This window comes from Semicossyphus pulcher, unplaced genomic scaffold (genome assembly GCF_022749685.1).
Source record: "Semicossyphus pulcher isolate SPU_LCO1_2020_fin unplaced genomic scaffold, fSemPul1.0.p SCAF_3, whole genome shotgun sequence".
Classification (NCBI taxonomy): domain Eukaryota; kingdom Metazoa; phylum Chordata; class Actinopteri; order Labriformes; family Labridae; genus Semicossyphus; species Semicossyphus pulcher.
Window position 1 is genome coordinate 30757388 of NW_027211704.1, and position 60948 is coordinate 30818335.

At 41.8% G+C, this 60948-nt stretch overlaps 2 protein-coding genes across 2 annotated transcripts in view; both read right to left on the reverse strand.

Moving 5' to 3' along the window:
- Positions 1-4942, reverse strand: part of LOC138605305 (probable peptidyl-tRNA hydrolase 2) — a 4954-nt gene extending 12 nt beyond the window's left edge. The window contains exons 1-7 of the mRNA XM_069677455.1: positions 4706-4942; positions 3744-3857; positions 3204-3275; positions 3018-3092; positions 2467-2564; positions 1574-1688; positions 1-1403 (exon numbers count right to left, since the gene is read on the reverse strand). The exon at positions 1-1403 is cut by the window's left edge and continues 12 nt beyond it. Coding sequence (XP_069533556.1) covers positions 1317-1403; positions 1574-1688; positions 2467-2564; positions 3018-3092; positions 3204-3275; positions 3744-3851 — 555 coding nt within the window. The 5' untranslated portion in view covers positions 3852-3857; positions 4706-4942 and the 3' untranslated portion in view covers positions 1-1316. The remainder of the gene's footprint in view (positions 1404-1573; positions 1689-2466; positions 2565-3017; positions 3093-3203; positions 3276-3743; positions 3858-4705) is intronic.
- Positions 4943-6972: 2030 nt separating this feature from the next.
- On the reverse strand, positions 6973-56547 carry plxnb1b (plexin b1b). The gene is made up of 36 exons (XM_069677589.1): positions 56501-56547; positions 53400-54570; positions 47769-47951; positions 38976-39104; positions 38558-38658; positions 35916-36048; positions 33953-34109; positions 31674-31782; positions 29507-29615; positions 25887-26021; positions 25684-25806; positions 24644-24737; positions 24347-24513; positions 24008-24159; positions 23733-23838; positions 23133-23269; positions 22513-22689; positions 22195-22429; positions 21819-22061; positions 20411-20590; positions 20140-20288; positions 18280-18380; positions 17742-17959; positions 16706-16884; positions 16557-16623; positions 14895-15041; positions 14621-14786; positions 13086-13189; positions 12884-12968; positions 12621-12787; positions 12015-12175; positions 11722-11869; positions 11514-11578; positions 11296-11371; positions 11135-11209; positions 6973-9733 (listed from the first exon to the last, which is right to left on the reverse strand). Exons 2-36 carry the CDS (start codon positions 54558-54560, stop codon positions 9629-9631), a joined length of 5844 nt encoding a protein of 1947 aa, XP_069533690.1. The 5' UTR covers positions 54561-54570; positions 56501-56547; the 3' UTR covers positions 6973-9628.
- Between the last annotated feature and the right edge of the window lie 4401 nt (positions 56548-60948).

The following is a 60948-nucleotide window of genomic DNA, read 5'->3' on the forward strand; positions in this document are numbered from 1 at the left end:
CTAGAGGCATTTTTATTGTCTCCATACTCTGAAGCACTCACAGAATTTTTTGTATAACACAGGAGGTATCAAAGTGTGGATGTGTGACTAAAATTGACTTTGGGATTCCAATGTTTTGTTCAAATATACATCTCATATTGCATGCATGACTGCCATTTTTTAAAAACATTTCTGTTACAAATAAATCTTTGACATTAAGTAAACTAAGAATTCAGGGAGTGGCAGCTCATGCCCACAAATATATGTTAGTGAAAACATAAACACGCAACAGCTCAAACATCATTCTTTGTGTATTAAGATTATTAGTGTGCAAGGATATTCACCAAGTCTGTAACAGTTGTCATTCGCACAATCACCTGCGTTCTTCTCAAGCAGTAGGTTGATCCACTTTACAATTGTAAACTTTCTGTGACAGGCAGCCCGAGTGCATTAAGTCAGGCTCAGCACAAACCTATAAACTACATGACATTTTGGTTCGCCCACCAACAAATTCTAACATTATTTCCCTATACTGTAACTCAGGAACTTTTTACCCTTTTGCATAAAGAAAAAAATACAATACAACAAAGTCCAGTAATTGTGCGTACTCTTTAGGATGGCACACCACAGATTATACAGTATATGGCCCTAATAGGAATATGTATTCAAAATAAAGCCATTTATCAATAACATGTAATGTTATTAAGTCTAGAGGATAGGGATCTTTGGGAGAAGTTGCATACACACACTATTATTTAAACATCAGAAATGAGTGTTCACATATCCGTTAATAAGTTACCCATCACTTAAGAGCAGTGGATCCAACTGGGAAATTCTAAATGTGCTATGGGTATAATTATAATTACAATATGTATTAGGCTACAGTACACCGCCCATTGAATAAGCATAATAACAATATTTGTCATTCACCAAAAATACTTAATTTGACTTGCCATAACTGAAACTGGACAAAAGACAAGATGGTTTGAAAACAGATTAAGATATTAAGACTCTTTTAAGTAGGTGACCTGAATAAAAAAAGAAAAAGGTCACCAGGAAGAGACTGCCCTCATCTCATTCCCCTGTGAAGAACCGGTGTCTCTCCCCTCCTGCTCCCAACCGCAGACTAAGCGGCTCAGACAAAGAATGAAAGGGAAACAAATGGCTGAGAGTGTTTGTTTTCTGGTGTTGGGACATTCCCCCGCTCCTTCAGTTCTTTTTAAGGTTGTAACACTCTTGCATGCCAAGACTCTCTGTGGCGTTGGGAAATGCTGCCCTCTGCTGATTGCACTGTGGCACTGCAGGGTCATGCCTCCCCCACTGTGGGTTAGAGCCCCTCAGAGCAGCTTCAGGCTCCCAGTGACATTGTTCACCATGTCCTCCTCACCCATGATGGCCAGGACCGTGCGGGACCCAGACTCCACCTGCCACAGAGAGAGGTTACTATAGTGATGAGATTGTCAAACGTCTTCATGCCAAGGCAATGACCAGTACTGACATTCAAATAATGTGAAAATATTTTGGTCAAGACTACTGGTGCCTTCAAAAGACATTAACACACAAGGTTACATTTTAAATGGCCTTCATCCCTCACCTGGGTAAGCCCTGCATCCTGGACCAGGTAAGTGGGCAGGCTGAGGCTCATGGCTAGGGCCTGCAGCTCCAGTAGATGAGCCACATTGGTGCCCTGGACCACCACCTTCTTGGCTCTGTATCAACATCATGCACATTTACTTAATCATCACTAATGATAACACAAATTTATTAAATTATTTAACATCGTAATAAAGGCTTTTTGAAGCTCTTTCTACAAAGTACATAATGGATCAACCAATAAGAAGAGAGCCAGTAGCGATGCCAGAAAACACACACACAGTGGAGCAATGACAGGAGCAAAAAAAAGAAGCAAAAGTAGCACAGCCGTCCTGACCCAGTTTAAGGATTACATTTCTTTAATTCAAGAGAGTAAGGGTGAAGAGTGTTTAAGAAAACCTTCTGAAAAAAAATGAGATTACATCATATGTGGAAAGACTTCAGGAATTGGAGCGTTATTGGAGTAACATTTTGGATTTATATAAACAGCAGTCAGAACTTGCTTGCTCCTCCTGAAATAAAGTCTGTTTTGTTGATGATAGCAGAGCTTTAGATATGGACACTCATTTTCCTTGTCACACTTCTAAGGCCTTTTAAAATGACTACTGTTAATTGTTTTTAAAGTTCAATCCTTGCAACTCTAATGCTTTGCTTTAATTATTAAATGAATGGACACTCAAGCCCTATTTTCATGGGATTCGTGTTAGCAGGGTACCTCATGTGATGTAGAAATGGACCCCCCACGTTTGTATTTTGCATTGATCGTCAAAGTCTGCATTTTAACCTAAATTACTGGACCTTATCCCCCAGAAATTATATCATGGCTCAGTGTAAACTTTAAATGCATTACTTATCATGCATCCCTTCCCTACTTAAATGTTGTACAAGCCTTACCCACTGTGGTCCCACTTCCATGCCATCTCCCTCCAGCTGTTCTTCTCCTGGAGAGCCTGGTACAAACCCACAGCTGCATGGCCAACTTGGGCGGCCACCTGCACAAACAGCGCGCTTAGTTTACACCTTAACTTTATAAGCTGTTCTGAAAATGGCATCTATCTGTTGTAGTTCAATAAAGTTACACGTGGAAAATGAAAAAGACACTGCATTAAAAATAATCACTTTATTTATTGAAAAGCAAACTCTACCTAAAGATATATACATTAACCAATTCTATCACAATTTTTCAGAGCAGCTAACATGAGCATACATTACTCCTGGAAAATTCCAGAGGAAAGCAAATTAAAAAAGAGACAAAGCAGCCTTATCTGTGAAACCAGAGACAGGAGTTATTAAATATAGCCTTGGGAGCTCAAACGTAAGCTTGATGAAAAAAGTTGTCAGAGGAGCAGCGATGACTAAGATATTGTTAAATATAGGAAAACACTCTCTTTGTGACAGCTTGTGTATCAGAACAGTGCACATGTCCAATGTAGAACTGTACTTACCTTTCCAACACCCATGGCGAGGTCCATGTTCACAACAAACACCATCTTGAAAATGAGGTCATCATCTCCCTCCTCCTGAGGGTCAGAGCACACAAAAGGAGACACTGAGATTTGGCTTTGGACAAACTCCACAAGGTCTAATGTACCAAGGTGTACCTGTGGGGACTAAGGCTAGCTTATGGGCACCTCATTCTCCAGCTTGTTGTAGTAGTACATGGCAGCCTCCTCGGCAGACACGTTCCGAGTGTGCAGAAGTGCCTGGAGAGGTGAGAAATACAACAAAGGGTCAGAGATCTAAGCAGTGACTATAATATGTTCATATCTGCCATCATTTTGGCTGAGGGACAATAGACTGAGCAACACATAAATTCTAAAAGACATCATCTTTTATGTTTTTCAACAAGTGTTAAGTATTACTTTGGATTTTCAATTAAATGGTGGTTGGATGCAGGCAAAACAAATCAAATAAATCATTATCCTGAATAACAAAGACAAGCCTAGACACAGCCTGATTTAGCAATGTCATCTAAATCAAAGAACTGGAATCAGTCAGGCATTTCAAAATACTACCTAGTCCTAATCCCAAAAAAGCCATGACCTAAGTTCATCTTACACAACAAGCTAGGTGCCATTGGACTGTAAACAGGTTTGTCACAACACCAGGTCAAGTGCCACGTCAGTTTAGTCATCTTTCTTTACATACATAATGCTGAAACAAGCTCATACCTGTTTTGCCGCCTCCTCTGGGATGTCCAGCTCTCTGAGCTGCTGCAGAAACACAGGGTTAACATCCTGAGAGACCGAGTCTGGGCCGGACTGCTCTGATGGCTCCATTCTTCACTGCAACAAGAAAAACACAAATCAGTGAACACCCCGCACAGACCATAAGAACCGGGATTGTCAAAAAAGTTACCACCTTAAGACTAAAACTGATAAATGCAAGTCGGGCCCCTGTAAAGACTATCAGTGTCTGTGTGTATGTTTAGACATTTATATCATTCATGAGACTGTTGCAAAAAAAAAAAAAAAATACCTCAACACCCATGACTCCTACTGCAACTTAGGTAGACGGCTCATCAGCAAAACAATAATCACTATTTGAATAAACAGAGGCCCAAAGCTTTTAAATGCACAAGTAAATGTTGGATTTATACAAGAATTATCTCGGCTGGTACACTGTCAGAGTCCGTTTAAAGCTAATGTAATTTAGCATACCGTTACTCTTCCGGACTAGGCCATATTTAAAATTGAATGAAAGGGTTGGCCTATTTAGCGTTTCCTTCTCACGCGAGAAGGAAATATGAAGATCATTTAAAAAAGATAAGGTACCCTTACACAGAAACACAAAGTGTAACAAGCACAGTCATGAGTTAACTGTTGAAAGACAACCGTAAGCTAGCTCGTTCTGCGCTCGTGACAGTTGTTAGCACACCATTCAAATTAGCATCGAAAACAATGCAGCTAACGTTAGCAAACTTAGCTATCGTACAGACAATGAAGCAATTTTTTTTTTTTACACAGAATACTAATTAGAAATTGCAATAACATGCTTTACGCTTATGATTTCTTGACAGTTAATCATGGCATCAAGTCTTGCTTAACAGCTGATACAAAGGTTGCTAACATTAGCATTAGCCGCTACTGCTAACCGGGCTAGCTCCAGAGTCCAGCTAGTTGCCTGTGGTTACCTGTTTTTGCGCAGCTAGCTCGACAGCAGGAAAAAGACGGCGTCTTCTTAGATGGTGCTACAATTCTTAATTTTCACCTGCGACCGAGCAATTTGTGTTTGAATGTGTTATTACATTCAGCGGCGTTCCTGACGACTGTCTTCAGCGTTACTCCATTTTGGACTCTTCACTCTTGTGTGTTTGTTGGCACGGGATGCTGCCTCTTGTCGAGTGCGGTGTTACAGATTTTCTGGTGATAATAAAATAATGTTGTGATGATATGCGCACGCTCACAGCAGATGTAGCATCTTGAATAACGTCTGTAAAACGGCCATACGTGTTTATAACCTGTGTGTTCACATATTAACGGCATTGGTTGACTTAAAAGCACGTAAATCCCTCATATATTTGAATACAAACAGATGTATAGCCGAATGTACCTTCTATCTTGTTTAACCAGTTCAGAATCCAAATATTTTCCAATTACACAATATTTTAAACGTGGATTTTTAGTCGAAATGCACTCTTAAATCAGTAGGAATCAAAACATGTTGAATTATTAGAAACATAATTAGTGGGAATGCTTTACTTCATTTTCCTCACGTTCAGCTTAATTTTCCTCACTTTCAGCTACCTCTTCTTCAGCTTCAGCTTCCTCCTTCAAAATGAGGAAAAACTATGTTATGCAATTTACTTGGGGTCATAGTTGTACTGTCGTCTCTCTATTATTACTTTACATTTGTGAATTGCTTTTTGTTTATTTTAGTTTCCATAATTCTAAATAGATCGCCCTAAACCTCACCCTGCTTTAATGTCTAGTTTTTCTCAAAATATTGCCTTAATTTACCTAATGAACATCAGGCTGTGCTAACTTAATACTTTAAACTAGAGATTCAGATTATAAACTCATTGTGAAAATGTGTTGTGAAGTTATAGTTTACAGGGGGCTGCTTCTCTCATAGACTTCTATAGAATCTTACTTACTTTGCATCCAGTGGAGTCGCCTCCTGCTGCGGTTTACGGACCTTTTGCGTTGGCTTCACGTCTGAAACCACAGGCTACATGTACCAGTCCAGATACCAGGATGAAGTAACTGAGGGGGCGGTGAAAAATGGTGAGGGGGCAAACCTTTTTATATTTTAAAACAGTAGGTTATCATCCTGCTTCACCTATATGTGCGAGATGATGGTGAATGCTTATATCTAACAGTATGTAATTTAGAAACAGACTACTGAAGTCCAATGCGTGTTAATGTAACACCTAAAGACTAAGAGTCTTAATATTAGTGTAATGTTAAGTGACTGTGGGGCAGCTTCAGCTTCTTCTTCCTCACCTTCAGCGTCCTCTTCCTCACCTTCAGCTTAATTCTCCTCACTTTCAGCTTCCTATTCCTCACCTTCAGCTTCTTCTTCCTCACCTTCAGCTTAATTTTCCTCACTTTCAGCTTCTTCCTCACCTTCAGTTTGATTTTCCTCACCTTCAGCTTCCTCTTTCTCACCTTCAGTTTCTTCTTCCTCACCTTCAGCTTCCTCTTTCTCACCTTCAGTTTCTTCTTCCTCACCTTCAGCTTCCTCTTTCTCACCTTCAGCTTCTTCCTCACTTTCAGCTTCCTCTTCCTCACTTTCAGCTTCTTCTTTCTCACCTTTTCAGTCTTTTCAACAGCTCTAAGCAGTTTATTCTAAATTTTCAGCAGCGTTTTGCAGTTTTATTTCAGCTTTCAGCATTCCCACACATTTTCTGCAAGGAAATGCAATTTTTCCTATATTCTGTTATTTCTTCTGTCCATGCCAGTGGAGGGAGAATCTGAATGCAAAAAACACCTTATAATAAAAAATATATTAAATATCCTAAAGATTTTAGATTTAGTTTACTTCAAATCAGTGATTAATTTTAGGCCACAGCTGTAAGATTTAAAGCACTCATACACCAATTTACAAATTAACACATTGCAAGTCAAATGGACTGTACATAAATAGCGCTTTTCTAGTCTTGCGACCACTCAAAGCTGCTTTTGCACTACATGTCATTCAAACACATTCACACACTGATGGCAGAGGCTGCTGCCTAAATGTCCAACTGTCAATCAGCCATCACATATACACACAGATGGCTATGCCACCGGGAGCAATTTGGGGTTCAGTGTCTTGCCCAGGGACACTTCGACGTGTGAGGGAGCTGGGGATCAAACCACCAACCTTCCGATTGAAACACGACCGACTCCACCACTGTTCCCCAGCAGCCGCCCAAATACCGTTATATTTTTGAACAAAAAAATTGAAAATGCATCACCAAATTTTAAGAATACTTTATTACATCAGCATCTGTAAGAAGTCGCACCTTCTCTTATTAAACAGGTTAAATCACTACAGTTACATTTTAAATCAGTATGTACAATGATATTAACACACAAAATATCCTTAAAACTGCTCCTTGCAGAGCCTGCTCTACATAGCCAAATTTATACATCAGTTATACTTTAACCTCAGTTGGCTTGTCCTTATCAACACTGAGCTTTAACTCCCAACAGCATATGAAAGAACAAACCTTCCTTTTATGGGAGTTTATTAGTTGCTTATGTGTGTTACGTGATGTACTGATAAACCTATAGGCTACATTGAGCCTGGATCCTTGGAATGACACACTTCAGACTTAACTGACGCACATCAACACTCTTCAAAGGTGGGCATGAATAGAAATGAGATAAATGAGATCGCTTTCAGAAGTGAATCCTCTTTCCTGTCTTCCTTCTTGGTCACAGATGACTAGGGTTGGGTATGAGGCCTGAAGGCTAAACTGTTTCTACAGCACTGATTCAAATTAAAGCACCGTATTTGCAACTTAATTGGTCAAATTATCAGTCTGGTTGTCTTTTATATACTGTGTGATAATTAATTTTTAATGGTCGTGTACCAAAATTATTTGTACAAAGGTTGTGTCAAACTCTGTTTCCCTGTCAGTTTCCCCCTGCATTCACCTGAGCCCAACAAGTTATCTCTGCATTGCCTAACCATAACCCAGTATATTATTAACCTAAATTAAGCCCTAAACCCCGAACACATAGGGCAGTGCTAATGTAAACAGCATTTAAAGGGGGAAACAGAGTTTGACACAAGAGCATGATCAATAAATGTCTATCTGCACCCAGCCCTCTGAAACAGTATCAGTCTTTATGTCAAAAAGAAAAACATCAACAAACTTATGCTCGTGTATAAAAGGTCTCTGTGCTCCAAAATAAAAGAACAGTGTGATGTCAACTAGTGTAACAGTAGATATATAATTAATGCGTAACCTGTATCAATCTGACAAAACAATATGTCATACTGACCTTCAGCGAATGAAGCAGTGCCACCTTGTGTTCAAAATAAGAACTGCACACCAAACACCAAAACATCTCAACACGTACCGTTACCTTAGCATGGAGTGGGACATGATTTAAAAACTTAAAAGGAATGTTAAAAATGTACAAAATAAAAACATGGCTGACGTACACAATAAAACACTGCCGTGCACACGGAGATCCCACTTCATGAGATTCTTCATGGAAGGATAATGTTTCTTCTCAAACATCTTTCCAGTGACTTGTACACTAAAGACACATCCACATGAATAAGTATAAAAGCAAGAAATAAAAACAGTCAGCTGTCACTCAGTCTGGGTTTAAGTACCTTAAAATGCTCCGACGAGCAGAATCTGATTTCTAATTTCACACAAAGGAAAAAGGTCAACTAGAAAAGTCTGAAATGTGTGTGCGTGTGTTTGTGTGCATGTGTGTGAACTGATGTGAACTGCATATGTGCATGAAGACAATTCACTAGTTGAAATGTACACAGTATTATTGGTGTTGGGTCAACAACAATACAGAAAAAAAAAGGATTTGATTTTGAGGTAGAGAGTGGCAGTGACTTGATAAAACTCTCAGCATTTAGCTTTCAGTGAAGGGGGTTACAGATAATGTTGTGACCAAGGTTCATTTATAAACATTTTCTATGACATTTTCTATAACTACGAAGAGGATAGGGGCCAAAAAAGTGTACATTTTGGGTTCAAAGTCGAAATTATGAATGACAAAAAGAATAAAAAAAGAAATTTAAAGTCGATCTTATAAACCCAAAATTCTGACTTTAATCTCAAAGTTTCAACTTCAATTCTGTTCATATCGACTTTAATGTCATTATTCTGTCTTTTAACTTGATATTTTTTTGAATTCTTGAAGCTGAGTTCTTTGTTTTCTGAATACTGCTGAATTAAACATCTAAAACAACCAGAAATATGAAAAAATAAGATGTAGATTGATTACCAGGGCAACAGGGATAAATGTTGGCACACACATACACTCACAAATCACCATACACACACCAAGAAATAACTTCGGACCATACAGCAGTGACAAGCACAAAAGGCATAAGAGGTACCGCTTCATAAGATTTGGAAAAAAGTGACATAAAATCGCCCCTTTCATCAGTCTTCAGATCAGATCAGCTGACTGTGGACCAGCTGGTTTCTTTTGCATGAGAGCGGCTGTGTAAGACGTCATGTTTGAAGTCCAGCACATGTTCTGTAGAGATAAAAAATGTTCCTCCATATGTCTCTTCATTACGTTGACAGAGGGACAAGCAGGCATGGCTGGTGTCTCTCACACATCCCTTTCGCTGTGTCCATGATCTGTCCTTCTTCTCCAGAGAGCTCAGGGCCTCAGAGGGTCATGACTTATCAATCGCCAACACTAAAGAAGGACAGAAAGTTCCCGGGATGTGAACTTCAATGCCAAACTGAAACTTCTGATCCGAAAGCGTCGAAAAAAGTTCTTCAACTTGACAGGAAAGTAAGTACTATCATCCCATTTATCTGTCTGGCGCTCTCCTGCTCTCAGTTCAGCCTGCAGGGTGCAAGTCTCTTAATTCACCTCCCACTCTGTCTGCTCGTTTCTGGTGGGTGTTTCCTCTGTCACAAGTCAGTGACTTTATTCTCTACAGCGGCTGCGATCTGCTGCAACCTGTAGCCGAGCTGCATTTTCTGGGCTGTGGGGTCCTCCTCCAGCGCCGTGATGATCTGAAGAAGAGGAAGAAGGCACCAAGATGATTGGGGAGGAATAGATGTGAGGAGGACAAATAACAGATGACAAACAGGAATTAGATTCATCATTCCTTTTTGAAAAGGCTTCAAATATGCGTTTTTTCCCCCAACAGAGTTCTGCCTCAACTGTGCTGTGGCTAGTTGTTTTTGCCTTCAGTGCTGACAGGAAGCTCTTTCATCAAGCAGTATAGGACATTCCTGTTCATGTCCATGTAAAGTGACCGGAAACACTTCTATGACAAGTGTGATTTTGGGCTGGAGTTATCAAGCCAACTACACAGTCTCGTATACTGTAAGCCAATCAAAGTTTTAGCTTTCACTATGTAGCCAGGTAATTTTCCTTCTATAATACAGGAAAGGGGGACAAGGTAAGGGGGTTAAAATAGGGCAGTAGCGCAAGGATAGATAGAGACCTCAACGAGCAGAGCATTTATCTATCTTCTACCACCCCTTCACTTGTACCCTTGTCAAACATGCTTGTGTATGACATTATTGTCATTTAAAGCTACAGTAGGCAACATTATTTCATAAGAATTTGGTTAAAATAACAGATTGATGATTGCATTTCACTAACAATATTAAATTTAAATGATACTGATCGCTGATCTGACTGTGAGCGCCCGCCCCCTTGTATTTAGTTTGTTAAAAAATGTGTCCAGTCTGAATCAAACAACCAATCAAAGTGAGCTTCCCACATAACTAGCCAATCATAGCAACTCTGTACAAACTAGTGTCATCAGGCTTCCATGTGACTTGTGTCAGCAGCTCGCACGCAGCGCATGTGTCAGTCAGTAGGTACGGCAACTTGCGGTAAATTTCCTGTACCTCCTTTGCCGAACGACATATACTGCTAAAGAAGCAAAAAAGAAGGAAGAACTTGGAGGAGAAAAAAGCTACAAAGAGAGTCTAAATAAAAAGAGGGATCAGACGAGTGGGAGTGTAAGGGGCTGAAGATAAAAGCTCCTGTTGTCCCTTCTTAACAGGGAACTGTAGCTCTTACAGTAACAGCTAACAGTAGCTCCACACCAAGAATCAGAACTATAATGATAACTTTAGTGGTATTTGAACATTTTAATGTACTCTCTCCTCGGTGCTGCAGAGAGACACACAGCACAACGGCTGCGCAGCACAAACCGGTTGCAAAATGCGCGTGCACGTTTTGTGTAGCGGAGTAATGCAGAGAGGCAGAATGTTCATGTTGCTTACTGCCACTTTAAAACTTATATCCTCTCTGGAATGAGTAAATGAAACTTGTTGTTGCCAATATTAAAATTACTATCAGAGGTGCTTAAGGCTGAAGATACAACCATATGAACCCATTAGTACTCAAAGCAGGAAATCATTTATAAGACTCTATTGGGGAAGTGATAAACACACCTGGTCATAGTATTTGTTGATGTACTTGTAGAGCTCGTGCAGCGCCACCAGGTAGTTCAGCTCTCCAGAGTAATTCTGAAACACAAAGCAGAAAGGTCAGAGGTCAAACCTCGTGTCTGTATTTCTTCACATGGTGGGTTTAGAGGTGTGTCTGCACTCACCCGGGACAGTTCAGCCAGAGCAGAGTTCATCTCCTGGTCGCTGGCTGAGATGGTTTGCCTGATGTCAGCATAGTACCTGCGATAATGATTGCAATATTACGATATTAGCAATGAATATTAAATCAATTTATTCCAACATACACACATAATATCTTACGTTACATTGACAGAGAACTTTTTTTACAGGACTTATTGATGAGTTAGTAATCTGAGCCCACCTTTCTACCATCTGTTTGTATCGGGGGATGTCTCTGGCATACAGCAGCTTGTTGATGGGAGAGTCCTGTGCAAAAGAAAAACGAGGGAATTAGAAACTTAGAGAGGAGGGACAAGAGGCTTCTCCACAGCGTATTTGAATGTCATTAACATTTTTAACTGCTGTACAGCTGCCAGCAACTGAGACCACATCCCCTCGTCCATTCTCACCCGTCCCAGCTTGTGCTCAGCGATGGTGCAAGAGTCCATGAAGGTCTGTGCGATGACAGAGAGCACGGCGTCCACGTGGTCCGACGCCTGGACGTCAAAGATAAACTGAGGGTTCTTCACTATGTTGATCCAGAAACGCAGAGGCAGACTGGAGATAAAGAAAGAAACATTAGAATTATAACAACTGGCTCATTAGTTTCAACATTAGAGTAAAAAATAGTTCTTGGTCCTCTTGTTTACTTTAAGACGCAATCCTTTAATCCTGTCTGTGTTTGTGTGGATCTTTGCTGTACCTGTTGGTCTTCCAGATGTGTATCGTCTCTGGGTCGGAGATGCCGTGTTGTCCCGCTTGGTCGTCCAGCAGGTCAAAAAAGTATTTGACAGCCAGCGGGACCGGACGACTCGTGCTGAGGATCACTGTGAACAGATCGTCCACAAACTTCTGCAACGTCCCCTGTTGGAGGAAGAGGAGGAAGGAGAGGCAAAATAAGTGGTGAGGAGTTTTCTTTGCTCATACATAACATAACATAAGAGCAAATCTAATGTACTGCAGCATGAGTGTGTTGCTGGTTGTATGCGTATGTGCAATTGCATACAAGTTGCTGATGTTGCTGATTTCCACATAGTGTGGTCTTTGAGACAAAACGTGTAATTAATTACTTACCAATGTTTGTAAAAAGTTTGTGTCGTATAAAACCCTAAATTTAGGTAGGATATAGACTTATGGTTGCATCTTTGTCAGTGTCAAAACGTTTACTCATAAATGAGCATGACAACTGTATGGAAACATGACTTCTCATTGTGTGTGCTCTTGCATGTGTGTGTGTGTGTGTGTGTGTGTGTGTGTGTGTGTGTGTGTGTGTGTGTGTGTGTGTGTGTGTGTGTGTGTGTGTGTGTACCTTCATGGACAGCAGGCGGGTCAGGTAGATCTCTGGGATGGCCTTGGCCCTCTCTCTCTCCCTCAGACTCCCTCTGCGGTGTTTGGGCAGCTCAGGCTCCTCGCTGGCTTTCACCAGATGCCACAGCCTCACCCCGCCTTCATCTGCATCCTCCAGCATCGGAGTCTCTGCACAGGGCAATGATTTCAAAGCTTTAGTTAGAAATATTCATTGACCCACAGTGGGGATCAACAATATCAGTCACAGCATCACAGTTAACTCACTCTCTCCTGCTACGTAGTCGTGGTTGTCATGATGAATGTGTTTGGTGTGACGAGGGACCAGCGCTACGGTTGCACCGTCCGGGACCTGATGAACAACATACAGTTAGCACTATCAGAACACAAATTCCCTGTCACAGTTAGTGAGTAAAACACATTATATTTGGTTTGAAGAGAAGCATGTTAGTGGAGCATGAACTCTGACCTTATAGTGCTGCAGTGTGTTGAGGCGTTTCCAGTTCCCCTGAACCACAGACGTCAGATCCTCGTCTGACAGGATGAGATGGCCAGCAACACCAGAACGCCACTCTAAACAAGAGACAGCAGCCAGACGGTCAGCAAAGTGTGTATCAACCAATAAAACTGAGAAAGGAAGAGTCATGACAGCATCGGAAGTTTGCATTGGACTCGGACTTTGGTGCCGCTTCTATTGAGGTTATTGGGGCAACTCCCATAAACCATCATATCTGTAGTCTCTCCTTGGCATTAGCAATCTGGGGCCATAAATTGAGCTATGTATATTGATCAACTAAAAAGAGTCATGATCTGTTTGGAGACCAACAACAAGGAAAAGAAATACAAACATTTAGACATCAGTAAACATCATGTAAATTGTAAATGGACTGTACTTATATAGCGCTTTTCTAGTCTTTGCGACCACTCAAAGCTGCTTTTACACTACATGTCACATTCATCCTTTCACACACACGTTCATACATTGATGGCAGAGGCTGCTGCGTAAAGTGCCCAACTGTCAATCAGTTATCACATTCATACCCGTTGGCTATGCCAGCGGGAGCAATTTGGGGTTCAGTGTCTTGCCCACGGACACTTCAACATGTAGACTGAGGGAGCTGGGGATCGAACCTCGGACCATCCGACTGAAAAACGACCGACTCTACCACTGCGCCACAGCCGCCATCATGTAATGTTTTTTAATTATGGGAGCAATTTCAGGTAAAAATTGAAACAACTCAGATATAGTGAATTACAGCGGGACTTGCAGTGGGACTGGATGCAATTGGACTCCTGGAAGCATTGACAGCTCTTGTCGTCCATCACATGCAAAACAAGAGCAAATTTCACTGAGCTGCAGCTTGCATATATGCAATGTCAATTGTGAATCGGACCTTGAAAAAGGCAATTGACGCACGATTCTTGGTGCTATCAGTGGTCCCAATCCATGCTTTGTGAATTCACCCAAGACAAACATACCTACTAAAGCCTATAGCCTATTTACGGTGGAATATGTGCTCATTTTCAGGGGCTACACAGCATTTACTTACAGCACATGTTGTCATTTTGATGCAATTATAACTGGTGTCGGACTAACCAACGATTGAACTTTTCTTGCATTATTGTGTGTCTTGCTCGGTCAAGGTTAAAACAACACAGATAGAAGGTTTAATCAACTTCTTCCATTCATCCATGAAATCTGGCATCAACGGAAAATTAGGATGACGCTGTGATCCTTCCTTCTTTCATAGCTTCCTTGGTGTAACCCCATCTGTGTGTGCATGAACCCCTTCATGTTCTGTCTAGTATTTATGGTGGTGCTATGGTAAAAGGCCGGCCAGTTAATAAACTTCTCTTGTAATAACTGTTGTCTTGCTGTAGGGGGCACCAAAGCTCCACAAACGTAACAATAAAAACACTTGAAGGCGAATGGCAAATATACAGGAAAGGATTGAAGCTGTACATAAATATGCCCCAAGCACCACATTGTGCTATGATTCTCACCCAGGTCCAGTGAGTCGGCGTGGGGTCGGTGGGAGAAGGAGGTGCTCTTGTACACCTGATCCAGCAGCTTCTCTTTCACCTGTGTGATGGTGTCACAGTCCAGAACTTTGGAGGGTAGTGGCTGGGTCTCATTCACTCCTCCACCCTGAACCAGAACATTTAGTGTCTGCAGAAGAAGAAAAAATTGTTTACTTCCTGAAGGTCGTGACTGAGATCTGAGAATCCTTAACAACTTGCAAACGATCATTTAGTGCAGAGTCAGAGTTCTCCTCACCAGGGTCTTGTACTCCACGTCCTCTCGCAGCAGGCGGTTGTCATTGAGGGTGTACTTGGCCTTCCCCGTCACAGCATCCACCGGCCCTTTATCTACCTGGTGCTTTATGGCCCTGAACAGCATGTAGAGAGACTCCCCCGCAGAGTCCTGCACACACATGAAGACACACATCGACATGCCGAAGTTAATTAGTAATGGACTAACACACTCTGCGGGAGACAATGAACGGTTTAAATAACAGTCACAATAACATTCTTTAACCTTCTTTAAATTCAGTGACTCACAGCACTGTGCCAAACAGACTGAGAAGTTTGCTTTCTGCAAAACTCCATCAGGAAAAGCTGGACTTCATGTCTTCACCTGACATTCTTCAATTATTTACTTAAGCTTGATTGACACAGGATTTTTCACAAAGCCGTTCTTTCTGCTTTGGAACATTTCTGATAAAAGTTTGACTTTGCATTTCACAACTGTCAGAACTTTGCTCTTAGACTGTAACATTAATCTGCTAGAAAAGTTACACTGGAAAGTCACTTTTCCAATATTTGAAAGGGTGAGGACATTATGATTTTCCAAGAACTAAACTATACATGCAAGTCGTCTCCTTCTCCAAAAGAAGGTTGGTTTTTTTTGTTCTGCTACCAAGAACATGTTTATGATGGAAATTCCAACATACACTCAATTCTGACCTCTTTTCACAGTCATTTACCTCTGATAATGCAGAAAACAACTGCTGCTGTTAAGTAAACACAGAAACAGCTGGCTTACGGAAACCAGTAAGGGTAGCAACCAATGACTGTATCCAGTAGGGCTATAACAACGGCTAGCTGCCATAAGAATATGTCATCAAGTCATTTTAAGTCAAAGGATCTGGTGTTTTAGTGCTAAAGGAAGTTAGCATCGCGATCACGATAATATGGATATGGATGGACAGGATAACGTCACCCAACAGCACTGTGACAGACTGGTGGAGAGCATGCCAAGACACATGAAAGCTGTACAACCAGGTTATCCCACCGAATACTGAGTTAAAATATTAGTATTCTGTTTTTAAAACATGAACTTGTTTTCTTTGCATTATTTGAGCTCTGAAAAACATCTTTTCTGCATTGTCATTTTCTGCAAATAAAAGACCTCAATGAGAATATTTTAATGGAAGTAGAAGAAATGTTTACAATAAAACAAAAGCTTATTTTACACAAACACAGACTTATAAATAGTAGAACCAAAGAAAAACCTATTTTTGCAGTGGCCTCTTAATTTTTTCTCTTAGTAAAGAAGCAAATAAGAGCATTTCACAAAATGTTGAAAATCCCTTAAATTACAAGGATGACCCAAACAAACAATATCTGAAAGGACGATTTGGATCTTGTAGAAGAAACGTGGCTTTTTTTGTCTTTCTTTTCATTTCCTTCCTTTTAGATCTTTTATGCGAGTTGTGTAAATACACCTTTCCATATTTTCCTGCATGGTGGAAAATGTTGTCTAGTAGAAATTTGGTTGTAAGAAGTTTCAAAGGTACTTGTGTTTTTTAAGGCCATTTTGTCAACACGTCCCAGGATTCAAACTCAAAATATTCTATAAGTAAATGCAGATAAAATCCTGTCAACGCTTTCTTTACTTTACTTTTCAATATAAATCATGTCTTATGTTTTTACTGACCCTGAGGAAAGCGTAGAGGCAGATGGACATCCAGTTGGTCAGCAGCTTCTCCACCACCGTCTCCGTCCTGCAGAGAAAACCCAAAGTTAAATCACCTTTAAAGCATTGTGAACCTGTAACCACCCTCTCACTCTCCTCCTCCTTCTTACCGTCGCAGCATCAGTTTAGGATTCTTGGCCACATACTGCTCCACCAGGTCGTTGAGGAGAGTTTTGAGGATGTCGGTGAAATACTCCAGTTTGCCATGCAGAGACACCGTCAGCAGCGAGGCCACATAGGCCCGGTCTCTGGGAGAGAAGGTCCGCTGGCTCTCCAGAGTGTGAATGAACTGAATGGAAGAAAAGAAATGAGCAAATTGTTCCTCAGTTTTAAATGCTGGTACTGACTTAAGGGGAAATTTGCAAATCTGTCGGGTGTGTGTAAATGACTCAGAGGTTTAAACCATTTTACTATTAGAAGATCGACTCAGCCATCAGCTCCAATATGGCTGTAATTTTTTTTCTGTTTGGGATAGGATAGTCTCACATTGTAATTCAAAATTTCTGAAAACATTACAGAAAGCATCCATACAGAAATAGACATTTTTGTTAAAGAAATACCCTACTCTATGAACCAGAAACAGCTTCTACATCTCTCTCTTTAAGGTCACTAACCTCCATTGACAAAAACAGTCATTTTACCTTGCAGAACATGCGAGTGTGTGGTCTACCACTGCCTGGATCGTTTGGTCTATTTGTGTTATTTAGGTGACTTTAGTGTTGTAAATTGTCAGTTTGGATTTAACACAATATTTGTGTAACAAACATGGGCACAAAAAACTAACTAATCAAGGTGATAATAGACCAGCAACTGGAGTATTCTGAGAGGTAAAATGTTTCTGATTACAACAACCATGTTACTCATTAATAAAAAGATCTATTTCTTTAGGGATATGTTGATAGACACTTAAAATAACTGTCTGATCCTGTCAGTGGCTTAAACAAACAGTTTTAGTGTGAAAGTACTTTAAATGGGCACCACAGGGTTTAAGTTACAGCTATTACAGCTGTGTAGCTGCTGCTGGCTGAGCGAGCAATTTTAAAACTTTACACTCGAAAACATGGAAAATAGGGCCATGTTTCAAAATACTGGAGTTCTCCTCTAAAGTCTCACTCAGCTCATGGCACTGAATGTGGCAAGAACTACCTTGGTGAGGAAGAGTTTACTGTTGAGCAGGTTGGACAGCTGCACCAGGCCCTGCTCCACCGTCTGCCGCCGACACTCCTGAACGTCCAGGTCTCGCCTAAGCGGAGACTCCCGGTGTCCGGGGAAGAAGATTCGCTCGGCGTACATCCGATAGTCTAGGAACGGGATACCCGTACCCACCAGGTCGCTCGACATGTCCATCATCTCTGTCATCAGGTCTGAGTCAGGGAGGAGGAGGAGGGGGGAGAGATCAGGAGGTGTTCATACAAGCTTCTATCATGTGTTGTATTCAAAGTGTGTTGGATGGCAACAGTGTTGGGAGGTAGGAGCTGGTAAATATTGACACTGGACAGTGTTGGCAGACTAAAATTAAACTCCTCTACAGCAGCCATTCGGGACGAGAGGAACATTTCATCCAGGATGAGTGATGTAATGGGATGAAGCCGGTTTGAAAACAAAGTGGATCTGTCGGCTCCACAAACTAAAATAAACTTTCCTCTCCCAACCTCCTTCCTCTCTTTTGTCCTGTAACACGTACCTGTGAACTCTTTCTTGCAGCGGTCCCTCACGCTGGTTTCCAGGTTCTCCAGTTGGATCTGGACCTTCTTGTAGTCTCTCAGAGCCTGCTTACTCTTCCTCCTGAGAGACAACAACAAAGACGGGAGCACAGGGTCAGGTCAGGACAGAGCAGAGAGGACAACTAATACCAGTTTCACACTGGATTAGTGGAAATCCATTGAACCTGTGAAAAGGTTGACTCAAGTAATTTGACCCAAAGAACCCCCCACAAGCAAGGATCAGGGTTAATCAGAGGCAAGCTGGGTCAGAAAATGGAAACACTACCTGATTTGGTAACACCCAAAGATGACTTTATTAATCCCTCTTAATGTGGCATATTTTGAAAGCTGTATCATTACCACCCACCCACGTTCTGTTAGGGTCGCTTTAATCTCTTTGATAAAGGCGCGTGGATTTTTAGTATGGGAAGTGTTCTGGTTTCTGTTTGTAGTACGTTTGTAGTCTGAGTAGTATAGACCAATTACATGTCAGCAGGCTGCGGCGTATGCAGGAAAAACAGTCCGTGTGGAGCCCAGCGGAACGTAATGCACCGTAATGACATCCAATCTCCAATCAGCAGCTATCTGATAATCATTTAGCTTCTTATTAATCTATATAAACAGACATCTGCAGCAAGTTCAGCTAACAATCTATTTTAGATCTAAAATTTAAACTTCAGACAAATTCTCTTGACCTGTCATGAAAGCCGCTCAGCTTTAGATTTCCTGACTTCCTCGAATGCATCAGAAATGATCGATCCAACCTCCGTTCAACAAAGTTCTTATTTCAAAAGTAGTTTTCTTCTCCTCTTGAGGACAGACCTGACAAAGCTTCATTTTGACGTGTTACTAATCTGCATCATGATGTTGTTATTTCAGCAAACTTAAGACCCGTTCATTAAAGTCAATCACAAGAAAATGTTTCTTTTTTGTGTTCATACCACTGAAGTAAACCAGAGTGCAGCCTCTGTGTAACTTACTATTTACAGTGAATTGAGACTCACCACAAACAGATGAACGGGCGCTCCTCTGGGGGATTTAATGAACCATGAAATGACACGGTTTATTTTGCTGACAGATATTGAGGGGCGAAATCTGCTTCACTTTTGATCTGAACACACGGTCGCTCCTCGAGTTGCTGGACTGTAAACAATGCAGCGCACGGAAAAGGAAGTTTTGGCTGGAAGTCGTTTATCGCTAGCCGCTGGCTAAACCGGACCTGCTCGACATGTTCACTATTGTCCCCAGAGGCTATTTCGTCATCAGATGATAGCCGATTGGTTCTGAGATTGGGTTCAGATTTTGTTACTGTGAATTTGAGAATTCTGCTACTGCCCCTATTTATACACTATGCTATACAAATACAGCGCTCATAAGGCTTAAGAGATGTTAACAGGAATATAAAGTTCAGATTCAGTGTGTTAGCTGATCTCAAGGGTATACTTCTTGTTGTCATAATTCACAGGTGCTTTATTCTATTACTCCAAGTTTTCATGATTTTGTCAAACAGTTTGTTCCTAATTATTTAGGGTTTTTTAATTACTGATGTATTGGGATCCTGGTGGCAAAAAAATTGCCCATTAATTTATTGAGTTCATGTTTGCCATGGGTCCTAATTTAAGTGTCACACACTATCAAGGGGGTGCTCAGAACCGAGACCGTCATGTTGAATTGCCTTCTCATTTACCTAATGAGGCGCATGTGTGGAAGGAGCTGTAAATTACGCATGCTGTTCCTCATTGATAAACCTACACTATAGATGTTTGTTGTCAAGCTCTACTTAGATTTCAAAAGCATCAGACATTCAACTCCATGGTAAACACACAAACACAATCACTGACCTGTAAATGAGCACGATGATGAGGACGATGAGGGCGACTATTGACGCCCCGACACCAACTCCAATCTGAGCCTCCAGGGGAAAGGTGGCCAGGCCGAGGTTGTCATACTGAACTTTACCGAGCGAGAAGTTCAGGTTCCCCATTTGGACCTGAAACACAAAGACAAACACACATCCCCATTACTTTATCCGTCAGAGGCTTCAGAGTGTAGCGCAGTGTCCAACATGCTAAAAGATTTTCCAGTATTTAAATAAAAGCGGGGAGGACTCACAGTGAATTCAGGCAGATTGTCGGAGCCCTCTCGTTTCTTGCCATTGGGCACCGGTGCAGGCTGCTGAGGTGGCGGCTCGCAGTACAGATGGTTTCTTGTCAGGGTCTTCACAGCACACACACCCTCCCCGACCAACACAACCACCTCATCCTTAGTGATCGCCAGGTCCAAGTTTTCTCCCTGAGAACACGATAAGATTGAACTGTGAGTTTATCTAGTATTTAATGTAACTTCCAGCTCTTGAAAGGTATCTTATATGTTAATATGTTGATATATGTATAACAGAATGGTACAGCCTTTTACTCAGAGCTCTTTTTGTTCATCTTTCTCTGTGACAACTGTTTCAGCAAAAGTTAACTGCTACTCCTCTGGTCTTGTACCATACTGACAAACAGCAAAGCTCACAACCAAGGCCATGATGAACCAGCACTGCATTCAAGGTAACCCTCAAGGCTATGCACTTGGTATCATGCTAAATGTTACATGCCAAAAGTCACACATATAATAATGATGATGTTAGCATGTGAAAATGCCATGGTTGCAAGGTTCAGCACAAACAGAAAGAATATACAGCTCTAGAAAAAATTAAGAGACCACTCCAAATGTTCCCTCAATCAGCATCTCTCTCATGTCCCCCTCCGATCCTGATCTGAACCCTGTTGAACACCTCCTGAATGTGACCAAGAGGAAGATGGATGGTCACAAGCCATCAAACAAAGCTGAGCTGCAACAATAGTGACCTAATGCCTCCCAACAGCACTGTGACAGACTGATGGAGAGCATGCAGAGATGCATGAAAGCTGTAATTAAAACCCAGGTTATTCCACCAAATATGGATTTCTGAACTCTTCCCGAGTTAAAACATTAGTATTCTGCTGTTTAAACATGAACATGAACTCGTTTCTTTGCATTATTCGAGCTCTGAAAAAAAACTTTTTTGCAACTTTTGGTTAATTTTCTCAAGATTTCTCATAAATGCAATTTTTGTGTCAGAATGTTCAGGATGTATTTGGCTTCTGTTCAATATATATTTTGGTGACTGTGAGGCAAAAAATCAGCTCACATTCTCTTCTCTCTTTTGAACGAAAAGACTCAGGACCAGCCGCTAGTTTACTGAAGGGACAGGGCAGTGACCGACCCAACAAGAGAGATACAGAGAAAGAGTCTTTGTTGTCTCCTTTCTGAACCTTTTTTCCCCTTTTCTTGCCCTTATGACCTTATGACCTTATGTTTATATGAGAATAAATGTAGTACATAGAACCTCTTCGCACATTCAGTTAGTGAGATAGTGTAATAAAACTCAACTGTAACTGACTGACATACTCTAATTGTTTAAAATGGACAAACAGCACACACAGCTGTTTTTGGCCTGTTCAGTACGCTCATCTATCACTTCCTCTCTTCTCACCTCCAGCTGGATGAAGCTGCCAGGGTTGTAGCGGTAAGCCTTTACGGGGTCCTGCTGGTTCAGGGGTCGCAGGACGGGGTTGGGTTCGTAGCTGAAGGTCTGGGTGTTCAGACTGCTGAAGTCAAAGTGCAGGTTGTCCAGCAGGAACTCAACAGTGACCTTTGACCCCCAGACAGAGGAGTCCACCAGAGGAGAGCGGCACAGGATGAGGGAGGAGGAGTTAACCTCGCAGCGCTCCACAAACTGATGAGACAGAAGGAAGTTAATGAAGGAAGAATCTTGCTTTTAGATAAGAAATAACAAGCCACACACACACACACACACACACACACACACACACACACACACACACACACACACACACACACACACATACCTGTTTGACAGAGCATAGTGGGTCTCCAGGACAGATATGGTCAGGAACCATCCTTGCTGCCCTTTTTAAAGTCTTCCACCTGTTCTCCTGCTGCCCTCCACTCATCCTCTTCCTCCTCCTTCGTTTCCTTCCTTTATTATGGCTGACTGACTCTAAGGGCGAGACAGTCACCACCATCCGGGGCTCCTGCACCACGTCCAGGTTGTTGCCCGACACAAAGATCAGCCGGCCACCACTACAAAAAGAGCGAAAGGTTATACATTTAACAGCACTTTCTGTAACAATAGCTGAAGTTTGCGAGATGAAGTTCAGACTCACTCTAGGAAGCTGTTTGCAGGCCTGGCGTTGGTGATGTTGGGGTTGTGGGTATAGCGGTAGGCTGAAGAGTGGAGGTGGCGCTGGCTGCTGTCGTAATGAAGGGTGACCCGGTGATCTCCCGTCTTATTACTGCCGCCTGTCACACACTGAACACTGGAGCTCTGCACCTCCGACACTCTGAGGAAGAGGAGGAGGCGGAGGCACGGGAGAGATGGATTCATAAATGATGTGATACTTCATTGACCCCAGACTGAAAGTGTCTTTTCTCTTTCCCCTCGCTCACACAAAAAGATCGAAGGTCAGATTGAAAGAAGAACAGAAATTAAGATCTAGGAGAGAAAAAGAAGTTCTGGCTGCTTCTATGTATCAAAGCTTACTTTAACCAAAGGTCTTAGACAGCATACACACTAGAATGTTTTTCATTTTAAAACTCTTGGTAATTTTACACCTGGAATCCATATTAATCAGACGTATTAGAGCCCCTAAGTTAAGATGGTCATGTGACTTAGTTAGTATGGACAGATATTAGTTCCTAAACAGTGCTTAAACGCTTGTGGAGATCGTTTTTGTTTCACAATGACACTTTAAAATGAAACGTAATAGTGTGGACGTAGCCTTACATGTTACAGGGCACCCCTCCCACAGTGATGGTAAGGTCAGAGGGTCGTCCTGTCAGCAGGTTTCTCCCAGTGATCGTCAGAGTCGTCCCTCCGGCTTTCGGCCCCCTTTCAGGAGTTACACCCATTACAAACGGGTCCTGAGAGGAGGGAGAGGATGGAGGAAGAAGGCATTTGTAAGTGCATCAACACATCATCAAAAACACGTAAAGAAACTAAAACTGAAACCTTTTACAGCTGTGCTTTAAGTTCATATTTTGGATTTTAAGTGACCCTTCCCTCTAAGGTGACAAGTGGACCTAAAACCAAACAAGCAAAATGCCCTCAACAGCAGAACAGCTATTGGATACATTCAATTTCTTCCTTTCTGTGAATATACTGTAAATTCTGTGTTATATGTTACATTCAAAACACATTTGAAAGACTGGCTGGAATGTTGACAACATTCAATTGTTGAAGTCAAGCTAAATCAATCAAGAAATAATTCATCGTCATTCATTTTGATACAATCCTTAAAATTTCAGGTTGTTGTAAGTATAATAAATATGTATTTTGACTGTCAAAAAAAATTGGTATCTACTATAATAATAAGGTCTACTGTACCTGGTAGCTGAATGTCTGGCTGGAAATGCCAAACTCTCCTCCACTCACTTTTACAGACACATGGCCGACCTTCTCTCCTCCGCTGGCTTTGGTCCTGCACACAATCCTGGAAGACAGTCACTTCTTAGTTACTATGTGCACCATGAAAATACTTAATAAGCTGCTAAAAAGTGAATGAATGTTTTAGATTTGATAAATCATCACAAATCCATACAAAACAAGAAAATAAAGACCCCAATGACTTCCTAAAGCCCCCGGCAGCAGTCTGTCTGTACCTGGAGGAGACCTCATAGAGGCTGGGGATGACAGTGCAGGGAATCCCGGCTACTGACACTGAGTGGAGGATGTCTTCAGCCTTCTGGCCCAGGTTGGAGCCTGAGATGGTCACTGGGGTGCCTCCTTCCAGCAGGCCCGTGAGAGGCTCAATCTGAGGGAAGAGAGGAAATGCTTCATTGTAAGAGTAACTTTATGGACACAAGGGGTCTCTCTATGTATTATGATATATTTGTGAGAGCCAATTTGTCTCACTTTAAACTTTGATGGCAAAAAAGCTTTAATCTGAAAAATGAGAAAGTAAAGAGTTTACTAAAGAGGTCAAAGGTCAATATACTCACAGAGTGGATGACAGGAGCGGGGCAGGTCTCCTGTACAGGTTCACTGCAGGAGTCTGAGTACAGGCAGCTGGCGTGAGAACCACCGCACCACACACAGCCGTACTTGTGGTCAGCTGTGTGGCAGCGGCTGCAGTCGGAGCGGCCCACAGCGCAGTTGTACAGAGTCACTGAGGGCAGAACAGACAGAGGAGAGCATCAATCAGTGCTTTCGTGTGTTCTGGTCAGCCGGGTTTGCTTTTTGCTCTCAAGATGCATGTCGAGCAAAAAAACCCAGAAACTCTAATATTTTCTCCTCACCATAGAGATCAGGAGCGCTGTCCACATGGAAGGTGTCCCTCCTCTTCACATACACCATGGCGTTGTACTCCTCCAATGGAGTAGAATATGTGTACTGGAGAGACAGCAACAGTTTCATATGAAAAAAAAACAACTGACTATAATACTATACAAGAATATCTCAAAAATAAGTCGCCTAAATGCAGCACTCTGTGAAGCATGCTGCATATACAGTCATATACACCTCCTTTACTTATTTGAAGTTTCATCATTCATCATTTAGTATTTATTCTAGCACGTTTTGCACACTGCACCATTGCTCTATTGTATTGTTGCTTACAGAAAACAGCACACCTTGCTCTCCGATCTCCATACAGCACTAACATCAATAACATACATTCCATTCTAACTGGATTAAAGCCAGAGTGATAGCTGTTTATACTTGCGACATGGAACGTTTTAGAGTCCAAACCTTAAAGAGGGGGCATTATGCTGTTTCACATTTTAAGACATATGTTACAATGTTGGATGTCCAGACTAAACGTGGGTGAAGTTTAAAATCTGTAGGTAAAAGTATGTTGGAGCAATCTCCAGGCTTCTCAGCTCAGACTGCAGGCTGTAAACGCTGCACTTTTTGACATCACAAAGCGCAGCCTCAGCAGGCTTCAGAGAGCTGGCCAATCAGAAGACAGTGGACTTGTAGGGGCGGGGTTTCTTAAAGGGGCAGAGAGTAGTTTCAGGCAGAGGCTGCATGAGGGCCTGCACAGAGCACCAGTGTGAGAAGAATTATGCGTGTTTTTTTTACTGTAAATTATGCTAAGCTACTCCACAGGTATGACAGTGAAATATGAAGCTTGTAATTAGCATAATGCCCCCCCTTTAACACAATTTACAGTGATATGCATACAGCAATGCCAGAGATGGGACCTCCCCAACACAATTTTTTCTTCAATGTACAGTAGCAATTAGAGCAATGAGAACGCCTTCCCACTGACTAAATAACACTGAAATTAAGGTTTGAAATTCCCACAACATTGCTTCCATCCTGCAAAGTGTCAGACCTGGTGTAGTTGACAGGTGATGTCAAAGTTTGATGGATTCATGTCATCGGTCTCCACGTAGGCGTCCACCACCACTGTCTGCCCCTCGATGACCAGCACACACTCATAGTCCAGATCTGAGTCCTGAACACACAAAGACTTGTTTTTAGTGAAAGGATCATAAGAGTATACGATTGTGTGTGTGCGCACGTGTGTGTGTGTACCTGATAGAGATGCAGGTTGCGTGCCAGTAGGGTGATCTTCCTCTCCACCCTGACAGGAAGCAGTGATGAACCCTGGACCTTCTCCACACATGGACAGGCTGAGGAACCCCAGCTGACATACGAGCCCTCGTCCCCCTGTTGCCCCATACACACACACACACACACACACACACACACACATACAAAGTATGAACATAAGGGTCAGCTCCTGGACTCTCATTGGTTGAGTGGCATTGCCATTAATGTAGGCACCAGGATTTTGACCAGGAAGAAGAATGTGTGGAGAAAAACAGTTTTGTCTGGTTGTCCTGCAGTGATTTCACACCTTAGTGTTAAATGATAAGTTGTGCTGTGACGATCTGTTTGTTGCTTATTTAACATGTTTCTATTCATATAGAGAAAACATGTGTTTGGCACAATCATGTCTTACTGTATCTATGAAATATTGTATAAATCTAACCATCATCTCGCTATTACCATACAAAATAAACATAGCTGGATCCTGGATTATATTTTCTACGATTCTTTGTTGCTCTATTCTGTACATACGACATCTATTGTATGTCTGTCTGTCCGCTGAGAGGCATCCCTCCTCTGCGTTACTTACAGAGCGCGGTGTTCAAGAAATATTAAGGTGTAAATGACAAAGAAAAAACAGGAAACAGGAAAAACATTCAAACAGAAAAACAACTGCCGCACCCGGCACTGGAGCAGTTGTTTTTCTTGGGATCAGTCGATAAAGGGAAAGCAAACAGACAAAAACAACGCAGACAGTGGAGAAAGAGTGGAGAAAGAGCAGGAAACCAAGGGAAAACAGGGAAGCCAGTTTGAGCTTTTTGTTCCTGCAGCAGGAGCACAGAGTCCAGTCAGGAGCAGGTAGGCTGCTGAAGCTTTGAGAAAAAAGCAGGAGGAGGAGCAGAAGGAGGAGGGAGGCGGCGAAACTCACCGGGAGAAAGGCATCAGCTGGATCATTCTGGTAGTCCAGCTCTGAATCAGTGTCCATCAGTTGGGGGTAGGATGGGGGGGCGTGGTCGACCTCACCGTCACCTGAGAGCACGGCAGCGGCTGAAAACGAGGCTGTGTCGTTTTCCGGCTCAGCGTGGACGTCTGCTTCTTCTTCTGGCATGAGGGTAACCTCGGCTTTGATATCTGGACTTCCTGTTTCAGTCTGTGAGTCTTCTGTGGGCACTGAGGTGGGTGTCTGGGTTTGCTCCAGGTAGATGGAGGGCTCAGAGTCGTCTGGTTCCTCCATAGGGAAGGGCGTCGGCAGGGGGAAGCCAGATGAGGTTGGGGTTGCAGGCTCTGCCAGGCTGAAAGCTCCCTCAGCTTCCTGGTTGTCACTGGGGGGCGACTCTGTTTGGACCTCCAGGAGGGAGGAGTCCTGGTCTTGAGGCGGGATAATCAAAGGCATCACAGGGTCCATATCTCCCTCTGGACCATCAGCCGTGGTTACAGGCTCCAAATCCACGGCGTCTATGAGGACAGTGGGTGTGACCGCGTCTCCTTCAGTGTCACTTTGGGTGACAACGACGACAAGCTCCCCTGCTTCGGTCTCCTCTTCCTTCCTGGTGGTGACCTCGGGCAGTGGAGGTGTGGTGGGTGCTAGTGTGGTGGGTGGCATGGTGGTTGCAGGAGGCAGGGTGGTGGGTGGGGTGGTCGGCTCGGGGGTGGTGGTCGTAGGTGGGGCAGTTGGAGCAGGAGTAGTGGTTGGCTCCTGAGTAGTTGCTACAGTGACGGGGGCTGCAGTTGTTGTTGGTGTAGTAGTTGTTATAGTTGTAGCGGTTGTTGTTGTGGTGGTGGTCATTGGGGCAGCCGTTGTGGGAGTGGGTGTTGTGATGACTTTAATAGGTTTGGTGGTGGGAGGAGCTGAGGTGGGGAGTTTAAACTGGGGGAGGGAGGAGGAATAGGAGGAGGAGGGGAAGACATGTGGAGAGGGTGAGACAGAAATAAAAATCTAATGGACAAAGGGAAATGGAAACAACCAATAACTAAACCTGAAGGGTGATTTTCAACACATAACTGCTGTTATTGTGTTATTTTGCTTATGATACATGCACAGCAATGACTTGTTACAAATAATAGAAGCTTGAATTTATGAAGCACAACAGAACATGTATTGATGGCACTGATTCAAGCATTATTTCTAAATAGGAAAACTTGAACCATTCATCTACTTACCAAAAATACTCTTGCTTGTACACAGTGCAAGCGTATCATTTTGGGTTCAGAAAAACACTTTTAAAACACCATAACTGAACCAGAAGCTGAAGCATCCTTTGTTTTATTTTAGGGTTTAAAAGAAAAAAGACTGTGCAGCTGTTGAATAAAGAGGAACAATAATGTGGCCTGAAGATATATTTGGTGTTTTATTCATAATTCATGCTGTCTGCCTCCTTCAAGGGGTTCCATGGAGTCTCTGTCTTGTTGTTGTTACGGCAGAAATTTGCCAAAGGCAGAGAAGAAGACTGCTATCTTGAAACACGGAGGTAATTTATCCTGGACTTAAAACACTCTGCTTTGCAATTGTTTTAATAGAAAGCATTCACATCTTGCACGTTTGTTAGTCTTGAAAAACAAACACAATGCATGTATGCGGGGCATCTTAAAGGTTTCAGCAAAATCGTTTTTAATGACTAATCCACAGGAAAAGTCCGTCTGATATCACATTAGAACAACTCTTCAACAGAGCACACAAAGAGATCTGACTGTTGTGCAGCAGAGTCTGTTTTTCACCTGCCTGTAAACAACCAAAACTCACGTCTCCTGCTTCCTGTCGGCACACACAACCTCATACCATGTGTGCACTGCAGGTGTAGCCGCTAAAAGTAAATACTCTGCGGCACGCCCGCTCTGTAAACAGTCCATTTATGTGGCCACAGCATAAACCAGCACCGGGACGAGGTGCCACTGTTAACAGGAATACTCTCATACGCTCTTATAAGCCAACCCGCGTAACCGAGCCTGTGACAGCAGCAGCTCCGTTGCGTGATAAATATATATACAGTCATTGGTCCGAACCGAGAGTGATAAAAGCAGGAGGGGTTTTTGTTTTGTTAGAAGCAAATAGACTTAAAAGTCCCAAATAATAACATTTGTTTATATAAACATGAAAACACACTGTGTTTATCTGGTGTAATTTCCTGTATTTTTTAAAATTTAAATAAATGTCACATTAATATCACAAAACAAAAAGATGTATGTTTTTTTCTGTATTTTGGGGACAGATAGCAAAACTAAGTCTTGTGAATGGGTCACAGAGCAAAGACAGCAGCTTCCAGCATAAAAGAAGAGGAGTGTCTGACCGAGCAGCATTAATATTGGATATTAGCGCTGTGGGGTGAAAGTTAGCCACTTCTGTCATGGGCCATGTGCCTCAGGCTAACGTTGGCTACAGCTGGCAGGCAGCTGCTAGCTAGCAGGAGTTGTGTATTGCTGTTTGTAAAGTCCTGTTTGATAAATCTGCTTTATTCTGGAAAGAAAATCTTGCCGCTCTGGCTGACAAGTGTTAAGGAATTCTCGTACCTGGGCAGTATAGCTGAACACCTATGAGACAGGTGTTTGTTCTCAGATCTAATTGTTCAGTGCTGTATGATTATGCCTGTTCTGTTTGAGTAACTTACATGGTGGTTGTAGATGATCACCCCCTCCTCACAGGTGGGCTTGTGGGTACACCAGTGCTGGTGAACACACCAGTTACAGCCCCATCTGCTCTGAACACAGCCACGGCAACTGCACACAGAAACAACAGGAAGTACAGATTAGAGACATGGAGTTAAAAGCCTGTGTGGAAGAAGGTGACAAACAAAACATAAGGAGTAGAAGATAGTCAGGGTGTGAAGCTCTTAAGATTAAAGTGGAGGAAAGGTGGAACAGAAATCTCTTTTTTTTTTTCTAAAGGTTAGGAAGGGAGAGGGAGAGAAGTAATGTTGTAGAGAAAGAGAGGTAAGACTTCTGTAGTACACAGAGTAATTCAATTCGGCCGATCTGGGCCCTGTGGTGAGAAAGGTCAATGATGTAATTGAATTGAACCTCAGATTTGTGCTGGAAAGAGAAGAGAGAGGCGGATAGAATAAGCATGTGTGCAAAACAAGCATTTGATGAAGTAATAGTCAGAAGGCATTTCCATCTGATTTGATTGGGGTTCTTTATTATCAATTTTAAGTAGGGCTGTACCTGACGCAGAACAAGCTGTTTAATACAAAGCTTTGGCCTACCGTTCCTTTCTTTTAGTTTAGCACCAAATCAAACTCCTGTATCAGCATACATCAGTCATGTTTTATGAGTAATATGCAGGTTTATCACCATTTCCTATTGGCTTCCTATAAGCTTGATGGACATTAAAACATCTCCAGAGGGCTGCTCTCTCAGTTTTTGTAAGTCACGTCCTCATCGTTATCTGTCCGGGTGAGCATACAGATGACAGTGTAACATCACTTGTCATTTTGTCCCTCTCTTATGACTGTAACATCTGATTGACTGCATCCTGTATATATATCTATATATAGTTATTTATTGTAGGGACTTCTGTTCTCCTGTAACAGGACAACATTGCTCTGATGACACATGCAGTTGTATGACTGTTCTTGAAAGCCGCCACTTATACTGGTTACAGATTAGAGGTGGCTGTGGCTCACTGGTAGAGTCGGTCGTCTCTCAACCGAAAGGTTGGTGGTTCGGTCCATGACTGCTACAGTCACATGTCGAAGTGTCCTTGGGCAAGACACTGAACCCCAAATTGCTCCTGAAGGCAGAGCCATCAGTTATGAATGGGCACAGAATCCTGATAGGAGATTGGCACGTTGCCATCAGTGTGTGAATGAGTGTGAATGTGACATGTTGTGTAAAAGCAGCTTTGAGTGGTCGGAAGGCTAGTAAGAACAGTCCATTTACCATTTTATATTGGTCGACCAATATTATCAGCTAATATCCGCCTATCACAGATATATCGGTGTCTGTGTAAATGTTGCAATGATAAGAACAAATTGTCTTGTTGTTATCCAATACTTTCAGCACATCATATCTGAGCAGACAGCAGGCCAAAAAAGAATGAGCTGACAATGCCTAATTTAAATAATATTCTTTAAAGTAATTTCTTTATCGACAGCAGTATCTATAATTGGACATTACCTTTAAAATACTGTATCTGTCTCAAAAAACCCATATTGGTCAGGCTCAAGTCAATATGACACTGCTAAGTTTGTGATGTTGTTTTGTATTAATATCTGACTGCAGGACGCGAAGTGTTTGTAAAAAAAAGACGCCCACACACTGTTACACAAGTGGTAGCAAACAGGGGAGGAGATCATGCCAAGGATAACATCTTACAGATGTGGACCCAGTTAGCAACAGGTGGTGTGAAACAGCCTGAAACAAGCAGGTACAAGACTTTGCTGTATCTCTACTTGGAAGTTTAGAAACATATGGAAAGCATGAGACCCAATGGAGATCTATCCTGACCAAAGCCATTCAGTGTGCTGCTGGGTTTACAGTAAAACCAGGCTCAAGGAGCACAGCTGAGCCATGTGATAAGCACATTGACTGCTGAGAGAGAGTGAAGGGCAGGAGTCAGGTACCTGCAGCCTTCATGGGCATACTTTGATGAAAGTGATGTGTTTAAGTATTAAAGTACTGGGTCACACGCGTGGAGGGGAAGGATTAATACCAGGAAAGAAGGTGAGAAGAATTGAAAGAAAACCTAGACTGAAGACAGACAAGTGAAGGTTGCATTGATGGAGGGACAGAGCTTGGGAGGAGACAGGAGCTTATAAATCATCAGTGGTAACTTACGGCATGCTGCCAGACAGCTGCTTCACAGCCGTACAGTCGTAGAAGGTGAAATCCCTCGCTGTCACGGTGACATCTCCAAAGCGAAGAGACAAGGTGACGGTGACAAAGTCTGAGGAGAACAAAACACAAAGAGGAAGAGCTGAAAACAACAGAGTGACATCATGTTTCACCTGAGCACAGAGCTGAGCGGGAAAAGCTCTGATAATATTTGGCCGGGCTTATCGTCTCTGATTCAGGAGTCTGGGATGAGTAAGATCTTTCCCAAAACACAAAGAGGGAACGTGGGATAGAGGGTTTGGTCCACATAGCCAAAACACACAGGCTTAATAGAAGCCATGTGTTCCCTCCAACTGCAGCCCAGAGAGAGCAGACATAAACACAGCAGGGCTCAAGGCTCTGAGAATTACCTTCTGTCGAACACACGTTCAACACCGAACAAGTTCATCCCTTTTAAAAGCTTCGAGAGGCTGCACTGCTCGGGTACCATTGAATTTCAATCGCAGACATGGTCACCTTTTCTTCCAGATAAAATTGGCTGATTTCGCTCCATACTGGTCTCTGCTCATGTTTCTTTACCTGTTTGAATTCTTTAAAGGGATGTCATTCTTAGATCTCTGCATTTAACATGGTGAGTGCATCGTTATAATTTAACTAAACTATGAAAATTATAAGTTGTATGAAGCCAGATTTTTCCATTAAACAATTTAGTGATAATCTTAAAGATCTTTTTTTTTTTAATAAATGTCTGTTAAGTCACTATTTATCACCGAATGAGGTAACACAATGGTGACTGAGCCTTTGGCCCACTGATGAAAGCCTTTGCATTTGCAGTATTACAGACTGGGTGTCTGTGGCGACTTTCACAGAAAAAATCACAAGCGGCGCACAGTTAGTGACGCGTTTTCCATCAGCCAGCAGTGGTTGGTCTGCCAGAGAGGGTAGGCGGAGCTAAGCAGCTGCTTTTCCGGTCTCTGCAAGTGTTGCAAGTAAACAATAATCTACTATGGCTGATCAAACAAAGAAACGCTCGATGACTACAGATACAACTTCAAAAATAAGTGAAAATCCAAAGAAAAAGAAACAAATTCGACGCTCAGATGAAGGCAAACAGTCTAAAAAGGAAAGCTACCGTCAGCGAGGAAAACCAAGGACCGTGGACGTCACACATGCGACACTGTCTGGATTTCTGGGAAGTGTGCTCCCGCAGTTAACGTTTATCGCCATGGGTGCCGCCAACAAGGATGCAACTGAAATCTTTGAGATCACCACTTTAACTTGGCAAAAAGACAAGAAATCCAACAGTCGGCCTTCGTAACAGCTAGTTCTCTGTTGTCAGCTTAGTGAGTCTGTGGCTTAACGCCTGTTATTTAAAGAAAATTGAGAGTTCTGCTTCATGTCAATTATATTAAAAAATCACTGCCGCTTCTAGTTTAAATTTTGAGGACAACGCAGTCTGATCACATTTTGGACTTGTGGACAACCCAGAGTTAAAGCAGTATGATGTGTTTTTGCATCTCCAGCATTCAGGTGAGAATCTGATTTTCAACTTGAAAGCAACATTTGTCCTTACAGGCCTTCAGCTTAATCTTTTATGAAGTGCGCGCTGACGCTAACCCTCTCCAAATAAAGGAAAGCCACAGCTAGATCCTTAAATACCGCCTGTGTGTCCATTTCTTAGTGAACGCCCCCCAAGGCTGATTCTGCCTGAGCCCTGCACCCTGAGAACTACAACAAGCTGCAAGTTTCAGGAATGCACGCCTGGGAACTGAGTCTTTGTGTGTGTGTGTGTGTGTGTGGAATAGAGAGAGAAACACACACACACAAACAGTGTACTTTTGGAGCAGTGTGACCTCTGTAGAGGATTCAGTTGATATTTACAAGCACCTGTACTTTTTGCCGCTCACTGACTTAACATGCTGCTGTCACGCTACACAACAACAAAAACCTGGAAAACTAAAGCACGTCTCAAATCATAAATGAAAAGCAGTAGATTTATGGATAGTTTAAAACTATAAAATACAGATTACTCCCCGCTGGGTAAGCTGGCTTAAAATAAAGTATTTGGGTTGGCCTAGATTGATGGATACACAGATTGCACTGTATATTTGTATGGTATGTGTGACCATGCAAACACATGCCTAAAACATACAAAGATTAATCTCATTACGACCAAATCCTCCAGTCACATAAAGGATGAAAAGTTCAAGCGAGTAATCAAACTTTATCAGCTTTGTTCCCGAAACAAGGAATGACAAGGTCTGGGCTCCAAATGCACTCACCCTGTCCTGGAGGCACAGTGGGTACATGGCGGGTGTCAGGGGAATGGCAGGTGACCCCGGTTTTGGTGACGATGGCGGGACTGTGGGTGTCCTGGAAGTAGCAGGAGTAGAACTCGTCTTTCTCCAACACTGGAAGTCCTGGGACTGACAGAGACACCTGAGGAAAGACCAGACATTAACACTGATTAAAGCGAACGTGCAACGATGCAGCTCCGACTGTCTTTAGACTAAATTTTACTTGTGGCAGGACGAACAGAGGACAGCCATCCACCAGCAGGCAGTTTAAGCACAGTAAACACTGTGTAAGTCCCCATGTGCAGCAGGCAGAGTTAGTGAAGAGAAATGTGCACCTGAGCTGTTATGGAGGTCAGTGAAGGACATAATGACAGCAGGTGATTAAACTGTCTGAACACATAAATCGGACACTCTCACTAGTAAATGTCAACGGCGAAAAATTCAATTTGAAAACTGAATTAGATCCTCCTGCTGTATGAACATGAATTATACTGTTCAGTGTCCTTGCGGTATTATTATTATTATAATCTTTGTTATTGTCATGTTGGCTCCACGTGTCCTTATTCCTGTGGTGTTGCTGCAGTTGAGCGACATCACACTCGAGGTTGTGATGTTGTACTGAACATCATCACGGCTATGATTCAGTCGTAGCAGGTCATGCAGGTAATCACAGCCGCGCTGATATTCATTTTAACATCACAACCTCGAGTAACCTCGGCAAATAGAAGTAAAAACTAATAATCAACAACAGATGAACCACCAACTCAACTTGTTCCACAACTTAACTGAAACTGGACTTTTGTTGCCAAGCAACCCAAACATTCTCCTGCACTCTGTGTCTATGGTTACCACAGATCAGCTTTTTTTATCATGTACATTTATCTGTGTCTTTTAATTTTTTAACTAACTGTTGTATAATATAAAATATCTGTCAGTCAAATAGTATGATCTATACAGTGATGTCTTTACTTGGATTTTCTGGGTTGTCCTTTTAGAAAGGGTTGTTATCAGCACTTATGATAAAAGTGGAATTCTGTTTTTTATTTTGGGTGAAAATGACCAATATGTACAGAAAAAAAATTCGGCCTGCAGCCACACAATCAAAGCAAGTTCATAAAAACAGTGCTTGGTCACTTTGCCACTAATGGACTCAGGTTGTTATTTAACGGATTGCTACAGAAATACACCTTTTTGTTATGACAAAGTCCTTGTTTTTACAAGAAACACCAGTTTCATCAGTCTCTGCAAAGCCACCAGACCACAATGACAAAAACAGTCATTTTGCCTGGCAGAAGAGGAGATGTGCTGGACTACCGCTGTGTTGCCTTGACCAGTTGGTTTGTTTTTGTCAAAGTAGGACACTAACTAACAATTATCTTTCCAGTTGATGAATCTCCCAGTTATTTTTGTATTTACAATTATGTAATCCACAAAGTTTAAGGAAATGGAAAATGTCTATCACAACGTCCTAAAGCCCCAATGTCCTGCCTTCTAACACCACCCTGAAACCATTCATTCATAAATGTTACCATTGGAAGTATTGTACCAGAGTTAGATTAAAGCTATTTTTCATCTGCAGTCCCTCAGCAGGTCACAATTAAAACATCACAGTTATTAAAACATCACTAGGTTACTAGACTACAACACTCAATGAGATAATTATAATAATTAATTTTTATTTTAAGCCTGTGAACTCTTTAGGCCCTATAAGCACATTTAATACATGTAAGGCCCTTTGTCTGCAGTTTTCTACACCACACTTTTACTTGCTGACATTCAATCATTACTTGGATATGTCGTAATTATTTCAGTGTGGTGTACAGGCAGAATATGACCGTGAACATACTCTACCCTCTTTAACCCACTGTAATGTTTTAAACAGACAGTGAGATACATGTCAAAAGTTCTTTGAGCTGCATGACTTTATGTAAAGTTAAAGCCTTCTTACCGTCCTGCTCTCCTCCCTGCTGATGTTGGAGGGGTTGAGGTCCTGAACGGTCAGACACTGCTGCTCCATGTCAAAGCTCCACAACCACTGACCTGCCTGGTCCCCTCGAGCACACTGTGACTGCAACACACACCTGCAGAGAAAAACACATGCTTCATATACTCTATCATATACTCTATTCTCGCTATGTTGTGAGCTAAATCCATGTCTCTCTGAAGTAAACACTAAACCATGAAAAGTTAATTCAGTATATACTTTGAATACATAAAATATAAGATTTTAAAGTGCATACAAACTCCTCCTCCTGGACTCCTTCCTGGACTTTTTTAGGAATAGTTAAACACATGCAAATTAACTAGGAAAGACAAACTGATTCCAAACTACAAAAATGTAAAAACAGGACTGTTATGAAACCAGGAGGAAATGGAAAAAAGGAGTAAAGACAGAACTTAAGGCTCAGTGAGAAAAACATCCAGGTGAGAGGGAGGTGGATGGCCAGGTGGGGAGGCAGAACAGTGAGCAGAGAGGGAGAGACACAGATGGGATGCAGAGGTAGATTCCTTTCATCAGTTTCAAACACAATCCCATCAGACCACACTCAGTCACTCTTTTAACACAACTTGGCAAAAACACTTGAAAAATAAACAAGAGTGCCAGCTGCTTACGAGTCTGCTGATACCTCACTGCATGTCAGAACTGAACTTGTTTTTCCTGTAAAGTTTTTTTAACAAGACCCGTGTGAATCTAAATGAGGCAAAACATTTCACAGAAACAGAAGTTTGGTGTTTCTAATGAAACATCGAGATATAAAAAACAGCTGTGTCAAACTTTAGATATGAGTACATTAAAATATAAATATAATTATATAAGGAAAACTAAGAAACTGAAACATTCTTCTTTCAAAACATCTATTTCATAAGCAAGAACTGTATTTCATATCAATAGAGGTTTTGCACCTCCTGCTTTAATTAGCTAATTCTAATTGTTGTTAGCACACCTTAGACATTGTTATGTAACCCAAATAACTGGGTCAGTTCACTGAATTCAAGTCTTTTTAACTTGCCAAGATAATTAGTACACGTTTATTTCCCCTCTGTCGGCTTGTTTATCTAGAACCACCATCATGTTCATGTTTTCTTGCAAAAGTAATGACATGATGATTGTAGTAAATATAATACCTGATTAGCATCGCTATGCTAGCCTTTTTATTGCTGTTTATCACGGAGCTCTAAGATTCATTACAAACTGTAAACATCACTGCACCCTGTATTCCTTAGTTAACTTATCATCACTATCCATGCGCATAACATTGCACTGGTATAGCTTCATCTACAAATCCATGGTGGGACTGTTGCCCATTTACTTGTCTAGTTACATCTCATACTGCTACAGCTTACGCTCCCAGGGTTTCATCACGTTGTCCACCCCATCAGTCCATACTGAACTCAGTAAAAAGGCCTTTCCCTACTCTGCCCCGTAAACCTGGAACACACTTTCTGCATTTATCACTTTAATGATTGTATTATTGTTTTGTATCTGTGTATTGAATGTCCTGTCTGTTTGTAACTCTGTGCTGTTGCTGCTGTCTAAGCAGGTCTCTCTTGAGAATGAGACCACATGTCTCAATGAGACTACCTGTCTAAAAAAAAGGTTAAATAAAATAAAATAAAAAATGTGTGAGTATGATAGCATGCTAACGTTTAGCTCAAAGCACAGGTGTGTTGAAGCTCAGCATCTCTTCGACTTACATGGCTGAATCTTTTTTCCTTATAAATAAAAACTCATTATTAAAATTGTTTGGTGATTAATTCATCTTTGGATCAACCCGATGTTAACGGACCGGTTCATCGATTCAGCACTGGTTCTCACAGGCTGTTAGAGCCACAGAGAAAATTGGGTTTATATTAACAGATTGTGCCTCATTTGCATATAGTTGTAAGTTATATACTGAAGTATTTACATTGATCTGTATATTTCTATAATATTTGTTTTCGTTGTTATGTCATGTATATCTATATCATAGCAGACTTTATTTGTCAATCCTGCTATAAAAAATTGTCCCTAGTGTCGTACAGCACGGCCAAGTGTAGTAAAATGCCATGTGGGCACCTGTTGGCACATGCTCCGGAGATGAGGCATTGAAGCGAACAGGGCAGGGAGCACCACTTTTTCTGACCTTTGCCAATACGATAACAGGCATCTCGTAGTCTTCTTTTTGTTCATAGGTTAAAAGTCAGGAGAAAAGTTAGTTTTATTTTTGTAACTGTGGACTTTAGTTTATGAAAGCGTCTGATTGTTTCATTTTACATTTGTCTCTTTCGTCTTTTGGATCACGCTGAAGTTTGCCTTTTTGAGGGCACGTGTCAGAAACCTCACATCCTGCAAGAGTGGCAAAGAAGGTTTCTTTTTAAAGTTGCCACTACACATACTTAATGTGCTTAATTTCAAGGGCCATCTGGTATCTGGTGTCGGTATTATTACAGAATCTAGAACCTGTACTCAGATTTGACAAAGGAGCTATTTCTGGTTAGTTTAAGTAGATTATTTTAAAAGCTTAAACTCCGGTTCTTGTTGGATTAAATCTCAGCCACACTTTCTAGGAAGCTGGATTAGGACACATTCAGGGCTGCAGTTTCTCTCACCTTCCCTCCAGGACACACCAGCCACAGTAGGGGTCGTGTCCCAGCAGGCAGGAGTGGCAGTCTGGATGCTGCTGGCATTCCGCCACCGGCCTCTTCTGCAGCTGGAAGCAGGACAACACAATTATGTTCGGTCGTGCAAACTGTGCACACTAAGCTCAACAAAATCTGATTATAAAGAATAGGTGGCCCACATACTCCAGTGGAACAATGGAAAATGAAAATATGTTCATTAGAATAATCCTAATGACCGGCTGAATTACTGGAAGAGAGAATTGGGGCAGAAAAAAACAAGTGAGTCAAAATGATTTCTCTCTAGCCTTAAACTAGAACACATGAAGGACACGTCCGGAGAGAAAAGCATAAGATGAGGCTGCAAGAGTTGAAATACTGTATGCTGCATCTGTGTGTGTGTAGCTACCATGGTATGAGTCATGATGAAGAGATGTTCCTCTGTCTGATCCAAGATGAGGTCCGAGCTGATGGCCCTGTTCTGCTGGATGGAGATGACAGAGTACTCCTCCACCTCACCGTTTGGCCCCAGGAACACCTGAGGAAATAAACAGTCATTGAGATTATGTAATACTTTCCTTGACTGTACTACCTTTAAATCTCGTTCTTCTTAAATGAGAACATGAACATGAAATCAGGCAGTTTAATTACCTGAACATTGTTTGGCATATTTCAATGGATGTAACCATATATGAGAATGTATTTTAACTGTATTATACAACTGAACATCTGGAAAAATCTAGTAAATTGACCTTAAAATGGGATTGTTTTTGTCAAACTACTATTATCAACATCAATAACAGACTTTTATTGTATAAGGTGACATGTTTACTTGTAAACAAACAAAAGCTGTTAATGTATGGATGGAAACTTTATTAATTCTTTAGAGGACATGACACTGTAACAGCAGCTTCAATCAAAGTTAAGACACCACATTTAACACTGAACATAAAAACATTTAGGCACATAAAAACTACAGCTAAAAAAGACCAAAATCAGTTTCCAAACCAGATGAAAACTTACAAATATATACAGTGCATAAATATACAAATGTATGTATAATATAAGCATAATGCAACTGTTACCTACACATGAGTGTATGTTGTTGGTTTATAACTGCTCATTAAACAGTCTGATGGCAGAGCTAACAGAAAGAACTTCCTGTATTCAGTCCTGCACCTCGGTGGAATCAGCCTGTGACTGAATGTGCTCTGCTGAATCGCCTCCAGACTGTGGGGCAGGTGTGTGGGATCTCTCAGGTCGGACTTAAGTTTTGAGAGCATCCTTGCCTCTGTCATATTCTGAATATTGTTCACGGTCCCAATAATGGAGCTGGCCTTCTTCATTCGTTTATTAATTCTGTTTTGGTCTGATGTGCGTGCACCCTCTCCAGAGCACACCACAACAAAGAACATAGCACTGGCCACTACAGATTTTACATCCGTTATGTGTACCCAAATCTCAGATCCCATCGGCTGGAGTTTGACGACGATATAGCCTCTGTGAACATGCCGGGCGTGTAGCCAGCGGTTAGTGATAAACCACTTCCAGTCAAGACTTCCTTTTCTCCGTGCTGCATTTGAGGAAGTCAGGAAATCTGAACGCTGAACAGCTTTAGTGACACCGCATCAAGGGAATTTGTCTCAAGTTGGTTAGCTGAACTTATATAACTTACTGAGATTATATATATCCTAAAGGCCTAAAACCAAAAATAACTGCATTTCTTCAGCATTAAATATCAGAAGATTTGGGGATGTAAAATAAAAAAAAAGAAAGTAACTGACATCAATGCTTTATTACGAGCAGTCATCTTCTTCTTGCATCTTGTTTTTGCACATTGAGGCATGCCTTGGCTTGTTACACCTGCTTCTACAAACTGACATAGTGTAAAACTTTGACAGATATTTATATTGCATAACGACTTTGTGGGTGTGCACATGAGCTCGCTAAACAGGACCTACACACATGAACATTTTGCCACTAGTAGTCAAAAACACGAGAGTTCCTTTAACTTCTAAGCCAAACTGTACTTGTATCAGACTCCAATCTATAAAATCACTAGAGCCACACTGATATGGGATTTTTGAGACCTATACCAATACGGAATTAAAAAAATCAAATATTACTTTTCACTCGATTACAAATCCGGCACAACATGATGGTAAGACAGAGGTGGATTGACAGAAAGAGGAGACAAATCTTGGTAGTCAGACCCGACAATCTACCAGACAACTTTATGAGTCCTGTGTAAAGTACTGTGACCTTGTGCTACCTGCTTATAGTCCAGAGCTGCTGTAATGTGGGTTAATACGAGGGGTCAGCCCGACCAACTGCTCCATATTGGCCCTTTGATGTTCTAATGTCATTAGTAAGTTATTCCACCGTGAGAGGAACTGTGCTGAAACAAAGAGCAGCAATCATCCTAATGGGAAAATCCCACACAGGTCAGGAGGAAGCGTCAACTCCACAATCTGCCCTGTGATGTGCCAGGACGTCTCCCTGATGCCAGGCTAATCCGATCCTCAAGGTATGTGGAGGATTTGAGGTCAGCTATGTAGTCTGACACTCTTTGATCCTACAGCTCCACACAAACACACTGTCCAGGATCTAATACCTGTCCATTCAGACGGCAGCAAGTTCCTGAAACTTCACAAAAGAATGGAAAACTGAGAAAACTGACTAGATGACATTCCTCTCTTCAAAAAGTACAAGACTAGCAGGAGGTATAGCATCATCAGCTTCATGTGTTGGCAGGGAAGCACAGGACAAACCTTGCAAAATACTGGAAGCTACACATCAGCCATTGCAAGCCCGCTGAACAAAACCCGTCTTTCTTCCAGCACGATGCACCGAGCTGACCTCAACAAAACAAACATTTAGAGATGGAATCTTAACTGGTCAGCAGTGCGTCTTCATGCAACCGTTAATAAGACTGCTGAGGTTCCAGCAATTAGACTTCCTCTAAAACCTCTGTGGCTCCTGTGTCTTAAACACCAGCTTCACCTCATTTAGTTCTCTTGTTATTCCCAAGTAGCTGCAATTAGCCAATCACTGCTCACCGTGTTTATCTGCAAGGGGCCTGAGGTCAACAAGGGGCCTGAGGGAGGGGTCAGTGTGTTGCAATCACAACACAACATGAGATAAGATTATCTCTTCACTCTAAAAATATACTGTACCGACAACATGTGATTTATAATAATAATAATAATATCATGTTTTATATAGCACTTCTCAAAACTAAGGTTACAAAGTACTTTTTAAAACATAAAGCCCAACAATAAAATACATAACAATGATGGTATAAAACAGCAAGACACAAAACAGGAACAACTTGAGTAAAAAAATAAAAGATAAAAGAATAAAAGAGGATCAACTTTAAGAAACAATAAAGAAATAAAACACCAAGAATAAAACATAAAAAATTCCAAAGAGGCCTTTCGATAAAAATATGTCTTCAAAAGTGATTTCAAAGAAGATACTGATGTAGCAAATCGGAGCTCCTCAGGCAGGTCTTAACATTCATCCTTTAGTAAGAGACAATAGACTGAAAATTGTAGTCTTATTAATTATAAGTCCTCCAGTCAGTTCCTATGATTCTTCACAGGCTTTAGTAAAAAATGAATCATTCAGCTGCAGCTTATACAGACTGCTGATTAAAGCTCCTGTGGGAAACTTTTGGTGTGTGTTGATTTTGGCGCCCCCTGTGGACAAAGCTGTACCTCTTATCTCTTTGCTGATTTTGTCCTGTACATGCTTAAGTGGTGTTTTTTTTTTACAAAAAATCTTATCCTGCTTTCTTTAACAGTCATATGTATCACCCACTTTAAACTTTTGGAATTTTTGGAAAATGGAAGACAGCGTGCAGTTAATCCCTGCGTCTGACACCTACCCTGCGCCAGCCGTTTCAGGCATTAAAAATAACTATATAGAAATAATCAATCTTATCGCTGACGGTCTGGTTTGCTTTTGTAGGTCATACAGAGTCATCAGAATTAATTTCAGTCTGTTTCATAACCAGCGAAAAACTCCTCACAGGAGCTTTGATTGAATGAATGATTGCATTCGCTTCCTGTATTTCAAAGCACAGATTTCAAAACCATATTAATTGTTTATGACGCACTAAATTGGCACTGGTCTTGATACAGATCTGACTTTCTTCTACGCAGAATCGAGACCCCTCAGGTAGAATTGTCAGCTTATCAAAATCAGGACTTAAACATTATTGTTTTTTGCAGCTTTCTAACAAAAATAAAAACATTTTAAATTTCTGACCGTTTTTAGTTTAGATGATATTTTATTGTCTTTTAAAACTAATTATAATATTTTCCTAATGTGTTTATTTTGAAGTATTTCTATGCCCCAGTAAACCACTTGTGTGTGAAAGGTGTTATATAAATAAACCTGCCTTTCCTTTTGTTGCTTCCTGTAGGAAATTGAAAAATACACAACACATAAGCTCGGAAGTCTTGGCAATAAAGCTGTATTATGGTTTATTGATTTACAGTTTATTGTATAATCTGTTTATGGGATGTTATTGCTTTAGGAAATTATGTTTTCTGCATACATTAATTACCAATTAGAAGCGTGACAAAAGAGGTTATTATAGCTGTTGTAGGAAGATTTTTATATGGTGACGGACCTGCCCACACACATTTACTTTTGGTCTGTTAATCCAACAGCATACAATATACTAGTTAAAATGTGACAATGCCCCTGCTCCCACGAGACATTGGAAAGTATTTCCAGAATAGTTACAGCAGCACATTGGTGGGTTTGGTGCTACATATTAAACTATCTTGTATGGCTGTTATGTTTGAGTGTCCGCAAAGTTTTGGCCACATAGCTTGTTTCCTAAAGACCAACCAATCTTTGAAATGCCAAAACAGATGTCAGATAAAGACAAATAATAAGAAGGGTTTACTCAACACTTAGAGGAATTGCTGGATGGTCGGACAGAAAGTTACTGTGAGAAGAAGACATCACAGGTGACCTCTGATCTAAAGCTGCTTCAATCAGCTCAAAAATAAACTGCTGAGTGAAGCAGAAGAAAAAATCAAACAACAACAAGCCTGGAGCCTGAACACAGTGTTTAGTGTCAGCACAGTTCAAAGAGGAGGTAAACTCAATCTAAGATTCTGGGTCATGTGTCTCAGTAGAAACTGTCATGCATCTTAACAAGAGGCAGTTCAGCTCAACCATGTATCCTATAGTTACAGATAATGCAGGGAAATAACTGACCTATATAAAAGTCTGTTTATTCATGAGTGAATGTTCTGCATCACATATACGAAGTATGTCACCAATTAAATCATGTTTATTTATTTTTAGATTGTTTTCTCTATGTGTGATCCTGCATGTTAAATTGTTTGTTTGGCTCAAACACACATAATCTTCTTCTTCTCTTCCTCTTTAACAAAAAGGTCTATTCTTGCATGACTCCTTACACTAATGTTTTTAGACACTAACTGGGAATCAACACTGACACTGTAGCATCAGAGGAACGTGGGCGACATGTAAGCGCCATGGCAGCATCTATTTTGCAATCTACACTGGCTGCGACTACAGCAAAGAAGAGTCTCGCAGTGAATAGGCAGTGACGCCATTAAGTGCGCAGTCTGCCGGAAACAGTAGAAGAAGACAACTTTGCCACCGACTTGTAGACGTATTTCATGTAGGATGTAGAGGTAAAATGAGAATGAACTAATAGGATTGGTTTACCCAGATGTTGAGCAAATGTACATATTCATTGCTCTTTCAAATTAATCTTGCCTGCTCGTCTAGTCTGTCAATAACTTAAATAGGAAACTGAAATCGAAGTTGGCCAATATGAAGAGATCACATCGTTTAACATGGATTCTTTGGTTGTGGGCATTTATTTAGACAGCAGTCAATGGCCCGCGCATCATACACCGCTGGTGGAGTATGCAGCACTGAATAACATTGGAGCGTTTCTGTCCTGGCACACACGTGCCAAAAATATGCTTCAAATACGTTGCCTGTGCAGATTCCCCGTTGGACTAACAATATGAGCCTGTCAGTGGCAAAAAAAAGGCACTCTGAGTGGACATACTTTGAGTCAGGATCTTTGTCCCCAAAGATTACATTGCAGCTATTACAGCCTGTCTCAGGTTGCAGGCTGAAGCAATCAGACAATGTTGTGTTTTTTTTAAATCTATTAATCATTAAGATTGAATATATAAACAACGTTTCTTACTACGGTTTAATCATGACAGCCACTAGGGGGCATAAGCTGACTGTTAAAGAAGGAATAAATGAAAGAAAAAAGAAAAGAAAAGAAAACTTTGATATTATCTTTGCTACACTGTTTTTGCTTTAAAGTTTGTTTACTTTTTTTCCTCTTGTCTGATCTTGTCGTTTCTCTTCTATCTGCCGTTCCTCAATTGGACAATCCCCTTTTTCACAAGAAGAACATTGGGTGAACAGTTAAGGGTAATACCATAGCTTGAATTTAAATGTCCATTGCTGGTGTTCAAAGTAAGAGACTGACAATGTGTCCATTAACGACGCTGACATTGACACTGACACTGTCTGCTGTTATGACTGATATCTCTTCATAACCGTGAATGAGTCTCTCTGTTAGGAAGCGCACGTGTCTGCCAGTCAGCGATGACAAGCATGGAGCTTCATCGTCTTCTGGTCACAGTGATTGTGCTGCTCTGGGTTTGGCTGGCCCTGTGTGACGTAACTGTGTAAAATACGTTAATGGCTGTCATTGTGCTACTTCTGCTTGTGCAGGGTGCCTCAACCACAAGCCACCATTGAGAAAAAAATGGCACAAAGAGGCACTGTGTGAAGAAAAGCTCACGATCTGTAAACTGCTGATATCAAGGGGCCTGCTCCACTAAACTTATATATAGATTAAATACAACAAGCCCAACACTTGTGTCCTTATCTGCTTTTCAGCTTCTTGGCTAAAATGTTTATTTAATCAAATCTACTTGTTTTCCCCTTAACTTTCTACCAAAGACTGGACGATCCTTATGTGTGACCAAGCTTCACCCTGAACTCTGTCTGACCCCACGGAGACACCGCCATATGTGACCCCACAGTGTCGTGACTGCAGCACCTCGGGAATCTAATTGACAACCTGTTGAGGGTAAACAACACTTCAGAGGAGCTTTACATGATCCAGCCACTGAGCTGAGCGCTCACAATGACTGACAGGTACAAACATTTCAGTGGAGTGGCACTCGAAGGCAGCAGGGACATCACCGTAATTGAGTTTGGCCAAATAGTACAAACACTTTACAGTATTATTCAATAGAAGTCTACACTAGTGCTGTCAAAACTGGCCAAAAATGCTGTTTGATTATTCCTTCTAAAAAAAACACAGTTTGAACTATTTGAACATCTATTCTTGCGCAACGACAAACTTACTTGCAGAGATGCATTTATTTAAACATAAACATGCCTTTTAAAAGGTCAATAAAGGCTTCCTACGCCTTGCAAAATAAGGAAAATAATTAATTAGGTTACGGTAGAACGAACATTCAGTGCTCCAAGAGAGCTGTGCTGTGACAGCTATATTTATTTGAACACATCTCTTTAAAAAAAAATCTACATAGGCTACCTGTACCTGTCTGTTCTGCTCGGGATGAGAATATCTTTCTTCTAGGTACACCAGCACACAGTTTTTGAAGGAACTCGGCTGGTAGGTTGTTCCAAACATCTGGGAGAACTAACCACAGATCTTCTGTGCTTGTAGGCTTCTTCTAGATCAGTTCAGTTGTGAGTATGATTTCAGCAAAAATCTCAGCTCAAATCACACTCACACTTTGGATCACGTGAGCCCAACACCCCAACAACAACAGAGGTTGTTAACGATTGTCGTTGTTGCTATGAGGTCAACAGCCCAGGTTAACGATCCTCCCTTGATTACACACCTATGGGGTTTTTTCACAGTGGGCATTTTTTATATCAGACAGGAGGAAAAGCTGGTTCTGTTCTATTCAGGTGTCTGACAAAGCATGCACACAACCAGGACCATGACCATGGAAGCAGCTAAATGGAATACAGCCATCATTAATGCTACTATAAACACCTGTGCTTTTCCTCCTGTTGCATGTAAAAATGTCCGCTGTGAAAAAGGCCTATAAGCATTCTAATGACCTACAGAGGCTTATATTTATGGCTCCGTCCACCAGTCAGTTTAGAACTCAAGAAGCCTTTCGGAGCAGTGTTAATTCGAAAATAATGACGAAAAATGTTCGTCAACGACCTTTTTCCATGACAAAGACGATACGTTAAGAGCCGTTACGAGCTAAAAATAGATCGTTGATAATAAAAACTCTGACGACACGTATGTTTTGATTTTGTTAATGAGAGGAGACGGGACTAAAATGTCAGTGGTGAGCTGTTGGACATTCAAAATGCATACTGTCCCCCACTGTGCGTCTCATCTTATAAATTACAAGCAATTAATTCCTGTAACTGGGTAACCGGGATAAGGAGAGATAAGGTCGTTGTGAACTTTCTGTGTTATCACAGGCTTTCTGCTTCAGGCTCTGTGCGCGCTCACAGAAAAAGGGGTTGACCTGGTGAACCTGGATAACTGTCAGAGAGTATGTGCCATATATGATATAACTTTGTTTTTAAATCTTTTTATTTGCAGTGGTTTCAATGGCAACAAAAACATGTGTATGCTCCAGGCATACACATGTTTTTGTTGCTTTATCTATGTTCTTATCACACTGCATGAGGGGATTAAATGTAGTCGGACAATCTACAACAATCTCAGTGCATTCCTTTAACAAGATGTAGCAGGACTCTGCTCCGGAGATTATTGCAGCCTGCCTGCCTCTACACACTGAGACTGTTTAAGACTTCCGCTAGTTGGCAGATTTCAGTGTCTGGAGCTGAAAAGAGAGAATAGTCTATCGGATGTTTACTGGGTTGACTGCCATGACTGTGCAGGTACAGGTACTACAGTCATGTGAGAAAGTCCTAAAAATTCGAAGCCAAATAAGGTCGGAAAATAATGACACAACTTGTCTAGCATGCCAGGTTATTACTTCATTCTCCCAGCAATAAAAGCACGATCTCTGCATAACATCATAGGTCGCACAAATACAAAGCACACTCTGTTAGTGATAGTGGTTTGTGTGCGTGTGTGCAGAAACACACCAGAATGCAAGCTGACAACCTGTCCATACATGCCTTCATATCTGTGAGACCATCTTACCTTGTGCAGGTTCCCCTTGGAGTCCCCCAGGAAAGCGATGGTATGTCCCGCCCTCACGCTCACAGCCACAGCAGTGAGACGGGCAGACGGGCTGTCGAGGATGGTCTCTGCTTCTACGGCGATCCTGCTAGCCATCGGGCTGGGGGTGTGATCGGAGCCGCATGGGTAGGCATCCAGAGTGTTCTAGTGGAGGGGAAACAGGAGAGGATTATCAGTATGTGGCTAATGTAAAAAGTCATGTGTAGAACATATTAAATCACCTTTTCTATATTGATGAATATCTTAAATTATTATAGTAACACAATAAAGATGCCAGTTTGAAGAGCATCCTGATAGTGATGGCAGTGTGAAGACAGTTGTCTATCATACATTTTAAGGATTTTTTTTTTTAAGATCATTAAAAACCGTATAAGAGAGAGAGTTTCCACATCGCAATGGCGGATCATGGAGCATATTGGACCTCCACTGAACCGACTCTCTGTCTATGCGACTTTGGATACTTTGTTAGGGGGAGTAGTGGGGCTGCTCCTCCGCTGCTTCTTCGCAGTCCTCACCTACATCTGCAGTGCGCACCTTCTTTCAAACACGTTGTCATCACCCTCATAAGGACAGTCCTTGTAACACATTGCCCACATAGTGCACATTGACCTGATGCGGTCAGCCACCTACTAGGTTTTGACCTTGTCTTGTTTAAAAATCATTGCCTCTCTGAGACTCTTTTGCGGACACACTATGTCAGGAGGAGCTGAGGGCCGAGCTGTAGCACAACTTTAGCACAGTTTTTTTAGGTAAGGACTTCTTCAGTGTGTACATCAATCAAGAGGTTACTACAGGAGCTAAGTTATCCGCAGAGGTCTGCAACTTCCCACTTTGCCTAGAATTAAAACTCTGAATAAATCAGTTTCACCCTCTGCTGTTGCCAATTTTAGCTCACTAGCTGATTTAAATCCTTCATTTGGTTCAATTATATTAATCTAAAATCTGCAAAGTGACAAAGATCTATCCATAGATTAAAAATGTCCCAACTTTACCCACTTTTTGATATAAACATTCCTGTATCAAGATAATACTATTGCCCAGCCCTGTCCTACCAACATTATCAGCCAGTATGGGACTATCACAGATATAGTGCACTAGCATATATGTTTTCAAATGTACACCAATAATAAAACCTTTTAACAGACGACATAAAGCAGAAATAAATGCTTGGGGTGATTTAGAAATGGTTTCATCACATAGTTTTTCCACAGAGGCCTCTGACTCCTTAGTTTACAATATTCTTAGCACGGTCTGCAGCAAATCACAGCAGGGCAGAACAGACAGAACTGGTTGACAATATAACATCATGTTTAATATTATTTAACATTTGTCAGAGAAAAGAGTCTTCAGAGTAACAATCATATCGATGTACAATCCTAAGAGAAAATAACTTTTTTAATCCAGATAATAAATTCAGAACTCAACAACAGGGTGGGAATCGCAGGGCAAGTCACGATACGATACATGGCCCATGATAACGATAATATCACGATACAGCGATTCTGCGATAATTGATATTTTGCAAGACGGTCACATAATGACACATCACGATACCTGATTAACTGAAGAATAAAAAAATGCTAGAAAAGGTAAAGTGCATAATTAATGTATTTTTTCACTATAATTGGGTGTCAGATTGGACATAACTTCAGATAAAACAATGATCAAAATTGAGATCTGTTTAGAGCGACAATTTTTTTTTATTCAGATAGCGATATTTGGCGCCAGCGATACAATCATTGTATCCCACCAGTCAGGACGACGATAAATTGCGACAGATATTTTGACCCACTCCTAATCAGCAACAATATCGCAGAATTTTTCCGCTATTTAATTGGCATCTGTATCAATATAAAAAGTCCTGTCACTGTCTGTCTTCAGTCATGTTCAGGTGACATGAAGATTAAATCACAAAAACACCACACATCATATTGCATGTGGAATTCAAAGTGTATTGCTTGTTCTGCACAAAGCCCCTCAAGTGATTTGTTATTCATCTCTCAGCAACTAAGCTGGTTACCAAAAATAAAGCAGCGGTGCTCCTTTTGTGGTGGGTAAAATCCCAGCAGGATTTACTGGGGGGGGGATTGGGGCTTTGGGAACAAACCATCACTGGATCCCAGTGACTTCTTCACTCGGCGCTTTAAAGCTTAAAGACAATTTGTTTTTGCTTCCACGGTTTGGCAGTAGGGAGTCTTTGCTCTGGCTGCATTGTTGTTGTTTTTGGTCTGGGGAAATTTATTTTCCACAAGAACTCTTAAAAGCGGGGTCACTACTTCATCAGCGTTATCTTAACAATAGGAAGTAGAGGCAATAAACCTGAGAGCTGTTGAAGCTCTAGTTTGCTCTGATGCATTGCTTGTAGTTGGATGGCGTGTTGTTATGAAAGGACTCCTTATTTGGCCTGCTCTTAAGAAATAGAGACGGCTGAACTCCCATTATACAATCAACTAAACTGACCAGCTTTAAACTTGGATGTAACAACATAACTGTGTTCAAACAGCTATAAATAGGTCTTAGCATTGATTAAACTCCAAGGGGAGTGCAGGAAAGTTTAGACGGCCTGTTTTGTCTACATCGTAAAACCCAACCATTGAAAGAAAACAAGCAAGGCTGACTGTATGCTAAGAATAGCCCCAAACTACATTATGACTACTGAAAAAGTTATGAAGTTATGACGTCCAGTTTTGGACCCCTGCCTGGAAGCTTAAAGGCTGACTGGCCTGGCTGATGGTAGCCTGTGATTACACTGTAATGCTTCATGCTACCGCAGACTGCAATCATCTGGACATTTAGCCTTAAACTCTCCGGGGATGTAATAACCACAAGGGAGTAAGATAACAAGTAAAGATTGACTACAGTTTCATTTGGGCCACTAATATTTGGTAGGAGTCCTGATGACCAATAACAAAGCATGTTCCCCACAGCTAAGGCCTCGCGTGAGAGCAGGTCCCCAGTGCAGATGGACCGTCCTGGCAAAGTCTGACCATGGATCAGGCTGCTTTGGTGTTGTTTGTGCAAAGGGATCCAATTGAGATTCAACATCTTAATGACACTGTAAATCTCTTTTCGGCTCCAAATCCCTCATCACTGTCCCCCTCTGTGGCCATATGGTTTGATTGGATTCCCCCTTTTGTAACCTTCACTGTCAAAAACATATATTCCTATTCCATTTAGTGAAGGGGTCACTGCATGGGTAGAATGTCATCGCAGTCAAAAATTTAAAATAAAGGTCCATCAAAAAAAAGGGACTCGTGCAAAATGGAAATGCCTTATTTTACATGGCGAAATGTGTTCTAATAAGCAGTGATAGAAATGCCTCGAATGCAGCCTGAAATGTAATATTGAATAAATACAAGTACACCCCTCTGTGCACCATCCCATACAACCCCTGACCTTACGGAGAAAAAACTATGTATTATCGCTACTATAGCAGCTACTGTTTAAGAGAAGCAAAGAACTGATAACAGGTTAGTAATTACATGAGTTGAACATTTTAGCTGTTTCAAGGCTGTACCGTCTTAAATGTAATGTTAAGATAATTAAAACAAGTAAAGACAGTCAGACAAGTCTAGGTATTGGTATTCATATTGGTTTAAAATAGCCCAGTTGCACGTCACAACTTAACAATGATGAGGGCCTTATGTGTACAAAATAGCTGATGGTTTGCAAACAACTATTACCATGTCAAATAAAGGCATTTTAATTTTGTACAAACCCTACAATGTGTCTTCTGACTTCAATTTTACTTGAAATGACATTATACCCAAACAATGGGCCCTTTACAAAAGGGAATAAGCCCAGTACACCCAAAGTAACCAAAGAGCACCTTTAAAGCTCTGTGAGGAGCTTTCAGTTCATGTAGATTTTTGTGTCCCCTGTTGACAAAGCTGTACATCTTATCTCTTTGCTGGTTTTGTCCTGTACATGCTTAAGTGGTGTTTTTAACAACACAATTTCATCCTGCTTTCTTTAACAGTCATATGTATCACTCACTTTAAATTTTTGCCCTGGAAAATGTAAACAAAGGCAGCGTGCAGTTAATCACTTCGTCTGACACCTACCCCCCCACCAGCGGTTTCAGGCATTAAAAATAACCATATAGAAATAATAAATCTTGCTGCTGATGATCTGGTTTGCTTTTGTAGGTCATACAGAGTAATCAGAATTCATTTTTAAAAACTCCTCTGGAGCTTTAAGTGACCACAAAGAAGCAGCACTTCTAACCCATTATCTTTATATACATTTAAATCTGTCCAGTCCACTTCTTACCCTACATACTTCCTTTTCTATCAGCTTTTGCCTCCACTGCTCCACTGTGCATCTGTATGCCTTCTGTGTCTTATCCTCTTTCTCCTTCAGAGTCTTGTCTCTGCGGGGTGTGTCTTTATCCGCCCTTGTCAGGCCTTGTTAAACATTACCCTCAACCCCACCCCACTAAGTACGGCTAATGCCGCCGATCGATCCCCCCCTAACCAGCAATTCTATTAAATTACACTGCCCGCACTGCCTTCTGCCCTCGAGCCAACCGGTTGTGCGTGGCTGTAAAGGTTGAGGGGTCAGTGCTGCTCTGTCCTCAACACAGGAGAAAGTGATAATAGAGACGGATGTCAAACGAGCCCACGATGTCCATTCAAATGCTATGTTTACATGCACAAGTCAAGATTTCCAGAGTTGGTGATATATGAGAACTAATGTGATTCAATCCCTCCTCCACAGAATTACATTTGTCTCCTACAAAAATGTCTAATTTAATTTGATGCTCTCTGATACAAAGGTTACTGCGCTGGAAAAGGGTAGGCAGGCCTGGACAGCTTCAGATGCTCGGCACCAGCTTTGGCAGATGAAAGCTTTTACTCAGGGTAGTCATCACAGAGAGAAAAAATGGACATCATGTTCTTTTGTAAACAGAGGACAGAAAACAAGGAGGAGAATATCTGGCCATGCAGGCTCACAGTGTTCCTCTCTGCCTTCTGTTTATGTGAACTTGCTCATTCAGAGAAAAAGAAAACATTCTTCACTATAAAACAGCAAATATGTGGTCACACAACTGATTCTTATAGAATACAAGGCCATTCTTATTCCCGCAGGCGGCCATTTTTAGCTGGCATGCCGCTTTTCAGTAACACCCTGTCACACAAACATACAATTACACACACTGACACAATGGAGGAGATTGGTATAACTGCTATCTGCTTCAGTATGTTGACCACTGTGCGGTTTCACTGGAGAAAGTGATGAGACATGCCTGGGTCATCTTCTTAGCTACTATTTTAATCTCCTGGAGCTGGTCGCACTAGACACGTTTAAAGTGATCCTAAGTAACTTGGAAGCAAGTTCATGTGGCTGTGTACAGTATGTTTTGTAATGCTTTTTGCAATATCTTACGTATTTTCGTTTTAAATTGTAAGAGGTTGTATTTGTATCCAAAGCCATGTAACTGTTCTACTGCCTTGTAAACATGCACTCATTCAGAATTGGATGGTTGCATGTTTATGTTTCAAACAGCATCCCTACTTTATGGATAAAGGGTTTTATATTATAACTGAAAGACAAGTAATGACAGGAATAAGCTAAATCTATTTAACTTACCTCTGGCAGGTTGGCACAGTTGGATTTGACTTCGTACTCGATGTAGGCCGCCTCCACTCCTGTTTCTTTGCCCATCTGTGTGTAGCACAGGTCTCTGGTGGAGTTGATCCTGCTGTCCACATCTCTGAGGTTGAACATGCAGAGGGCAGAGTCCTCGCTGGGCCGAGTTGATGAAGCCAAACGAGTTGAGAAGACCCCAAGCAGAGTCCCAGAGCCTTGACTCTCTGCATCATCCTTGGTGAGCCCGAGCTGCACAGCTTGCAAGAGGTTGTAAATTTTTCCTGCCCTGGAGCGGCACGTTAAGGGTACTTCCACATAGGAGTAATAGGCCTGGTCTTCCAAACAAACACGAGATACGTAGGTGCGGTACTCGCGCGACTGTGACTTTAGGTCTCGCCTGTAGAAGAGGAAGTATACATGCTGACGGTGGGCGAATGATGCAACAAAATGATGGTCGTATTCTGAGAGGCGGCCAGCCACGGCCAACTTGGCGGTTTCCTCGTAAGAAAAGATGGGTTCCTGGGCAAGGTTTCGTGTGGAAATGGGTGGATGGCTGCTGGTGTAACCCCGTCCCACAAACAGCACTGGCTGCCTGTCGGGATGAGAGCGAACCACGAGTCCCACTGTGCTAACGTTGGGGTGGTTAGCTGCTACGTATTGAGTATCCACTGGCCTCTCTGTAGAGAAAAGTACAACATCCACAGAGTCCAGACTTCGTTTCTGGCATATCCCTTGGTTGACACTCCCGCAGGTGATAAGCTCCATGGAGTAAGGGTCGACCAACAGGAGCTTGTTGTGGTTGCTGGTAGCCCTGGCCTGAGGGCAGTTGGTCTCAGTAACAGGGGGTAAGCACTCCCTGCTGTCTGTGACAGGTCCAGTGTCATCCTGGAGCTCAGGTTGGAGGAATCGATCCAACTGGAAGAGGTGATTTCGAGCCCCGACGTAGACCCGACTCACTGTAGGGTCTGGATGCAAGGCCAAGTGCTCAAACAGAGTGTCATTTCGGATAAAGGTGGGATAAAGACTGGATGGGAAGGAATCTGATCCTCCAACGAAACCACTACTTAATGAGGTGAAGGGCCAGCCGACGGCTAGCAGCAGGAGAGATAGCAGCGTTTGGACTGCTAACCCTGAAAGACAACGCACCATCCCCGGAGGCATGGCAGCAGAGCTGAGGGAAAGAAGACAGGACAGGTTGTTAGAAAGAATGTTTATGGTCACAGGAACAGGACTGTTTGAGTCACAGACCTCCAGATTAATTACACCATGGATGGAGACAGTGACATTGAGGACATTTGAATATAGTTTTTCATTTAGTTTCAAGTAAATTATATTCAAACTTTCTGTGTCAATTTCTGTGCAAAGACCCAATACAACAGCTGCAGAGCAGCATCAGGCCAAGGATCATTTGCAACCAGGTTGCAAGGCAGCGATATGATTTAGCCTGTCACGCCCATTAACTGAGGTACTGTATGTCATCAGAATGTGAGAGGCCCTCTTGCCTACTTTATCTGAATGTGTTGCACTCCCGTTTCTGTTTTAGCTAGCTAATCCTGGAATCAGATCCATGCCTGCTGGGGTAATTGTGTCAATGTGTAATCGTTCTATAGTAGGGACATGACCTCTTGCCTTGACTTGTTAAATCATAATCATAGACTACATACTTGTCTTCTGAAAATCCTATCTTGCGGCCTTGTAATCCTGTTTGAGGCACACAGGTAAGTTTAACTGGCATGAACAACAACATGATTCTTCTTTTGCCTCGTGATGTTTAAAGAAATGTATGGAAATGTTTCCTTTGCTCTTACACGTCAAAATACCTTCAAAATCTTGTGAAAGAAAACGCAAAGAAGACAAGACAAACAAAACAAGGACAAGAGAATCTGAGTAGGTAGTTTGTGTCCCAGATGTCGTATCAATTGAGTTCCCTAGTGACGCGGCAGGTGATGAAACAAGCATTTGGCTAACTCGATACACACAATCTTGTAGCCATTTATTCTGCTATGAACATCTGGTCTTAACCTGGCATTGAATAGAATACTTCATAGGACAGGTAATAAACCCAACACTGTAAATATATATAAAACCCAAAGCAAGAAAAAGTAAACTCGCTCACAGGCCTGTGAGTGAGTTTACAACAAGGTTATCAGTAGGGCTTTTTACACCGCCAGTTCAAAGCGGGATTGTTACACCTCTGTTACGCTCCGTCTTCTATGTAGAACGCACGGAGGTGGAATGGTGGGGCCAAGTCGTTCCGCCTCTGAGCCGGCATCGGAGGTAGTAACAGAGACAAAACGCCATGCTTCCACAACGCCAGAACGCTATTTAAAAACACACTCTGGGGCAGCTTTACGCCGGCGTTGCGTGGTCCAATGTAGAATGACAAAGGTGGCATGAGGACGGGCTTCGTTACGGCGCTGAGGCAGAACCGCAGTGTAAAAAAGGCTAGTAAAAGTCTCCTATGTTGGCCTCCGGAAAACCACGGCCCATAAAAACTGAAGGGAAACACAGTTGCATATAGGCCAAGAGAAATCCTACATCCAATTCTTCTGCCCTGAGTAGTCCTAAAGGACGGTCGTACTTTACCTCCATCACCTGTTGGTGTTTGTAGATATCTGTTCTTTCTGCAGATTAACCATGTCATGAAAACATATAAAACTATTGTTTTATAAGCAAACATGAATTGTTTCTATTTTTTAGAAACTATGGCTGTAGTGAGTGGCATTCAACTGTTTAAACAACCTCAGCAGGATTCCTTCAGCAAAAAAAACACCTTCACAGCCTCTGTTCAAAATTCAAACAATCACAAATGAGGAAATTTGAAAAGTCACCCTTTTTAAAAATTCACAAAAAATTACAGAATACCTATCCAAGGCAGGAGGAGATGCTAACTCTGACCATCTTAAAGTGACAATTGAAAACCTATTCAGTCAATATTGTCTTTAACTTGCTGTAACTTTTCTTCTGTTTCATGTAATCTTTTATATATAATATTGTTCTTCGTAAATGTTCCTGCTTATTGCTAACTCCTCTTGTAAGAAAGGTGCTCCGTGAATAACATTTTATTTTCATCATTATCAACTTGGACATGGGCTTCTTACCATTTGTTCCCAGTGCTGTTTCACAGAGGTATGTCACCTCTTGACCTCTCAGTAGATTGGGTTTTAAGTGCGCATCCTTGTGGACACAACCTGTAACATAAAGGAAAGAGAAGACACATCAGTATCCTCTACACACTGAGACACACCAGGTGATTTATATGAGGTTACTTTTGTGACTTTATAATGCAATCAAAAAAGCTCAATCTTATACACTACAAACAAAAAAATAGATTTAAGAGTTTAACTTTCAACACTGCAATCATTTCTTTGTATTACAAGTTTATGGACCTCATCCTTAAGGACATTACTAAGAGACAAGCACTAACTTTGATGTTCGAAAACCTCGTGGGAAGCTCATACCCATTGAAATTCCTCTCAGACCTATGTCTTACTGGCTACATCCGTTTTTGCCTGTAGAAAAGCCTTCAGCAGAGGCCAAGTCAAGTAGTGTCAGTCCAAGAGCTCTTTCAGTGCCACACACACTCTGTCCCATTATACAATCCCCCCTCATTGCTAGGATACAGGTTACAAAACCCTTTGGTTTCAGAGTCCGTGCCAGGAAAACAAGTTGCTGTGAGGTAAAAGTAGATGGCATGAGAACTTTAAGAGGGCTCGAGTTCCCTTGTTTGGGCACCTGAATCTGTGGTGTCACGCTTACTTAGTGGAATTCTGTAATGTCTGCTCCAGTTATGACTGCTGAATTACACTTCATAAATGGTATATCCTCCTTTTTCCCTGCTCATTATCTCCCGCTTCTTTCTCTCCAACTCTCCTCCTCCATCGCCTCCCCACACTCTCCATCACTGGCACAGAAGCAGGATTATCTCTTACGAGTTCAGGCGGATCTCCAGTGGGCTTATCCAAAGTGGAGGAGAGGAAAAAAAGACGGAGACAGACTGAAAAAGACACTATTCAACCCACTGAACGGGCCCTGATCCTCAACCAGTGTACACACACACACACACACACACACACACACACACCTCTTTCCTTGCCACACTAGGAGCATTAGAAAGCTTGCTTTGTTGGTGGCAGTCTCCTGTGTGTGGGAACGAGGGTAAAGGCCTGGCAACGGGCCAAATAAGGACACAAAAAACAACGACCTAAAGCACAACGATTATGATCATTGTTATCTATAAAATTTCAACCAAATGTGAATGAAATCTAAAACTCCTCATCAGGCACTTCCTTGCAAATGTTTATTTTTCCATGCTGATATTGAACTACCTCCTGTTCCAGTGCAAGCGGAGCCACAGAGGTCAAGCAGGCTGATTGATGCCTCTGTGGCTGAACCCGAAAATCATCGGATCTAAACCAAACGATGGTCTTTAACCCCCAGGGATGGGAAGGGCAAGTTTCCAGTGCTTATTTTAAAGCTGCAACTCTGTGGCTAAAGAGCCTGAACTCCGCCATGACTCTCTGGTGGAAAAAGCACTTTACAGCCAATGCAGATAATCCTGAGAAAGCACCAGCCCAGCGCCTAGCGGAGCACAGGCAGGAATGACAGGCATGTTAACTCATGGAAGCACTAGTTCAACAAATACACTGCTTCTCCTGTTTCCTCCTCGAGCGAACGGTTTCCGAAAGCTGGATATATTTTACTCCATCGTTGGAAATAGTGTTGAATCTTAACACAGATTTGTCTTTTCCAATGACTCTCAATACTTGCAGGCGGTCACTCCACTGATCCAAGAGTAACAGGCCACTCATCTCTCTTAATTCGCTCGTTGCTGAAAGCTGCGAATCATTTAGCCAAAAACTACAGTAAACAGGGCTGCCACCGGCCCTTTTCCCTTTCCAGCAGTGAATAATCCGATCACACTCAACTTCATTCACAGTGTGAGACACATGAGAACAAGAGAATGGACTTCTGATTTGATTCTCTCACGTTAAAAATCCCATTTTGCCTCCGTGCGGAAGTCTTTATTTTTTGTGACTCCATCGAGTCAAAAGGTATCAGTCTGAAGAGAGGAGAGAGGAGGAAACGTCTGCCTGTAATAGCTTTATCTAAATGTTCCTGTACTTTTAGGTAATGGACTCCACTCTATTCCAGCACTCTCTGCAGACACGGCATCAGTAGTCAACAAAATCTTGTTTATGCACAGGAAAGTGGCAGATGCACTTCCCTGCAGTTTGCTTAGATTGTGTCCTTTCCCTCCTACAGCACTGTACAATGATCTCAATGCAGTTCAGTGCAGTGGCATTATCATCACATTGAATCTGCAAATGCGCCCTTGGGTATGGAGTCAAAAGAAAGCGATAAAAAAACCCTGCATCAGCGTCACTCAAGTAAAAGCAGTACTGAAATGTGTGTTTAGAAACTGTGATGCTATCAAACCTTGATCATACATCAGAATACATATCGACAGCAAATGTGTTTTCTATACATAAAATTGGAAAAAGTTTTCTGGCACATTCACAGTCAGCAAGCTTGTAGTCAGACAGCCATTGCAGTATCAAATGGGGCTGCATGGAGCCTCGCAAACTTCAGTCGACAGCTAAGAAACCAGGAATACAGTTTGGCTGCTAGAGTATTATTCATCCTAAAAATGTCCTGAAATACATTTTCAAATAAATAATGTAAAGACTAATCACAAATGTTAAAAGATACATGTTTCTGCAAAAATATGAGATAATGTTGAAATAGGGGTGGGACGAAATATCGATATGGCAATAAATCGTCGTCCTGACTCATATATCGCCAAATATCGATATTTTGATTAACGAATAAATGGCGCTCTAAACAGATTTCCCAGTGATTTTGACTCACTGCATCACTACTTCATGACTCCTCGGGTGTCGCTTATTACATGCATGAGGGGAACGTGAACGGGAAATTAATTGGCTTAAGAAGAAGTTGACAGCGGGATAAAAGAAGAAGAAGACAGTGGGTTAATGTCGGGCAGTGGTGAAAAGAAGTTAAGAGATGCACCAGCCACTTTCCAATCCAAAGTGATTCGTTTTTATAGTTGTTTACAATTATGTAAATTTTATTTACAGACTGAAAACACGTACGTTGTTTCATCTCAGTTTGTGTCAAATTCTGTGAAACACATTAAACCTGTCCTTCACCTTTTTAGGGGCATTTTGTATTCTTCAGTTAATCAGATATCGTGATGTATCAATATCGTGAGTTACCCTGCGATTTTCTTTTTTGTACTCTCAAATATAGATTTTGCAAGTGGCCTTTAAAATCATTATCTACACTGTTTTTGTACGTTGGTGGGGGAGATCTGACACATGGACCTGGATCCACCATCCAGTTTAGCTTAGGTCAGTTGATTTAAAAAGGGACAGTTTCAGGGGGCATTTACAGGTAAAAACATGGCTGTTTTCCAATATCACATGTATTATTCGTTTTTGTGGACCTAACATGTTCCTCTCCTTGCCCTCGCCTTGACAAACTTCAGCTGGTAGCCAAATATCGTCTCAGAATTTCACGTTGAAGAAGGCGCGGCGATGCCAGACTGATCATGGGAGGATGGTTTCAACAGAGCTTTGAGAATGGACCTGGATTAGTTTTGATAGGTTTAGCTGCCACAGTAAGTGCGAGCAAACGGAGGGCGGGGGGGGAGCACTTAAGCGTAAATGCGATTCTTAAATTGTACTAATGCATTGTTAAAAGGACAGATATTTATGTGGCCTGAAGCAGACACACAGGACCTGCAGGGTAAAACGGATGGACTGGACCCCGAGCTGCAGCCCGAAAGACTCCACAACCCAGCGAAGCATTCCTGAGAGGCACATTCAATTGAGCCATCATCCGCTTCATTGAGTCCAGCCTTTCATTCATTTCCAATTCAGCTATCCTACATTCTGGAGGAGAGCGAGAAGGACAACAGCAGGGAGAGGGACGGAGCAGACTTGAAGTGAAAACGCTGGCAGAGTAACATTAGCAGACAGAAAAATGGGGTTACAGGAAGACAATGGTGAAAGGGGAAGACGGGGTGAGACAGAAAACTGGGGGGAAACGGCGAGGGGAAATCGCCACAAACAAGTGCGAGCTTCAAGGCTCAGTGCTCGCTGAGAACTGATGGAATGTGACTAATGATAATAAACCATAGAGAGAGGGAGGGAGGGAGAGAGAAGTTGTGAGGGAGGGAGAGGAAGGGAGGGAGACAGAGGGAGGGAGGGAATGAGAGAGGATGAGGTGGCCATTAATTACAGTGCCTACCCATAATGCCCCATTCAACACCCACTCATTCGCAGAACAAGGGGGAGGGGAAATAAAGCAAGTTTCTAATTAGTGACATGATTGTGAGCATAAACACACAAAACGTGCACAAGCGCACACACACGCCTATAATGAGAAGTCCTCCTCTGTACACTTTAACAAATAAACACACTCCAACAAGCCCACACACACACACACACACACACATGCACACACAGCACAGAGGAATAATGAGGCTGAGCGAGGCCTTGAGTGAACGCAGCCATCTGCAATC

Bases quoted from the DNA above. Each gene is read 5' to 3' on its own strand.
- plxnb1b (XM_069677589.1), bottom strand. From the start codon at position 54,560: ATGCCTCCGGGGATGGTGCGTTGTCTTTCAGGGTTAGCAGTCCAAACG. The intron at 15,042-16,556 runs GTCAGTAAAAAC...ATGTGTGTGCAG, and splicing joins GCCTCTACGCTTTCCTCAGG to GACTCTGCGGGGGAGTCTCT. The intron at 9,734-11,134 runs GTGTGTTTATCA...CCTCTTCTTCAG, and splicing joins TCAACAAATACTATGACCAG to ATCATCACGGCGCTGGAGGA.